We start from the raw sequence: 50994 nt of genomic DNA, 5'->3' as shown, positions 1-50994 counted from the left end.
ACTACATTTTTAGTTTTAAGGTTAGTGAAATTTAAATATTATTCGAAAAATGTATAAAAATATATATTTTATATTTCAATAAGTTAAAAATAATTATTCACACTAAAATAAAAGTGGACTTTTTGTTTTTGATAAATAATAAAAGTGGGCTATAAGTTACCCGCACGATCTTACCTATAATATTGTAAGAATTTGAGACTTTAATTATATCAGAATTTCAATTTCCGAGTTGATAATTGCATAAATAATTTGCCACACAATAATAATAATCTCTTTATTTATTTATTATTAAAAAATAAAATTGTGCCTGACTTTCCATAGTATTTTATGGGGTAAATTCTAGCCTACCATTCCTATAATAACATGTAATTTACCCTCTGTGACATGTCATCTTTTAATTGGTTGCTATGTTAACTATGGTTAAATTATTGGTAATTAAATTATAGCCCAAAGTGGGTGATTATGTAATTAAATACCTCCAAATTTAATTTCAATGCCATCCAGAAATCCCATATCATCATCACCATCAGTATCATTATCATCATCATCATCATTATTTTCATCTTCTTTTTCGTCTTTCCCTTCTACACTATCATCATAAAAAGCCATCATAATCGATTTCACGTTCTTAAATTTTAAGATTTTCTGAATTTCGGAAACGTAAACTTAGTCTCACCTGGGCTAGGTTCACAAAACAAAAGCAGTTTTTATAACTAAACGCAAAGAACACAAAACACAGAATAAGACCTTACTTGAACAGGATCTATTCTATAGGCTCGTACATCTGTATCCTTGAGTTCTAAGAAGACAAGAACTAAAGTCTGGCGGATGAACTATGACCGTGAGGTCAGAGCGTGATTAATTGTTCCAAAGCGTATGCCATTTGAACGGTGGAGGATCGTTCGCGCTACAACCTTGTGGTCGAGATGGTCTCACCGTGTTCTGACAGACTCAAATCTTTTTTCTCTGGCCATTTAATTAGTTATTTTCTCTAAATACTTATTTCCTGGTTCATCAAAATATGGAACACCCAATGAGTTGATTTTTTCTTTCAATTTCAGAGAGAAATGGGACCGGGATAAATTGAATTTCTACACAATGATAAAAATATAACTTTATTTTTTAATGTTTATAGAAATTATATATTTATTCCTCTTATAAAAATATTTAATTACAAAATTACCCTACTTTAGATAACATATTAACTCTTTAATTAATTCAAACTAAAACTAAGCATCTAATTAAAATATATTACGTCACGAGGGATAATTTATATGTTGAAATAGAGGGAATTGGGTAGAACTCACAATTTTATGGAGATTTATAGATTTTATTTTCTTAGATTGGATGGAAGGCAAAATATAAATATGCATGCCCTTTTTGACTTTTCTTGCATGTGCCGAAGCCGAATGAAGGAAAAGACAAGGAAGACTAGACCTAACATGCATGCAATGGTTTAGGCTTTGAATATGGTGAAAACAATGGCTAAATTAAAAATTTGAGGGGTCCAACAAAGTGGAAGTTAACATCACCATCTTTGCGAACACAAACTCATCGAAAATGCTTTCAATTATTCCCATAAATTGTTTTAGTATTTTTATTTTTTTATATTCATATCGTAATTAAAATAAAAAAATTATCTTAGAAAACATTTTTTTTTTAGGTGTTAGAAAATAATTTGTTGGATTTAATGTTATTAGTCAAATACATCAAAGTTAAAATTCATTTCAATTTTTTTCGTTTTTACAATAACTTTTAAATCTAGGGTTGGCCTTGTTTGGTGTGTAGAAAAACGCGGGGAAAGAGCAACTCTTTTTCTGTTTTTTTTTTTACCCCTCTAATTTGAATTTGAAAAAGAAATAAAGTTCGAGTTAAAAGAAACAAAAAATATTTAACGATGTTTGATAAGAGAATATAGTTTTCAGGAAAAAAAGTATCGAAAAGATTTACATAAATCACATCAAATTGTGTATTTTTATTAAGAGCGAATATGATTCGATTTGGTTCAGAGTCTAATCCGAATTTTAGCTTACCTTAAAGTATAATTTTATCAAATTCAAGTTTACAATTTTTATTCATATGTTATTTTTGGATTAGATTTTTTTTGGTGACTATTTTTGGATTAGAGTTGAATTGTGTTTCAAACGACCCAATATAGTTTGAAAATTATATTATATAATTAAAATATATTTTATAATAAAATTAATAAAAAAAATAATGTTCAATTAATATTTTTAATATTATATAATACTCTTAGTATTTTTCTTTGTTTATATTCATATCGAAAATATTCATATCGTAATTAACATTAAAAAATTATTTAGTAAACTTTTTTTTTTACTTGTTTAGGTGTTAGAAAATAATTTGTTGAATTTAATGTGATTAGTCAATTACATGAAATTTAAATTTTATTTAAATTTTTTACAATAACCTCTTTTTTCGGCGACCCTCCATTATAAATCTAGGGTTGGGGTTGTTTGGTGTGTAGAAAGATAGACCAGAGAAAAGAGCAAGAGTCTTTTTCTCTGTTTCAGTTTATTTTTATTCTAATCGTCTCTAATTAATTTAATTTGAAAAATAAATAAAGCTCGAGTTAAAAGAAACAAAAATATTTTGTTAGTCAGCTATGTTAGATAAGAGAATTTAGTTTTAAGGGAAAAAAAATATTGGAAAGATTTACATAAACCACATCAAATTGTGTATTTTTACTAGTCACCAAAAAAAAATTGTGTATTTTTATTAAGAGTAGAAACAGAATTTGGTGGTCAGTTAGTGGTCCAAGTAAAAAATATGTTTTTAGAGTTTTTTTATCAATTGCTATGTAATCTTTGAACTAATTTTAATTACAAATCAATCCCATATATTTTATTTAATTATAAAAATAATTTTTTTTATAAATTATTATTTTATCAATTATCTATTATATTTATTAACAATCAAATACAAAAATAACAACCAATTATATCCTCCATTCATCCTAATAATTCCAATTGATTAAAAAATTAACTTTGATCTCGTTACGTTCGTCCATGGCTTCCAAATCGTGTTTCTTTGAAATTCAATCGATTGGTTTTTCAAAACAATCGATTGAATGATAACTCAATCGATTGGTTTACACTATATCACAAAACAATCGATTGAAAGTTGTAAGGTAGAATGGTAAAAAGCTTATACCAATCGATTGTTTATACTTTCCAATCGAATGAATGCCTCAAAACAATCGATTGTTGTTGTTACTCAATCGATTGAATTCACGAAAACAACATGGATTTGCCAAATACAATCGATTGGAAAGTGATGACATTGAAATTTTAGCCAAATTCAATCGATTGGTAATGTAATCCAATCGATTGGAAGGTGATGAAGTTGAATGTTTTGCCAATTTCAATTGATTGGTAATGGTACATAAAATTTATAAAACGTCAATGATATTTTCTTTTAAATTAATTTATAAAATTTTTAGATTTGTGTCTTTTGAAAAGTAAAAAAAAAATTATAGTAGAGTAAAACTTACCTGAAACCAAATAACATAGTGTAACACACATCTTTGATCAATATTAAAAAAAATTAGCCTAATAAACTTCTTTGGTGAATTCTTGTATCAGATTCTTGTTTGACTTATATGCGTAATAAACTTCTCTCCTTGGCTTAAATGCGTTTTTTACCCTCAGTTTTATATTAACTCTAAATATATTAAAAGAATTTACTCAATATATTCTAACATTTAACTAATTGCAAACACTTATCCCAAAACATATTTACAAAAATTAGAGCACTGGTTACTAATATTTTAACGAAACTAAATTTGTGCATAACACAAATAAATAAATTAAGCATACTTACTATTTGATACGCTGCTACCTTATCAATATCATATATTTTTTGTATTTTTTACTCTGCCTTAATTGAATAAAAGCAAAAGGTACTATTGATCGGCAAAATTAATTTTATAAATTACCAATCTATAAATTAATTTTATGTACCATTACCAATCGATTGAAATTGGCAAAACATTCAACTTCATCACCTTCCAATCTATTAGATTACATTACCAATCGATTGAATTTGGCTAAAACTTCAATGTCATCACTTTCCAATCGATTGTATTTGGCAAATTCATGTTGTTTTCGTGAATTCAATCGATTGAGTAACAACAACAATCGATTGTTTTGAGGCATTCATTCGATTGGAAAGTATAAACAATCGATTGGTATAAGCTTTTTACCATTCTACCTTACAACTTTCAATCGATTGTTTTGTGATATAGTGTAAACCAATCGATTGAATTTCAAGGAAACACGATTTGGAAGTTGATCAGGACCGTTACAAGATCGGCATTGCAGACCATAACTCGGCAATTTACGTTACTAATCGGCGTTACAGTTACTAATCGGCAATCAATGTCATTTATTAAAAAGTGACGTTACAAATCAGCTCAACGGACTACTTCACAAAATGAAACGTCTAAACTGACATTCACCCTTATTATTGCTCCTTAATACGGGCAATAAAGCAGGAACGTAACGGACTTATACACTATCATCTATAAAAAGGTATGATCTTCTATTCTAAGGAGGACATTGAATTCTCAATACTAACTTAAGCTTCGGAGTGCCTTTGCAGGTACACTCCCCCCTGTTTCTTGCTCAAAGCCCTACGCAATTGGACATCCTCTTGGAGAAAAGCTCGGGTTATCATAAGGCTTGAACGTCGGCCCCGAAAGCAATAGCTCGGCGTCGACTCCCAGAGACTGAGCTCTCCCTCCAGGTATCCATACAAGAACAATTGGCGCCCACCGTGGGGCCTCGAAATAAACACCTTTTTTTCTATAGGCCTCATTTCCTTCTAATGGCTTCAAACTTACCTGCACCTTTGTAAACAAATGTCATATAGTAAATCATTAAGGCCCGAAAAAGGCTGATCTATATCTATTTTTTCAATCTATATCTGTTTTTTCGATCATTATCTGTCATCTATCTATTTTTCAATTCATCTCTGGTATATCTGTTTTGCCGATCTATATCTGTTTTTCTGATCTATATCTGCTTTTTCGATCATTATCTGTCATTTCTGTATTTTTCAAATCATCTGGTATATTTATTTACCGATCTGTATCTCCTTTTCCGATCAATATCTGTCATCTTTATTTTTCGATTTATCTATGGTATATCTATTTGCCGATCTATATATGTTTTTCCGATCATTATCTGTCATCTCTCTATTTTTCAAATCATCTCTGGTATATCTATTTGTCGATCTATATCTATTTTTTCAATCTATATCTGTTTTTTCGATCATTATCTGTCATCTCTCTATTTTTCAATTCATCTCTGGTATATCTGTTTTGCCGATCTATATCTGTTTTTATGATCTATATCTGCTTTTTCGATCATTATCTGTCATCTGTATTTTTCAAATAATCTGATATATTTATTTTGCCGATTTATAACTGTTTTGTCGATCTTTATCTGTTTTTTCGATCTATATCTGTCATCTCTATTTTCTAATTTTTATCAGTCATCTCTATTTGCCGATTTATATTAGTCATCTCTATTTTTTAATTTATATATCAGTCATCTCTATTTTGCCGATCTATATCTATTGTCTGATTTATATCAATCATCTTTATTTGCCAATTTATATCAAAAATCTCTATTTGCCGATTTATATCAGTCATCTCTATTTTCCGATTTATATCAATTATCTCTATTCTCCGATTTATATCTGTTATCCCTATTTGCCCATTTATATCTGTTATATCTATTTGTCGATCTATATCTGTTTTTCTAATATATATCTGTCATCTCTATTTTTCAACTTATATCTGTTATCACTATTTTTTAATTCTATATCTGTCGTCTCTATTTTTCAATTTGTATCTGATATATCTATTTCCCGATCTATATATGTTATCTCTATTTTTCTGATCTACATGTCATCTCTATTTTTCGATTTATATCCGTTATCCCTATTTGCTGATCTATATCTGTTATCTGATTTTCTGATCTATATGTCATCTCTACTTACCGATTTATATCTGTTATCTGTATTTGCCGATCTTTATCAGCTATCTCTAGTTGCCAATTTATATCTGATATCTCTATTTGCTAATTTATATTTGATCTCTCTATTTGTCGATCTATATCTCATTTTCCGATCTACATCTCTTATATCTATTTGCCAATTTATATATGATATCTCTATTTGCCAATCTATATCTGTTATATCTATTTTACGATCCATATCTATCATCTCTATTTGCAGATCTACATCTGTTATCTCTATTTGCCGATCTATATCTGTCATCTCTATTTGCCGACCTATATATGTTATCCCTATTCGCTGACCTATATCTGTTTTTCTATTTTCAAATCTATATCTATTATCTCAGTTTCAGATTTATATCAATCATTATCAGTCATTGTCAAATCTATATCAACTATCATCAGATCTATATCAACAATCTTTAATCAATTATCCGTTCGCGATAATTCTTCAGTTCAAAGTCGCATCATTTACACATGCGCAATCAAACTCAATCTTTAATCAATTATCCGTTCGCGATAATTCTTCAGTTCAAAGTCGCATCGTTTACACATGCGCAATCAAACACAATCTTTAATCAATTATCCGTTCGCGATAATTCTTCAGTTCAAAGTCGCATCGTTTACACATGCGCAATCAAAACACAATCTTTAATCAATTATCCGTTCGGGATAATTCTTCAATTCATAGTCGCATCGTTTACACATGCGCAGTCAAACTCAATCTTCAATTCCGAACTATGACTATCAACAGTCAACAAACTCAATCACATATCATACAAGTACAAACACTGATCCATTCGCAATAACTCTTCAATTCAAAGTCGCATCGTTTACACATGCGCAATCAAACTCAATCAAATCACCAAACAATGGTGAACTAACTCAATATTCTCGCCCAACCAATTCACTTTTATCAAAATCGTCTCAGCAACTATTCAAATTAACTATTCAGTTCCATGAAAAACCCAACCGTTGCATCTATTAAATCAACGGTTCAAAATTACATTGGAAAAATCAAAGGCACAATCAATGACAAGACTACCAAACTTTCCACTACACGTTAACTTCAAATCACGTCTGAAATTCAAATTATTCATTATTTTAATAAAGTAAGTTGATCTGGGGGCTCCATACCTATAACTCAAATCGCCGAGTTATAACTAAAAAAAGCTCAACCTGCTTTATCAAAATATAGTCAGGCTAAGCTTGGGGGCTATGATCAGGACCGTTACAAGATCGGCATTGCAGACCATAACTCGGCAATTTACGTTACTAATCGGCGTTACAGTTACTAATTGGCAATCAATGTCATTTATTAAAAAGTAACGTTACAAATCAGCTCAACGGACTACTTCACAAAATGAAACGTCTAAACTGACATTCACCCTTATTATTGCTCCTTAATACGGGCAATAAAGCAGGAACGTAACGGACTTATACACTATCATCTATAAAAAGGTATGATCTTCTATTCTAAGGAGGACATTGAATTCTCAATACTAACTTAAGCTTCGGAGTGCCTTTGCAGGTACACTCCCCCCTGTTTCTTGCTCAAAGCCCTACGCAATTGGACATCCTCTTGGAGAAAAGCTCGGGTTATCATAAGGCTTGAACGTCGGCCCCGAAAGCAATAGCTCGGCGTCGACTCCCAGAGACTGAGCTCTCCCTCCAGGTATCCATACAAGAACAGAAGTCATGGACGAACTTAACGAGATCAAAGTTAATTTTTTAATCAATTGGAATTATTAGGATGAATGGAGGATATAATTGGTTGTTATTTTTGTATTTGATTATTAATAAATATAATAGATAATTGATAAAATAATAATTTATAAAATAAAAAACTATTTTTATAATTAAATAAAATATATGGGGTTGATTTGTAATTAAAATTAATTCAAAAACTACGTAGCAATTGATAAAAAAAAAACTCTAAAAACATGTTTTCTACTTGGACCACTAAGTGGTCCAAAGATTCCTGGACCACCAAATCATGTGCCCTAAGAGTATGTAAGACCTGACTTGACTCAAGACCCACTTTAATCCGGAATTGAAGTATATTTTGTCAAATTTAAAATTGTAATTTTTACATAATGTCATTTTTGGATCAGATTTAGGTTATGTTTAGAGCAACTTAATTCGATTTGAGGTCATATTATATAATTAAAATATAATTTTAATAATAAAATTAATAATAATAAAATTTTATTTTTCTGTATTTTAACTAATACTTTTTTATTATATGATATTATTTTTTCTTTAAAATAATTTATTATTGATATACATGTATATAATATTGATTAAATTTAATTTTTAAAAATTATATTTTATAAATTTATATTCAAAATTATTTATACTAATTATACGTCTGACCAATCCGATTTATTTTGGATTAGTAGTTTAGAATCGAGTTCAATTTTTTAAAATTGACCAGAAAAAAATATTAAAGTTGAATTATCTTAGAAAACAATTTTTTTTTTAGGTGTTAGAAAATAATTTGTTGGATTTAATGTTATTAGTCAAATACATCAAAGTTAAAATTCATTTCTTTGGAATATCTAACAAAATTCCACCATGCACACCTCTCATCTTTACAAAGTAGACATCCATTAATGATGATTCAGCAAAATACATTTGAGTAAAGAAAATTGTAAAATTTAAGGACATAAAAAATATCTTATGAATTTAATTGAAGGGGTTCTTTTTTTCTAAAGGGAAATTAATGTTGGCATTACCCCAAAGGCAGGGCAAGGTCCCCTTAAGTTGTTAAGAAAGGATTCTTGTGAAATTTAGATATTGCTGCCAAACCGTACCAAATGTGTGTTTCTTTCAGAAAGTGGAATGAGTAATCAAAGAATCTACCTAAAGGGGTATGCATAAAATTTTCCTCAGAAAAAAGTTTTAAGGAAGCTTCTGAATAATTATGTGCTGTCCATGATTATGTGTATATATATCCAAAAACAAAAACACTAGCTTGGTTTACTTGTGCAAATTAAAAGTAAATCAATTATTCTTCTGATCTATAGATAGTAAATTCTTTAATTTCAATTTATAATATTTACAGTTTAATTATTTACATGAATATTAAGAGATAATAATAATATAAATTTAATTTTAATATATTATTAATTTTTTATATGTATAATCAATTACATAATATCACATTAATAAAAATAATTATCTTTTATATTAATTACGTAAATAATCATCTAATAAAAATTTTAATTAAATAATTATATAAAATATTTTATATTATTAGTATGTTAAAATTAAACGATAGTAATATTATATATTTTGTATGTATATAACCTTGTGTTCATTCATAGTTTGTTTAGTAGTAATATTTTATTTTGAGGACAACTTAATTAATTTTTTGTAGCGGAAGAATAGCCTAAAAACATTTTTTTGTTTTTTTTTTTTTTATCAAAGATAGGAGACTCGAACTCGCAACCTCTTAATTGAGTATATATGAGGAGACTATGCCATTTGATAATAAAAAAACATTTTTTTGTCACACTCTAATATTATATAATTATATTTCGTACACACTAAATTCAGTCATCAAAATCAGTGATCAATATAAAATATATGTTAGAATATAAATATATATTAAAAATAAACTAAACTATACACATATTTATATATAATACATTATTAATAGTTATTTTAATAGCCAATTTTAATATACAAATAATATTTTTAAATATTATATGAGAAATTAAGCAGCCTAATTTATTTGGAGCTTTTTTTTCTTGGACAAATTTAAAAAGTTAAACTTAAAGACAACTTTTTTTTTTGGGTAGTATAAGAGTGACCCAATAATAATTTCTTTGACCAGATTTTGATATTATATGAGAAACTAAGTAGCTTAATTTATTCTAAAAAATTAGCTCATAAAATAAGAATTACCTTATCCAATTTTGAGTTTAAGATTTATTTATCTTTTCTCTTCACCTAATATTTATTTATCTATGTTCAGTCAATAACACACAAAGTGATTTTATCTTTGTCTCCCATAGAGCTTGGGCACCACATACACATAGTAGAATTTCAGTTTCATGATTTCATCAATTTAATTTGTCACCTACTTCTCGTATGCAACACAAAAAAATTGCCTTATATATTGTAGTATAATGGTCATTTGTGTGGATAAAATGGCTGCATTATATATATATATATATATATATATATTACAATTTTACATACTTTAAAATGTAAAAGAAAAAGATGTGACTCGTTTATTTTTATTCTTTAATCATGAAAATATTATAGTATATGTGAAATTGTGGGGACCATATATATCATATGGTGATGTTTATGATAATAAATATAATCACAATGCCCCGGGCCATGATATAATGCCATATGTCTCCATCAACTTAATTATTCTTCACAGCTCAATAGTCAATGGGAGAGAAAGCAATCCAATTTGATATTTCTTATGGTGGGGTTGATATATATATACAAAATGAAAAAGTATAAGAAACTACTTTTTTTAACAATGTAAATAATAAATTAAAAAAATTAATTTTATTTTTAAAAATCAAATTTTAAATTAATTAGGTTAAACTATAATTTTAAATTTTTTTATTATTTTTAAATTATTACTGCTCTTTTGCAATCTTATGCCACTGTCGTCATTGCTATATCGTAATCCCGATGTCTCTGCAGCTGCTGTTTTGTTACTTGTTTCGTATTATCTAAGTCGGATGTTTATTTTACTATGTATGTAGATGATTCTTTTCATTCTAAAGTAGATGTTTATTTTGATATACCATTGGTATTTTACTTGATTCACTTGATTCTGTATGCATATACTCCACAAGATGTTCATTTTACTATATATGCGGATGATTCTTTTCACTAAAATGTGGATGTTTATTTAGGTCATACTATTTGGATGAACAAAACAAAGCAGTACGCGATGGAAGTGGCGAAGACACGACACAACGGCGTGGAAGTGAGGGCATGCAGATTGCAGAGGTGCAGCGTTGGAGTAGTGGTGGAACAAGACCTCTGACTCGGCAACGATGTGACATCATAGAGGGGAGAAGAAGGCACGTAGCGACAAGGAGAAGTGGGGCGGCGCGGTGCATGGGAGAAGAAGGTATAGTGGTAACGTCGAGAGCAGCGAGTACAACACAGGGAAGAAGAAGGTGCAGCAGCAGCGTCGGTTGCAGGGAGCATAGGGCAGCGCGACGCATGAGAAAAGAAGGTACAATGGCGATGTGATGCGTTACTTTTTTAGACGCTGGCGGTGGCGGCGATCGAGATGCATTGGTGATGGCGCCACAGAGAATGGGGGAGCGAAGCGGCTACGATAAAAGGAGAGAAAGGTGGAAGGTAGAAGGTAAGAGGCTAAGATTATAGTGGATAAATGGGGTGGAATGTTTTTTGTTTGAGAAAGTATAAGGAGCCAATGAAATATTTTTACAATAGGTACAATGGAGGTTTATGGAGTATTAGATATATAACCATTAGTGTTACTTTTTTCCATTAGTTGAAGCTTTTGGGATGAGTGGTATCATGATATAGTATTAGAGCGCTAGATCCGAAAGGTTAAGAGTTTGATCCTTGGTGAACTCCAAAATCAATTTAAGTTTTTGGGAAGATGTTTATTATCCATAGTACTCGAATGGTTATTCTAAATAGTATGAGAGATGTTCATTTTGTAACTCAATAGATACACATTATACAAATAGTCCATTGTCTTCCTAATGGGACTCTTTTTGTTTTAGTAGACTTGGGTGCCGCCTATTATTCATGTTGCTCGCAACCCAATTGTCTAACAGAAATCATACAAAATTTATGTATTAAAAAATAAACTTTTAAATATTTTAAGTCATTATATATATATATGGTAGTAGCATAAAATATCTAATAGATATTTATTTCCGAGTAATGTTTTGTTTTTTGTTTTCTTTTATGAACTGTATTTTTTATAGATCCATTTTTGGTTCTATAAATATACAATAATCCGAGTGTATTAGTAAACTCGGTTTAATTTATTTATCTACTTTTAGTTTATTCCATTGAATGCTGTGATTGTAATTTTATTTTTCCAAAGAAAACTTTTTAACTACTGAGATCAAATGATGCCATGTAATGTATTTTCTCAAGGGGACGGAAAAATATTTTACTTATACTAAAGTAACAATTTCAATTTACTTATTAAATTAAATTACTATATATAGTTTAGTAAACTATAGTAATTTAATAATATTATTTTGTTTATTTTTAGATATACATGAGGTTAGTAATACTAAAATTAAAGAAGTAATAGATATGCATAATTGCATTTAGGAATAATGATAGTTTGATAAATTGATGATTGAATATCATGCATTCTAAGTTCTAACTATTGGGTTTCTTCACATGCAATAAGAGCATTTCACTCATTAAACACAGAAAGAATGAATGTGTGTTCCACATGCCTGCATTATTGATTTATATCATGCAAACCATTGTTTTTTATTTTTGTTTTCTCTTTTTCTTTGAACAAATTCAACCACATGTATTTGAAATTATTATATATTAACAAGTTGGTTATATTTAAATTCCTTAAATAATATGACATTAAAAAATATATAAAATAGCTGAGGCATACATTTGAAATCTTCCACAGATTTTTTTTTTGGGAAAAACTCTATGAATAAGAATATCAATATATTATGCTTAGTATTTAGTTATTTACTATATATATAAAGATATTATTAGGAATTCAGCGTAAAACTTCTCCTTTTTTTTCTCTTCATTTTTCAACAAACTTATAAAAAAAGATTGATACTACATATATAATTAGTAATACCTTTATTTTTAAAATTTTTAATTTTCAAAGTAATTTATTTTTAAAGGCATCAAAAATATTTTTTGAAAATTTATTTTTCATACATGTGTAACTAGATCACTGTAAGAAAGTTATATATAAATTTCTAATTTGATATTAACGTACTAGTAAAAATATTTGTGTTAACTATTTTTATTTTAAAAGTTTCACAAATTTAATATATAATAATTATTTTTCTGGTGTACAAATATATAATAATATAATATAGGGGTAAGTACGATTTTGGTCCCTAAGGTTTAGTGCCAGAATCGAAATCGTCCCTCTTGTATTTTTGGTATTAAAATCGTCCTTATCGTTTTTTTTCGTATTAAAATCGTCCTTTTTATTAAAATTTTTAATTTAATTCCTAAACTACCCCTATTCCAAATTTAATAATAAAAGTTATAAAATAAAAAAAAAAAAACAAAACGCGTTGCTGAAGGGAAGGGGAGGGGCAGGGGCAGGGGAGGGGAAGGGAAGGGGGAGGGGGATGGCGCCGGGGAGGGAGCAGCTCACTGCTGCTCGCGTTGCTGCCGTCAGACCCTGTCGCCGCCGTTCGTGCTTCAGTCGCTGCCACCATCGCCGACCCCACCGCCGCACCGCCGCACCGTTTCTTCTTCTTCTTCCCTTCTTCTTCTTCTTATTATTATTGTTGCTGATTTGTTGCTGTTTTGTGGAATATTATTGTTGCTTTCTGTTTCTGATTTGTTAATTTGGGGAAGGGGGAGACGGGGAGGTGGAGGGAGAAAGGGGGGAGGGGTGGGGGTGACCGCGGGGTGGGGGTGGGGTGCTGGGAAGGGAAGACAGGGAGGGGGTGACGCGGGGTGGGGGTGGGGGTGCTGGGAAGGGAAGACGGAAAGGGAGAGGGGGAAAGGGAGGAGGGGGTGGGGGTGACGCGGGGTGGTGATGTGGGTGCTGGGAAGGGAAGACGGGGAGGGGGAGGGGGAAAGGGAGGAGGGGGTGGGGGTGACGCAGGGTGGTGGTGGGGGCGCCGGGAAGGGAAGACGGGGAGGGGGTGACGCGGGGTGGGAGTGGGGGTGGGGGTGCGGGGAAGGGAAAACGAGGAGGGGGTGGGGGGGGGGGGAAGGGGACAGGGGGAGGGGGAGGGGGAAGGGGACAGGGGGGAGGGGAGGCAGGGAGGGGAACGGCGGCGGCCTTGGTGGGGGGGGGGGGGGGAAGGGGAACGGGGTGGAGAACGGGGACAGGGGGAGGGGGAGGGGGAGGGGGAAGGGGACAGGGGGGAGGGGAGGCAGGGAGGGAGACGGTGGCGGCGTTAGTGGAGGGGAAGGGGAACAGGGAGGGGGAGGGGGTGGGGAGGGGGAGGGGAGAAGGGGAACCGGTGTTGGAGGTGGGGTGGGGTGGGAGGGAGGGGGAGAGAAAAAGTGGAAAGGGGAAGGGTATTTTTGTCCAAAAAAAATAAAAAGGACGATTTTAATACGAAAAAAAACGATAAGGACGATTTTAATACCAAAAATACAAGAGGGACGATTTCGATTCTGGCACTAAACCTTAGGGACCAAAATCGTACTTACCCCTATAATATAATAGTTCCAAATAGATAAATAAATTTAAAAAAAAAAAACCAAAATAGAGTCAAATACGTTTTTCTTTTTCTTTTCTTTTTTTTTCCCCTCTCCTTTCAACGATGTAATTTAATTTTGTTCTCTCAATAAGTCCGATCCGATTCATTCAAGATATTTCTTTTCTTATATTCTGAATAAACATAACTTTCGGCACACTGCAGTTATGATTTACACCTCTTACTTTTTAAGAAATAATATAATATGACAATACTTCGTTAAATTAAGTTAAAATAGGAAGCAAGACAATATATATATATATATATACACACTTTATTATACCTTTACATTATGTACTTTATACTTCATCGATTTATATCATTTCCTCACTTTGAATACGAACTCGTCAGTTTGTAAGAAAGGAGTCAAATAATAATCTTCTAATCAATCTTAGGGTACATCATACTCCACTATTGTTTTTCTTTCCGTTTATAAAACTTAAGTTTCGATGGTATATATTGAACACTATACATTTTCATCTATATACTATATGGAAAAGTATACATTATCTTTTCAATTACATATTCAATTTCAATGACATTGCACTGTATATTATTTTGATTTATAGAAGTCATCATTGCATGGTTTACATCTTAACAAATTGTATTATTGGAGAAGTATAATGTTGCTTGTGTTTATTACTCCACGTTCTTAAAAATATTTTACTACAAAGTAAACATATTTTTTTAGTAGTTAATGGATAAGTATTACCTAAAATTAAAAAAGGTCTAACAATTCTTAGAAACAATCTAAAACAATAAATTTGCAGTATATCTATTCCTTTGATTCATTAATGAAAAAGAAGAATTGACATGTCATAATGAAAAAGTCAAACTGAAACAAATCGGTTTTAGATATAGTTAACGTATAAAATTATTTAACGTATAAAGTTATTCCAAAATTATTAAATTAATTATACTATATTTTAAAGGAATTATTAATTTATCTTATAATAATATTTGAAAATTAATTGCCTTATAATAAAATTTTTTGAGAGTTTATTTTTTTCACACACACATATGTATGTTTAAGAATTCATTAAAATTTTTTTATTTGGTAAAATAATGATGTGCCACAAAGCAATGTTTGGTCATTGTAGTGATGTTATTTGGTAACATTATAATTTTAGGTTAATAGTTAAATTAATTTTTAAAAGATAAAATATTTTTAAAATTTATTTTTAAAATATTTTTTTAATTAAATTGATTTATCAAAAATTAAAAATTAATCATATTTGTCTTTCAATCACTCCATTAATAATTTATATCAATAATTGATGTTATAAAATGTTAATTAATAATATATATATACACACACCTGACCTATCTAATTGAACATTGATTAAATATGTTTATGAAAATTTATTAATTTAATTATTTTATCCAATTACATAAATTTTATTTTCAATATGACCTAACAACTAAATTAATAAAATTTCATAAACATATTTGATTAACATCAAATTAGATATATTAGATATTATATATATATTGTCAATTAATATTTTATAATATTAATTATTGAAACAAAAATTGTCAAGAATGTGATTGAAAAAGAATATAATTAATTTTTAATTTTTAATAAATTAATTTAATTAAAAAATTTAAAAATAAATTTAAAAATATCTAATTTTTCAAAGACTAATTTAATTATTAATTCTTATAATTTTATTCCACATACTTTTACTCTTTTAGGCTAATAATTTTAATGGGAGAGTTAAAGAGGGAAAGAAAAAACCTCTTATTATATGATCAGGCGTTAAGTTAGTGGCATATTACTCTCTTTCTGAAGTTTAAAATAGAATCGTTGGCTTCTAACGAATTATTATGTTTAAAGAAATACTTAAAATCTATTAAAATTTATTATTTTTTGTATTGTTTTTATTATTAATTTAATTTTTTAGTCTAATAATTTAATAATATATTTTTAATTTATATATATTTTTAATAGTGATAATTAATTACTAGTAGTTAAAAATAATAAATTTTATTTAATTTAGATATTATATTAATTCTTAAATTATTTTTAGTATTGAATCAGCAAATAAAGTGATAAGTTGATTTTGACTTGTCAAGCTAAACACATAATTAAACATTATCATTCTTTTTAGCGCTTAAATAAAATAAAAACAAAAAAATGAATAAGAATTTATATGATATACAAATTATTTTATCTTCTTTTATTTTTTAAAACAATATCATTTTTGCCTTGTTTAAACATCAATACCAAATAATGTCATTTACCGATCCTTGTGTCTAATACAACAAATAAGAACTACTTCAACATTTTATTTATTAACTCAACCTTGAAAAATGTCTAAAAATCAATACAATTTGAAACTAGATCTTTAGGATAAATATAGTGAATTTTAAATTTAAAAGATTAAAATAATGTAAGTCATGAATCTCATGAATTACTGTGTGATTTAGTTCATTTTTCAAATACAAAATTTTAATAAAAGTTTTTTATTTGTGCTAGATAAATAAAATTTTAATAAATTTTATTATGGAATAATTAAATTCCAAAAATAATGTTATACACTAAATTAATTCTTTTAAAATGATGTTATTTCTTAGTTTTGAGATGATTTTTTTTTAAATCTATCTATCTATCAAAGTGCAATTTTGTAGCGTTAAAGAACATATTTGTCTCTAATTTGACATGTCCTCCACTTAATTAGCTATATAAGATCTCTTTATTAATATTAACAGATCAGAGCAACAGAAGAAATAAAATTTAAATTGCTCCTCAAAATTATATTTGCACCTCAATCTAATGATTCAAGTTAATCTTTATCCTTATTTTTGTCACATAACTATTAAGATATGCCGATGGATTGATGGCTATCCTACTAGACTATCTACTAGCTATTTAAAGTGGCAATTAATTTTTTTTTTAATCTAAATTTTCTCGTTATACAACATCTAAAACTCTAATTCTAATTTCAAAAAATTTTAAAGGTTTTTTAAAAAATAAATTAAGATAAAAAATTTTAATTATCATATTAGATAGTTGTTAAGAAGTCTAACATAACAGTAAAATTAGAGACTAACATAAATCACAAATTTTAAATTAAAAAATCAAATTGAATAAATTTAAAATTTGAGGACCAAATTGAAATGTGAATATAATTTTAGTGATTAATTTGAACATTAACTCACAACGAAAAAAACTATTTGTTTTATAATAGTTTTTTTCATAATCCTAAGATTGGAGATGTTTCACAAAAATTTATTGTATAAAAAATTTATTGAAATGTATTTGAGTAATATGTATTACGTAAAATATTAAAAATAAGAGAAATGAAAATTCCACTATATTTTTTATAACGATAATACTATACGTATAAATATTTTTGTAATCAAATTCAACCGGGTTAACGCAAATTTAACAAAAATAAACATGCATATGTGTTGTTATTTCTTTTTCTTTGTACTTTTTCAGCACATGAATTTTTAATGGAGAGTACAAAAATTTAATGACATAGCACATAAATATTTGTACATAGTACAGAAAATTTTTTCATAGCACAAGTTTTTATACATGGCACATAAATTTTTGTTAGTGAGTATATTTGTTGGTTGGGTGAGTCAATTATGGTCCTTTAAATATTTATGTGATGTGCATAAAATATTTTTGTACCATACATCTAGGGGTGGTAACGGGACGGATAGGAGCGGATTTTTGCTCTACCTAATCTTGTCCCGCCGTACACCAAACCGCATAAAATTCGCCCCGTTTCTACCCGCGGATAGTAAAATATTGAACCCTAATCCGCCCCGCCCCTATCCGCCCCTATAATTATTAAAATCCAATAAATAAAATTAATTTTCAAAATTTATATAACCATCGTCACCACATACATAACATAAATTAAAGTAAAAATTTAAATACGATACAATATTATTAATCATTTACTAATTATTTTATATATATTATACATATTATATATTAAAATAATATATATTATATATATAGCGGGGCGGGTATTACCTAAACCCGACCCCGTCCCGCTCCTCCCAAAAATCCGTCCCGCTAAAAACCCGCCCCGAACGGGTAGGGACGAGATGGGTATCCGCGGGTTCAGGTGGTATTGCCATCCCTACATACATCAAAATTGTTTAAACTGTGTATCAAAATCTTTGTGCTATATATATTTTGTTGATTAGACATTAATATTTTGGACATATAATCTTTAAAAATTTGTTGTGTTGTGTACCAAATTTTTTGTATTGTATATCAAATTTTTTGTATTATACGTATTTTATTAATTAGATATCAATGTTTTAGGTATGTAGTCTTTTAAAAATTTTGTGTTGTATATTAAAATTTTTGTGTTATGTATCAAATTTTTTATGTGATGTATCAAAATTTTCTGAGTATATATAAGAGAAGAAGAAGATGAAAAAGACGTGAACGACGATGATAATGATAATGATAATGATAATGATAATAATAATAATAAGAGTTAGGTACGATTTTGGTCACTAAAGATTAGGTCAAAAATATTTTCGTCCCAAACTTTTTCTTGCATACAAAATCGTTCCTAAAATTTAACTTAATTTTAAAATCGTCCTTAATTTAGAGATCAAAATCATACGGAGGTGGTAGCAGAAGAGGAGAAAAAAATTACAATGACATTATTGAAAAAGAAGAGAAGGAAAGAATAACAACAATCATGTTTAAAAAAAAAAAGAGACACTCGTGACCTCCAAATGAGTATGGAGATAGAGACTATGGTATTTGAGTTATAGTTTGTTGGCGAGTAAATCCTTATAATGGTCTATGAGATTCACAAGATTACCCAATTTAGTTTTTGAAATTCCAATTTTACTATAGCGGTTCTCCAGATTGAGCTCCAGATACTATAATAGTTTCTAAGCTTATTTCCGATAATGATTCAGCTACTCAGTGCTAATTTAGCTATCTTTGACCCACTTTACATCTTTGCCACCCTCTTCTCCTTCCCCTCCCTCTCCACCGCTCTCTTCTTCTTCGAGCTCTTGTCATTTCTCTCAACTCTCCTCTCATCCTTAACTCTTTCCATCCCTCTCCTGCAATCTCTCCCCCCACCTCTTTTACACCTTCTTATCCCTCTCCTCTCTTCTCCATCACCACCACACTTCATCCCCAAAATCTCACACGTAACCTCCATCTGCGCTATCTCATCCACGACTATGGTTGGTATCCCAATTTTAGTTTTGATCCTCCAATCCCTTCTAAATGGATTTGGTTGGAACAATAATTTGGCCAATTTGAATTTATCTTTGCTGTAAAAGAGATAAAAACTTTCATTCTACTTGTTATTTCTCACAAAACGTAGTGAAGAGTTATATTGCTACTTTCTTATTCTCCTTTCAATTCTTTTTTTAAATAATTTTTAGACAATGTTAATTTTTTGTGTGAATAGAGTTATGAAAAATGTACCAAAATGAATGAGTTAAGAAGAAAAATCACAGAGAGCAAAAGCAGCTCTTTCCGACGAATTCAATATTTTAACACTTTTTTCTGACGTGTTCAACAAGCCGCCATTATCACACTTTTCAAGGTCTACAAGACCATTCATACCTCTACTAAATTCACACCTCCATCATCCAACGAGGCCTCAAGCAAGATCACTTTATCATCTTCCGTTTCATTTTTCTTTCCACCTCTTTTGCCGCTACTGCCTTATATTGCATCGCCATCTTCAACCGCATCCTTAGCTCCCTTTTCTTTTTCTTTGAAACTTTCTCATTGGGCCCACACTAAAAGAAGTTATTTTTTTTAATATTTTCTCAAATTTTATTTGCATGAAGGCATATGAATCTCTTTTTAATATGTGCACTTATTCTTCAATGATTAAGGCTCGTTCAAGTATGTCGAGGTTTTGGAAAAAAAAATTATTTCATAGTTCGGTGTTGAGGTGTGGGAGAGGGGAGGGATGAAAGGATGTAAGAGAGGTGGCGGAAGGTGGAGAAAAGAGAGAAAAAAAGCTGAGGATGAGAGGAGAGTGAAGAGGGATGACAATAAGAGTCCGAAGAAGAGTGTGGTAAAAATGGATGAGAATGAGAAGAGGGAGACACAGGTGTAAAGTGTTGGGTCAAGGATAGTTACATCAGCATTAAACAGTTGAGTTATCATTGGAAATGAGTTTAGAAATTATTATGGTGCTCGAAACTCAATCTGAAGAATCACTATAGTGAAATTAGAATTTTGAGGACTAAATTGGATAATTCTATAAATCTCAGGGACCATTATGAGATTTATTTCTTATTGGCCTTTAGTTTTGTAGTTTTGTTATTTTTATAAGGTTTAATTACTTTGTCGGTCTCTATAATTTCATCAAACTTTCAATTAGATCTTTATATTTTTTTTCTTTTTAATTGAATTTTTATACTATATTAAATTTTGTATCTAAGTCTCTACTATAATAAAAACATTAGAATTAATAGAATATTCTGTTAAACTATATAGAATATTTAATCAAGTATTAGGCATATTTATCTTGTTTAACAGAATATTTTATTAATTTTAACATTTTTGTTAGGATAAAGACTTAATTACAAAATCTGATATAGTATAAAAATTCAAAAAATATATATATAAAAATCTAATTAAAAATTTAATAAAATTGTAGAAATCTACAAAATAATTAAAATAATGAAACTTCTTTATAATACTAATTTAAATACCATTTTTTTATATTGTATGTTGCATGAATTTATAGGGAAAAAAACTATTTATTTAGTGTTGGCCTGTTGGGGTGTGAGGTCAGAGTTGGTGTTGGCACTTGGCAGTATTAGCATCCTTGAGTCTCTTCACGTCTGTCACACCCGCACCCACCTCCACCTTTTATCCTTCTTTTATTTCGTTTCATTTCACTTCCCAAAACAATAATTTATTATTATTATTATATAAATCCAAATCTCTCTCCTTTCCTCTTCTTCGTTCCTTCGTTCTCTCTCATCCATGGTGGAACGCAGAAGCAGAAACAGAGTCGCCGGAGCAACCGACAACATCGAACTAGCACCGCCACCACTGCAACAATCACCGTCATTGAATACCTAAGCTTTTCTAGCTGCCGCAGCAAAATTGCGGGAGAGTTCTAGAAGAAGAAGAAAATGCCGCTCTCCAAGTACCACATTCGGAACGAGTACGGCCTCGCGGATCCCGAGCTGTACCGCGCCGCCGACGTTCGGGACGATCCGGAAGCTCTCCTTGAGGCCGTCGCCATGGGCGGCCTCGTCGGTCTCCTCCGCCAGCTCGGCGACCTCGCCGAGTCAGCTCTCTCTCTCTCTCTCTCTGATTTTTCTGACTTGAGCTGATTTTATTTTAGCTTTTTTCAAAACTGCAATGCAATTAAAGTGGTTTTAGTAGTGGTTTCGGTGATTGCGGTACCGAGTTTGAAGACAAAAAAAGATTAGAATTGAAGTTTGGTAGAATCACTTGGAGTTTGTGCTGCTGGATTGTGCTAGATTCGAATAGGTTTTTGTTTTTTAATTGCGTTTAGTTGAATGAGTGAGAAAAAGAAAAAGATTTTGTGCAATTTTCGAATTTGTGAGCGAGGCTTAGTTCAGCTAGGTTTTGTGACTCAATCTGAGATTTAATGGAATCTTCTAGTTACAGTTTTGTCGGAGTGAGATTAATTTGCGTTTGGGTTTTGTGAATTTGATTGCGCTTATAGTTGAATAAGCGCAAGCCTTGAAAGGGAAGATGGTGAAATTGAGTGTAGTTTAGAAATTTTCGAGTTTGTGCTGGCGTGAGCTAAATTCGGCAAGGTTTGTGGCTTTTCAGACTTGGAGGTGGTTATATATGGTTATTTTTTAACTACTGTCTTTCCTCGCTCTCTAATTTTATGTGATTGCTTTTTTAATCTGTTTTATTTTTTTGTTATTTTTTTGTTTGATTGTCGCCTTTCGATTGTGTTATTGTTGATTCTCCTTTACTGGTTCTAGCTCCTTGAGAATTGTATGTACATATTGTATAGAATGGTGAAGGTGTTTGGTCATTTGGGTGAGTTTGTGTGGACATCAGTAGTTTCTATTTATTTTTACAATAGCTGATTTGGATTTGTATCTCTTTAATATGATGAATTGACGATCATATATTTTAAACTTACCGAGTTCCGTTCTGAAAAATATAGCATTTTGACTTCAATGTGATTGGACTGTTATAGACATGTTGAGTTTAATGTTGTTGAGTATTTGTTTATTGTTTTAACTCAGATAAAGAGAAAATGCTGTTTCTGTATTCCACTTTATAATTGAGTAGCATACTAGAATTGCAGAAAGTAGTTACCTGATATTTCTTTGGAGAGTGTATTAAAATTGTGTGTTAGTATTATGATCTACTATGTGCAACCTATAAAACATTCAACAACCTCCTGAGATAGAGTAGGTTACTCAATCACACGAGAATTTGGTTCGAATGGTTTTGGTCATCATTAGTAAAACGAATATATCCGAATACAGTGGCTTATGATAGGTGGCTTGACAGGCTTGTTGCTTTTCTGTGTCTTCTATTTGATTACTTGAAGTTAGTTTCTGGTTGGGGAATCCACGTCGTGACAGGAATATCTGAGATACTACCTGACCTAACTTTAGCCTAGTTGAAGTCAGCTTTGGCATTTAACTTTTTCAATCATAGTTTGTACACTCGGTGCTCTCAAGTTCTCTGCATTTAACTGTTACATTTTGATCAGGTTTGCTGCCGAGATCTTCCATGATTTACATGAAGAAGTAATGGCTACTGCTGCAAGAGGTCATGGACTTATGACTCGTGTTCAACAGCTTGAGGCTGAAGTTCCTTCACTTGAGAAGGCTTTTTTCTCTCAAACTCATCATTCATCCTTCTACACGAATGGAGGTTTGTTGACACATAACAGAGTCCCATTTGGTGTGATTTTTATTTGTCATTGTGATTTGAATTTTGGTTATCTTGTCAAATGATGGACTTTTAGTTTAACTTGCAATGTTTAAACATAATGGTCCCTGGGGTTTTTTGCTGTTTGCCTGTTTGGGCTAAGTATAAATAATCTTGCTTATTGCGTGCAGGGGTTGATTGGCATCCTAATCTTCGTTCTGAACAGAATCTTGTTACTCAAGGAGATCTGCCTCGATTTGTAATGGATTCTTATGAAGAATGTCGTGGTCCTCCGAGACTTTTCCTTCTGGATAAGTATGATGATCTGTTTCTTCATAATTGTATAATTTCTGCGTAAAATATTTTACTTTGTTGTATATATGTAAAATTTTTTCTTCGACTTTGGCTTCTTATAGGTTTGATGTGGCTGGTGCTGGGGCTTGCCTGAAGCGTTACACTGATCCGTCATTTTTTAAAATGGAATCAGCTTCATTTGAAACCAAAATGGTAGAAGTTCACAGGGAAAAGAGAATACGTAAAATCAAGGTACAGAATTGCCAATTATACCATTTATTGACATAACTCCTTTTCTTGAAAATTATTTTAAATTGAAAAATCTCTTATTTTCTTTGATAAAGTGGTTCTGTCATTGTAATTTAATAGTGAGTTAGCTAACTGATAGTAAAACCTACAGAAGAGAGAATAGAGGCTGTTAGTTATAAGTGGAGCCAGCTAGGATAGGACTATTCTGCCCTTAGTGTAGCTTACGCTCTATCTGTATAAGTACAGATTAGTTCTAAACTCAGTCATAATGAACATTACACATTTCTGGAACCTTTCTCAGTCTCTCTGAATTCTCTCCTCTCTCAAAACTTAATATATTTGTCTTGACATCGTGTAGTGGTTGGGTTCTTGCTGTAAATTTATAAATTACAATTGAAATGTAATAATACGTTCTCTGTGCACATGACAATGCATTCGATGTTTATTAAACATAGCCATATGTCATGCTGTACAAGTTTTTAGCACTGCTTTTCTTGTTCATTGTAGCATTGTAATATACAATGAAAATTGAATATATACAATTTTGACGGTGTACTTATTTCTTCCATTTGCAGCAGAAGAAAGGACAACGATTGCGGGATGGCGAAGGCCCTAATGTTGCACCATCACATGCAAAGTAAGCTCCAGTGATTTTGTTGTGGTTATTCTTCTGGCATTTGGAACATATAAATGTCTTTCAACGGTTAATTGCTGACAGAATTTAGTTTCTATTCTTGCAGATTGCATCAGCTGCTTCTTGAGGAGCGTATTGAGAATGGTTACACTGATCCTGCACGTCTTGTGAAGTTGAAGAAAAGACAGTTGAATGGATCTGCAGTTGAAGTAAAAGATGGGAAAAGTTACATGACAAAGTTCCTGGAAACTGCCTCACCTGATCATAAAATGATTTATGAAACTTCAATTATTCCTTTGTCTGTAAAGCCTATGTCGGATGATACCAGTGAAGCAGGGATCAAAACGCTTGAAATCAGTGGCACTAGTCCTGTAAAGAGGAAATTGGGAAACGAAAACACCTACCCATCCCCTAACCAGCAGGAATCACTAAAAGGATTTTCAGAAATGGATGGAAAGGCAAATGGAGATGTTGTGAAGGTGAAAGAACAAAAATTTTCTCGTGTGACAGAGGAAATTTCTTCTAATCATCCCAAGTTTCCTATGGAAACAGAATTGGCAGTCGATGAACAAAAGAAAATAGAAGGGATCTTAGATGGGTACCATTCTGATACAATTAGTGAAGTTGACAATTATATGGATGCTTTAAACACCATGGAGTCAGAATTGGAAACAGACAATGAATGTAAACCTAAAAGGCGATTATTGAATATTCAAAAGGCAACAGACGGTGATGGCAAAGAAAACTATCAACCAGAGGCTCGGTTTTCATATTCTCAATCATTTGGAGATTCCTCAACGTCTGATGAGATTGGTTCATTCAAACAAGATAGAAATGAAGAACAAATTGAAGAGCATGCTCAGTTGTCTGATTCTCGCTCAACTGGGACATCCTCAATGTCAGACAATAGTTTGTTCAGAAGAGATGGCGATGATCATACAGAAATGCAATCTCACTTTTCAGATTCCCCATCTATTGGAAATTCTTCTATGTCAGATGACAATAGTTCTAGCAAGAAAGAAAGATCCCCTTCCGATCACACTGATTCATTAAGCTCTGTGGTTGAAAATATACAATCGGAGCCTATATTATCAACAAAAACCAAAATTTATGAACCAGAGGTTGAAGATACACTACCCAGACAGCCTCCCCATATTGCTGTTCATGATGCACCTGATGGTGAAGAAGAAATTTCTGATTCAGGGCAAGCCTCTAATGAACTGATGACTTCAGGACATGTATTGTGTTCTGTTCATGGCCCTGCTTCACCAGTGACTCTACCTCCACAGGCTCAATCAGATGAACTCCCATTTGACCCAGTTGAACTTAATTCAACAGTAGAAGAAGATGAAGAAAGAACAGATCCTATGAAATCTACGGTTGCTGAACCTGTCTCTCTCTCTGCAGTGAAAGAAGATGCTTGTCCTTTGGATTTGTCTGATAAAAATTCTCTAGACAAGTTCGATAATTATGATCCAAATGTTCAGTCCGATGATTTATTGCAATTTTCCAATAATTTAGAATTAGTTCAGGAAAATGAAGGCAGTGATCTTTCAGAAATAAAGAAGTTGCAGGTGGAATCACCTAATAAAAACTCTCTTGAAGTTTTGGTTGATAGAGATATTGGTTCAACAGGAGAGGATCCGATTTCCTCATCCATGGAAGAACTGGACTTGAATTCAGGTACAATGGTGGTGCTTGATTGTCAAGACTTGAAAGATGAGGATTGTATTATATCTACCCAACTTGGTTCTGAAGATTTGGCTCCTGTTGTGGATGTTCCTCCCACGAGTTGCCTTACCGGGGAGTTATCCTCAGATGTAACTCATAACAATCCACAGGATGAACCAAGTTTAGCCAAAAATGAACAAGTGTGTTCTGATGTGGAATCAATTTCTGAAGAGGGACTGGTGCCCGGTGATGAAATAAGATCCACCTCAGGTGTTGATCCTGTTGAAGGTGATGGTCCTGTTAAAGAGCTGTCTTCTCCTGATACTCCTGTGATGGTAAATGATGTGTTCAGTGAAAATGTTGATTCAGAAGACCAAGCTGTCTCTACTGTTCCTTCTGTTAATAATGATGACAAAGATGCAGGTATTTTAACCTGTCCAGCTCCATCTGGAAGTTCTTCCAGTTTGCAAAAACCTCTCTCTTCTTCCTTGGATTATTATAAGATGGAAATGGAATCCAATGAAGTAAAATCAACCCAAATTTTAAAGGACTTGAATGTAGAGAAAAGGGATAGCCAACTGGAGCAATCGACAGCCATCTCACCACTTGATGTCATTTATTCTCCAACCATTAATTGTACAGATACGGAAGAATGTCTCTCTGCTGTTGCAGATCCGCATGAGAAAGAGATGGAAGTTAACAAGGCAGTTGCTAGAGAATCTTTGACAGAATTAGAGAGACAGAATGAAATGGATCAACCAATAGCTGTGTCTTCTGGTGTGCAATTGAATCTGGAGAAACAGGCACCTGGTGATCTTTCTAATTTAGAAAGATGTAATGATAATCAAAATTCATCTCCTTGGGAGAAACTCCAACACAGTGCTTCTGTCGACGACATGAAAATGGTGCATGAATTTTCAGGGTTAGATAGTCAGCAGTCAGAATCTATATTTGATGACTTGAATGATCCTTCACAGAACAAGAGAGAGAGTTTTTCATCACCTTGTAACAAGCTTGAGTCTGGAAGTGATGTAGAGCTGTTTTCACGATCACATGTTGGTGAATGGGATGCAGAGTTTATGCTCAGCGGTGAAGGAAACATAGCCTCTCAGAAAACTCAATTGGAGAAAGAAAGCATTCATGCCACTCCCGACTTCCCTTCAGATGACCATGCAGATGAACTGTCATCATCTCATCCCTTACCACAGTCATCTAGCCAGGAGGTTAACCCTACAGAACATGTCATGGAGCCATCGAAGTCTCTTCCCGATCTCTTTACTGAGTCAGCTGAGAATAATCTCGATGAGATGCCTCCTATGCCCCCTCTACCACCTATGCAATGGAGAATGGGCAAGGTTCAGCATTCTTCCCCTTTTCTGCAGAGAGAACAGGTAGAAGTAAGTCAGGCCTCATTCCAACCAATGCTGCCTTCAGGTCAACCAATGCTTCCAATTGAACCTGATAATACCTCTCAATTTGGTTTTCCACCATCTGAAAGAGATAATTTGCTGTCTCAGAATCCATTTGTGCCTGTCATGGCAGTGAGTGATAAGCTCCAATCTTCTGGGTTTCCAGTGGGTGTTTCAGGGCATCCTGTTGCTATACCTTTTCAATTTCCTATCATGGTTAATGAAGCAAATGGTCAATACCTATTGTTGGACAGAAGCCAAATTGCAAATCCTTTCTATACATTACCTGTTGTAACCACCAGCAGGCCTCAGCATGGCTACATTGTTGCTTCTGAGGGACTAATGGCACAAAATTCAACCCTATACCCTCCAACTCCATCTGCCGATTTTTCTGCTTCTGTAACTGATTTCACCTCTCCACAGGAAAAATTGACCCAATCCCCAAGTCAATTAATGACTGAGACTAGTTTAGAAGTCAAAGCACATGAGCATCCCATAAGAAATGTCGTACCTGTGGCCACTTCCCAAGATTCTCATGTTACTTCTGGACAAGATTCCATCTCTGCAGACGAACAAACTCAACCTCTTATTCTGTCAAAGACAGAGACTAGTGAAGATGACTCACTTCAGCAGTCTACAGATAACAGGTTATCCGCTGAAAGCCCTCCACATGCTTATGTTGCTTCTGAGGGAGAAACAGTTGAGAGTTCAGATCCTTGCCCTCCAATACCACCTGCTGAATGTGCTGTTCCTGAACATGATTCCATCTCTCCACAAGAAAAACAAATTCATCCTCCCAGTCAGTTTTCAACAGAGGCTAGTTCTGAAGTTAAAACACTGAATCAATCTATGAGTAATGCTGAAGTGGGACAAGGACATCTGCCTATCTCACTCATGTTGCCACCTCACATGAATAGTATGGCACCTAATCCGCATTTCTTGCCTCCTGAGGGGGAAACATCATTGTCCTTAGCTGCATCTGCTCAAACTTCAGATTTTGAGAGTGAAAGGACAAATCCAAAACCAAAGAACAAGCTTCCTCGTCCTCGGAATCCGCTAATTGACGCTGTTGCTGCTCATGACAAAAGCAAGGTGATTGTAGTTTCTAGATTTTTATTTTGAAACTCAATTTCTTTTTGTGGTCTTATTTTTGCATAACACTTTGCGTTTGGACTATAACAGCTTAGGAAGGTTACTGAACGGGTTGTTCCTCAAACCGCCCCAAAGACAGATGAAAGAGATTCATTGCTAGAACAGATAAGAACAAAGGTTAGACTCTGCAACCTTTATCTTTATGCTGATCTTTACCACTTCTGTAACAAAGCATATTCTTATATTAAAAATATTTTTTGGTTTTCCCAGTCCTTCAACTTGAAGCCTACTGTAGCAACGCGACCCAGCATTCAAGGTCCTAAAACAAACTTGAAGCTTGCCGCCATCTTGGAAAAAGCCAATGCAATTCGCCAGGTCTCTCACTCTCTTGTTATCTGTTCATTTTACCAATTGTTGTTGTGGCCTGTTTTCTTCAAAAGGTCAACTAACATGTTGATAAATTACTGAAATATAAATAATAGGCTTTGGCCGGAAGTGATGAAGACGATGATGCGGATAGTTGGAGTGAGTGATTCTTGAATTCTGTTTGGAAAGCATTGCACTCTGATTCTTGCCTCTGAACCATGTCCAAAGTGTCACTCGTTCTCTCCTACAATGAATAGGAAAAGTCTTGGTGAAATGTAAAGATTCTTTATCCTACCATGTTCATATATGATATACTCTTAGGTCTAGCTTCTCCTCTTAGTCCTCATTTCTTCTACATACAATTTGCATGAATATCAGTATAAGCAAACAAAATTTAGCATCAATCGTCAAATCCAGATCCATTGTAGGAGGTGAAAAACTTTCTGCAATTTGATACGGCTCAGGCTCAGCGTGCAAGCGCTGTACCCACTTATCATCAAATCCCATAAGCAAGTGTATATTTCTGTGTTATGTCATTACCTTATATCTGTAATCTGTGTACCCAATTTTGTACTTGTGTGATGTGTAGCGTATGTGTATCGTGATAATTTCCCCATTTATCAGCATGTATCTCATCTATGTCCAGTACAGTCATATATGTAAACGTTAGTATAATACTTTCAGTGTACAGATTCCATCATTGCTGTCATTCATTGAGCTACTACTTACTGTTATTATAGTATCTTATATGTTAACAAACAAAGAGGTAGATTGGTTCATTGTCTGTGGTAAATAGAAGCATGCATGAAGAGGAAGAAAGTTATTATATTATTTTTTTTTTCCTTCCACAAGTAACAACAATCAATTTCGATAACGGTGATCTGGTTTCAACTTTCAACTCAGTGATGTACTATGTGTAGCTTTTTAATGTATAAACATAAAGGTCAATTGTTCTCTGTCTTCCTGACTCTGCAATTAGAACAACTCTTAAAATTAAAAAATGTGGAGATTACTCGTATTGTACTTTGCTTTATAAAATCGTAATAATTATTAGCTTTTTTTTTTTTTTGGGGGGGGGGGGGGGGGGGGTTTGGTTTATATGATTATTATTTCTCTTGATAATGGTCTTTTAACAATTAACAGGCATAGGCTGATTTAACGACATTCATCAAGTCCCATAAGCACGGGTGTTCACGGGTACGGGTAATCTAACCGTTCGATAAAAATTGATAATGGTCTTTTAACAATTAACCGCATATGCTATTTAAAGACATTGATCAAGCCCCATAAGCACAACAACATATGCTATTTAAAGACATTCATCAAGCCCCATAAGCACGGGAGTTCACAGGTACGGGTAATCTAACCGTTCGATCAAAATTGATCCGATTCAGCTATAATAGGTTAATAGTTTTGTATTTGACGGGTAATGATTGAATAATGAGGTGTAATTGGGTTGAATAATGAGGTGTAATTGAATCCGACTTTAATTGTTTCGATTACTGATTTTAGGATTGTTAAACCTAAACCAACCCAATTATAAGATGAAGTTTATATTAATTTTAGAAATAATGATGTTATATGTGACTAACTTGAGTTGGTCGAGTGGTCAGCTCACTCGTTCACTTAAGCAAGTGTTGGAAGTTTGAACTCTGCCTTGTGTATGCAGCAACTCATCAGTTAGTGGCAGACCCTTAAATGGAATTCAGATTCGCGACGAATTAGTCCTTAACCTGTCTAAAAAAAAATGATAATGTTATATATGTACAAATATTTTTAATAATCAAGTGCAACCAAATTGGTATAAGTCCAATAAAATAAATGTTAATGTCCATCACGTAGTTCTTTGTTTCCGTGCTTTTTCAGCATGAAAGAGGAGGAAAAATAGCATCAGCAGCACCTAAGTACGTAAAAGAGGTAGCATCTAGCGTGCATTAATTTGGTTGAAAACTTATTTAAAAAATACTTGGACGTCTAAATTTATATATATATATATATATATATATATATATATATATATATATATATATATATATATATATGTCTTTTTGACAATCAAATTTAAACAAGTTAATTCTAACCTAATAAGTCTCAGTTACATACGCGTGCGTGAAATTAGGTTGTTCGTTCTTTTTCGTGTTTCTTTTTTTTTCTTTGTATTCCTCTTCTAACGTTTGTATTTCGAATTCCTCCTCTTCTTTCTCATTCTTTTCCTTCTTCTTTGCGTTCTTCTGCTTTTTTCTTCACATTCCTTCTCTTTCTTCACATGTTTCATCCTCTTCCTCGTTTTTTTATTGCTGCATTTTTTTCTTCCTCCTCTTTTCATTAATTTTGCAACATTATATATTTTTTTCTTTGTTTGATTTTTTTTTCTAAAAAGATTTATGAGAAAATGAAATAAGAAAATGAAAAAGAAGCAACAAAAAATGAAGAGGAAAAAAAGGAAAACTTTTGAATTATGCAGAACTTATCAGAATAAAAATACACCGAAATTTTTTAACAATAACATATAAATTTATTAGTTTTTACACTGAAATTTTGCTACAAATGCACACACAAAAAAATTTAATACATTTTTTTCTTTTTTTTTTCATTATTTCTTTTTTTCTTTTAGTTGAATAAATATATGTTCATCATCTTTTAAGTAATTTCGCAGTATTATGTGTTTCTTATTCTTTGTTTAATTTTTTTGTTTTTATTCTTGTTAATAGAGTAAAACAAGAAGAAACTTGAGAAGGTAAAACAAGAAGGAAGAGATGAATAAAAAAAAGAAGAAGATGATGATGATGATGAGGAAGAAGAAGAAAAAGAAGAAGTAGTAGCAGATCATGAAGAGAAAGAGGAAGAGTTTTGAATTTTGCAGAACTTATCAGAATAAAAATACACCAAAATTTCTTAATAATAACACATAAATTTCTTAAATTTTACACTGAAATTTTGCTACAAATCTCAATTAACTCAGAAATGTACCAAAATTACTTAATGATTATGACACACAAACTCAGTTTGAAAACAACACACAAAATTGACTGAATTATCAACAAAAATTAATTTTGGACCAGGCAACGTCATCAATATATGACAAATTCTACGATAACGATAATGTCGATACGTATAAGAAGAAGACGACAATGATGATCATGACGATGAAGATGATGGAGGAAAAGGAGGAAAAGGAAGGAGGAGAAGAAATTCCAATGAGAAAAGAGGGAAGAAGAGGAGGAGGAAGAGGAGATGTGTTAGTGACGACGATAATGAAAGAGAACAATAATGAAAAGGAAGGAGAAGAAGAAGAAGAAGAAGAAGAAGACAAAGTATAGGGGTGACAAAGAAGAAGAATGTGCACACGTGAGTGTAAATGACTTTGTTGGACTTATTTGATTAAATGACTTGTATATAGAGATTAATTATATAAAAAACTTTTAGGATTTTACCTATTTTACATCTTTAACTGGTAACTATCAAAATCAAACATAGAAAATTCAAAAGAAAAAAATACTAACTCACGGGCGGAACTCATTAAAGCTCGATTCGCATCATTATGCTCGATAAAAGGAATGAGCGAAGCTCCAATAGAAAAATATTGAAAGGGGAAAATACTTCGGAGATGAACCTCTTCCCATGCAATAGTCAGAAATTCTTGACGATATCGCGTTGGGACAATCTGTTCCTCCCGAATACTTCGATTCAGTGCTAAAGAATTTCCTGTAGCTACCATATAGTATTCATCTCTACTTGGTGTATATATATATATATATATATATATATATATATATATATATATATATATATATATATATATATATATATAACTTTGACAACAGAAATTATTTTTCTTATGGAACTTGCTTTGGTGTATTAGCTGTATATTGGTAAAGGAGGTGTTTTGCTGAAGTGTGGTGTCGCAATTAACACGCCGGGGGCGTGGTGCTTGAGCCGGTCAGTGACGTGTCAGCACCCCTTCAACACACAAGGGTGTGCTGATGTGACGAGCAAGGACGGGTGGCAGTCTGTTGCCAACACGCCGGGGGTGTGGTGCTGTGAAACCCGTGAAGTGGTGCAGGATTTCGCTGAGTTCCAATGTTGCAGCAGCACCACGGGGGAGGGGTTGCAGGCCTGCATGCAGGAACAGCCCCCCACTCCGGTAGCCAGCAAGCAGCCCTTCAACTATGTATAAATTCACTTTTCTTCCCTTCTATTGAAGCATACAGACATTGTTGAAGCAAGGAACTGAGAGAGAAAAAAAGGAGTTATGAGCGTGTAGGTAGTGAATAGAGTATTGATAGCAGTAGTGTGTAATGTGAGTAGTGATATAAAAGAAAAAAATTTAAAAAAAAAATTATTAGTTTATAGGGATTAAAAAATGGTACGTAATTATACGACACCCGAAAAATATAATATTAATTATTTGGATTATCTAATTTATATAAGTTGACAAATTTTTTTATGTATTTAAAGTTTGTTTTTTTATGTATTTAAATTTTTTAAATATTTTTATGTATAAATATATATGTATTGGGAATATTATTTTTTGTATTTTATGAATATTTTAGAATAAAATTTTAATTTATAAAATATAATTATATTCTATTTATTTATAAACGTTAATATGTAATTTTTTTGTTATGATGAGATTAATTATCTGTTATAAAAATACTATAATAAAATATATATTTTATAATTTTTGTTATGAATATACTAATAAATAAAAAAAATAAATATTTTGATTTTTTAAAAGTAAATATGTGGCTGTATATATTAATAAATAAATATTATAATAAATATGTAAATATATATAAAATATATTGTTATTAAATATTAAAAAATAAATAATTTGATAAATAAATATTATTAAATATTTTATTTAAAGTGATAAATGTTATTAAATATTATTATATATTGTTATCATTTAAATATTTTATGTAAGAATTATTATTTAAAATAACTATGCGAACACATGAATATTAATAATAATAAATATGTTGAACAAATAAATAGTTTGATAAATAAATATAATTAAATATTTTATTTAATAAATAAATAAATATTTTAATATTTTAATAAATAAATAAATATGCTAATATTTGTTAAATATTTTTAATAAATAAGATATTAAAATAAATATGTGAATATTTATTAAAATATTTATAAGAATTATTATTTAATTAATGTAACAGATATATCTTTGTTGATGCAGCCTAACAGAAATTTGTTGGTGCGTAAACTGGATCCGCCACAGACGTAGAACCCGATGGTCGAAAACTACTTACGCGCCACGAGATTCTACCACGTCTCTAGGATTGGGGTGATAAGAGGATTTCACCCCTTATTAGCTGCTCTGGTTGAAAGGTGGAGGCCAGAAACTCACACCTTTGTATTGTCGGTCAGTGAGGTTACAGTGACATTGGAAGATGTTGCTCATATATTTGGCCTACCCATTGATGGAGAGCCTGTTAGTGGATGGACAGATAGTAGTGGCGACTTCCTTTAGAGTCAGAGCATCGCGATATTTGGTCTGAACCAGTAGTTAGTCATTCTTCGAAATCCTATATAAAACTGGGTTGGGTTCGACGTATAAGAGACGCAGAGCCGTTGGACACTGAGGAGTCCATTAGGAGATACGTCAGATGTCAAATCTTCTGTTTGTTAGGGTCGACCCTATTCACAGATAAGTCGACCGCATATGCCCATGTGAAGTATCTACCATTGTTTCGTGATTTCGAGTGGATCCATACTTATAGTTGGGGTCAGCATGTCTCGCACATCTTTACAGAGCTCTATGCTGTGCATCACGATATGATACAAAGGAGATGAATGGCCCTCAGTCATCACGTACCTATGTTTACATATTCCGGAAACTCCGGGGCATGCATGGCGTCGAGATCCAACTCACGCATAAAAGGTGGAACGTACATCGGTTGACTGCTCGAGGGATGAACCACTACATTCTCTGCTGCTACCTCAACTCCCACATCACCATCCTCGTCTTTGTCGCCGGCTTCATAAGTGGCTTTAAAGTCCTCTTTGCTGTCACTATTCATTCCTTCGTACACTACAGCTCTATCATCTTCTATATCTAAATCATTTTGAATCCTACTGTCTCTATGGTTTCAAACTCAACGTACAGCTCAATATGTGGCTGTTGCATCTGAGTCTGCCGGTGAATTTGAAACATATTCTGCATACTCGCTTCGTCAATGATCAGCATGGTATAAACTGTATTAGACCACCAAAAACTACAACTGGATTCCAGTATAGAATTCTGCTCACTCTCATTAATGTACCGTTCTCCATGTTTTGACAGAGGCCGTTCTGCAGCTCTATTAACGTCATGGTGCATGGAACCACAAATGAAAATAGATTCTGGCACACAAACCTCACTCCCTCATGAGTATTACGTATTATCTCATTGTTGTGATACACCACCAAGTTTGCGGTGCCCCTCATGTGCTGCTTGAGTGAGCCAACAACGCTTTGCCACATCAGCACGCCCCCCGTGCTGACTCAGCACGCCCCCCACGTGCTGCTTGAGTGAGCCAACCACGCTTTGCCACGTCAGCACGCCCCCCACGTGCTTCCTGGTTCGATCAACCAGATCGTGCCACGTGTCTTCCATGCCCCCCACGTGTTGTAGGTAACACGCCCCCTGCGTGTTGAGCTTGCATCTGACACGTCCACCTAGGGGTAATACACAAAGTACCCCTATTTCCAGCCAAAACACCACCATCTATTCCATAACCAAATTCTTGAACCCTTTGACGATGTATCATTCTTGATTTGATTTTATTTTATTTACTAATACAAATTATTTACATAAAATTTTTCTTTTTTTTTGAATAAACTACTAAAATAGTACTCGGAAGTTTGCTCACTGACAAAGCAAACCTTAAAAGAGCAAACGATAAATAAGTCCTCGAAAGATTTAAAAATATAATAAAAGAACTATATATTAAATATATATTCTAAAAAATAACTTTAAAGATCAAATTTTGATGCATATTTTTGTAATTATTATTAGAAAAATAAGATCATTTTATCTTTAAATTTTGGTAATTTTTTATCAAATACATTTTTTTAAAAGATTATTGTGAATGACCATAGTTTTTTAAAAAATAAAAAAATCTAGACATCTGTTACCATATCAAAAAGGAACAAACGTATAGCTGTATGGAAGTACACAATTAAGGCTAGGTATAAATCTGTAGAAGTATATAAAGTATAGAATTAATGGAAAAATTGGAGAATGTTTACAAAATTTGGGTGAGATAAGAAGTTCCAAGTTCACCTGCGCAGAAAAGGACTGAAGCAGCACAGAGTAAGCAAATAGAAAAGAAGAACAGAGAGAATGAAAGATATATGCAGAAAGAAGGTTCTCACAATTTCCATGCCATTCTCAATCCACTGCTGCTCCTTCATATTGGCTCCTCACTCCTCTCCTTCCATGTGAAAGTTTGTTAGATCCCTTCTGTTGCTCCCCTTTTTTCTAACGGTTCTCTCCCTCTCACTTGTAACATTACCCCCTCCATTGAAATGGACCTTGTCCTCAAGGTCAAAATTGGGATATTGTGTCTTCATTTCTTCATAGGGTTCCCATGTTGCCTCCTCTCCCGAGGTATTTTGCCACTTAATGAGAACTTCTTCAATCCACTTGCCATCTTTTTTATCATTCGATGCCCCAAGGTGGTCTGAGCTTGTAATTGATAGCCCTTCTCATCTACTAATAGCGGAGAAGGGATGGTAGTTGGTGATGGGACCCCTTCACACTTCTTGAGCAGAGATATGTGAAAGACAGGGTGGATTTGGGCTGTTTTGGGGAGTTCCAGCTTGTAGACTACCTTACCTATTCGAGCAATGACTGGAAAAAGACCAAAATAACGCATGGATAATTTCTAGTTCTGCCTCAGGGCCACGGATCGCTGGCGATAAGGCTGTAGCTTGACGTACACAAAATCTCCCACCTGAAATTCTAATTCTCTGCGTTTGCTATCTGCCTGGTTCTTCATCCTGGTTTGGGCCTTCTGTAAGTTCAATTTTAAGGAAGCTAACACCATGTCTCGCAGGAGTAGTTGTTCTTGTATAGCTGGGGGATCCTTCGGGTGGGGTTCATATCGCAATAAAGGAGGATGGTCCTTGCCGAACACTGCTTTGTATGGTGACATGCCGATAGAGGAGTGAAAAGAAGTGTTATAGCTAAAAGCCGCCCACGGTAAAAGGTTATATCAGTCCTTCGGGTTCTCTTGCGTATAGCACCACAGATACATCTCTAGGCAACAATTTAGCACCTCAGTTTGGCCATTAGATTCCGAGTGGTACGCTGAGCTTCTAGCCAAGCGTATACTTTGGCCATTGCAGCACTGCTCCCAGAACTTGCTCGTGAAGACTTTGTCCCGATCAAAGACAATGGACTGTGGCAAACCATGGACACTCACCACATTGCGAAGAAAGACCTCTGCCACTTTTGGTGCTGTGAAATCAGCCAGGAACGGTATGAAATGAGCAAATTTTGATAAACGGTCTACCACCACCAATATGACGGAGCAGCCGTGGGCTGGGAGTAAACCGGTGATGAAGTCCATCGAAAGATCTTGTCAAATATGTGTCGGAATAGGGAGAGGTTCCAACAAATCGGCCAGAGGTTGGGTGCTGTATTTGGCCTGTTGGCAAATGGAGCAAGATTTGATGTAGTCCTTCACTGATTGCGCCATGTATGTTCTTCCAATAAAATTGGGTGGATAATCTGGATAATGTTTTTTGCACGCCGCCATGGCCACCCACAATTGAATCATGAAATTCTCGTAACAGGTGTTGTACCAGAGATGAAGAATTAGGAATTACTAATCGGTCAGTCCAGTACCAAAACCCACCACGGTTCTGTAGCTTACCAGAATTTATCTCACCCTCAGAAAATTCTGTTTCTAGCCGAAACCGTTGATGCTTATCCTTTAAGAGCGGTAGTAATGGCCAAGAAGATGTAGAGAGCTGCCAAAATGATATGGACAATTCGTCTGCTGCTTTATTCTCGCACCCCTGCTTGTATTCTATGGAGAAATCATAACCAAGTAGTTTGGCCAACCAGGTTTGCTGTTCTGGTGTCTAAATGAATTGCGTTTGGAGTTCCTTCAAGCTTTTATGGTCCGTGCGGATGATAAACTTATGGCCTAGTAAATAATGTCGAAACTTAGTCACTACCGCGAGAATTGCCTACATTTCTCGTGCATATGCCGATTGTTTCTGTGCTGTTGGTGCTAGCTTTTTCGAGAAATAAGCAATGGGGTGACCGTCTTGGCTTAGAATAGTCCCAATTCCAGTTCCAGATGCATCATTTTCCGAAACAAAAGGCCTAGAAAAATCAGGTAAAGCCAATACCGGAGCATGAGAGAGAACCTCCTTCAATTTCACAAAAGCCATTGTGGCACAATCAGACCAGAGAAAACCATCATTCTTTAGGAGGTCAGTTAGAGGACTCGCAAGGATAGCAAAATTTTGGATGAATTTATGGTAATATCTAGCCAAATCAAGAAAAGCACATAATTGTTTGAGTGATGTAGGGAGCGGCCATTGAGTAATAGCTTGCACCTTTGACTCGTCGACCCGGACACCCTCCCGTGATATCACATGGCCCAAATAATCAACTTGTGTCTGCCCGAATGAGCACTTAGAAAGTTTGGCAAATAAAACATTCTCTTTCAATATAGATAGCACCTGTCGCAAATGTTCCAAATGAGAGGGCCAATCTGGACTGTATACTAGTATGTCATCGAAGAAAACCAACAAAAATTTTCGAAGAACAGTAGCAAACACCAAGTTCATGAGGCATTGGAAGGTAGCTGGAGCGTTGGTCAAGCCAAACGGCATTACCAACCATTCGTACAAGCCTTGGTAAGTCCAAAACACAGTCTTGTAACGATCCTCTGGCTTAACACGAACCTGATGATACCCGGTCCGCAAGTCCAATTTCGAAAAATACTGGGCACCGCAAAGTTCATCCAGAAGTTCATCCACAGTCGGCATAGGAAAAGAGTCCTTAATGGTCACAATATTTAAAGCTTGAGAGTCGGTACAAAATTGGCAAGAGCCATCCTTTTTCTTAACAAGAAGGACCGGAGAAGAGAAAGGACTGGCACTTGCTTGTATAATCCCTTCGGCCAACATTTCGCACACAATTCTCTCAATTTCGAATTTCTGACTATGTGGGTACCGATAAGGTCGCACCTTTACAGGTGCCGAGTTGCGCAGCAAGTGAATTTCATGATCACGAGAATGCACCGGGGGTAACCCGTGGGGTGTATCAAAGACCTCTTTAAAGTAGTACAATAACTTTGCCAAATCCGGAGACATGGAAGTGGGAAGCTCTAGTACCAATCGAGGTTCTTCAGTTATAGGGTGCAACTGGAGAGTATATAATTCCAAAATCTCTTGTGCAGCATGTAAACGCTTGAGATTGTTAAACTGAGCTTGAGTAGGCAAGTGAGTCAATTCACCCTACAAGGTCACAAGCTTGTTACCATCCATAAAAGTAATGAACTTCTTCCTATTGTTCACCACATGAGTATCCAAAGTCTCGAGCCAAACATCACCCAAAACAAGTTCCTCAGTCACTATTGGGAGGACAAAAGTTGTGATGAACAGAGTGTGGCCTTGAATCATCACAGGCACCTGTCTGACTTTCCCTTCACATTGTAATAAGTCACCATTCCCAACTTCAACTTGAAATTGTGGAGCCTGGTGAATGGAAAGATTCAAATGCTTGGCTAAGGAGGGGTCGATAAAATTATCCGAACTACCACCATCCATCAAAACTCGGACCTCTCTGCCCTGAACAGTCCCAGAAAAGCGAATAGACCTCTTGGTCGGTCTCCCCGTTAGCACATTATAGGACAAGTGCAAGGGTTCTGGTGTTGCCACTACCTCCAAAAGGCTTTTCTAGCTGCTTAATCTCATGAATTTTCTTTTGACAGTGGTTCATCAGATGGCACTTCTTCCATTGTCTAAATTAGAAAGTAATGCTTGGCTGTACATTTGTGGCCAGGGAAGTACTTCTCGTCGCATGTAAAGCACACCCCCTTCTCCCGTCAAAATTGAATCTCAGTAGGGGTTAATTTGCGCAAGATCCCTATCTTAGTGGGTGTGGGTAGTAAAGGGGCATTTTGTAGCGGGGTGACAGCAGATGGAGGCGAGAGGGGAGGTTTGGGGGAAAGGGTAGCGGGCAATTTTGAATAAGGTGGAGACGAGAGTGAGTTCTGCCAACGCTAGGGCTGTGGTAGAAATTTTTCCTCAAACAATTTGGCCAATGACACCGCATGCCACAGAGATGTGGGGGAGCGAGACTTGACCTCGCGTTTGAGCTCCGGGATTAACCTACCAATAAAACAGTCTAACAACAGGGTATCATCCAATCCATACGCTCTCGTGACCAGGTCATTAAAAGCATCAAAGTATTTTGTGACTGATGAAGATTGTTTCAGCTTAAATAATTCCTCACGATGGTTCTCAAATTGCGATGGTCTGAATTGTATTTGAATAGCAGTAGACAGAAAAAGCCAGTCATATACCTATTCAAATTTCTCCCAAGTTTGGAACCAAGCTAGAGCTCTACCTTCTAAGCTGACCGCAACTACTATGTCGAGTTTCTAATCCTCGGAAATATCATAAATCCTAAAGAATCTCTCAGCCCTAAAAATCCACTACAACACATCATCACCGCCGGAGAAGCGTGGGAAGTCCACATTCATCTGGCGTGGCGGAGCAAAGACGGAGGGCTGAGCATATGGTTTTGGGGATTCCTCCACTCTTGGGGCTAGGTAGGCCTGAATCGCTGCCAGAGATTGTGCCACCGCCGTGAGTTGTTCTTGCTGGCCATCAACATGTTCAGTCAATTTGGTGATAGCCGCCTGCATCGATTGTAATCGGATATTTTCTGCGATGACTCAATGAGAGCACCAATTGTTACTAGATCAAAAAGGAACAAATGTATAGCTGTATGGAAGTACACAATTAAGGCTAGGTATAAATCTGTGGAAGTATATAAGGTATAGAATTAATGAAAAAATAGGGGAATGTTTACAAAATTTGGATGAAATAGGAAGTTCCAAGTTCACCTGCGCAGAAAAAGAATGAAGCAGCACAGAGTAAGCAAATAGAAAAGAGGGGTTGAAGAGATTATACAGCAGTCTTTCATGAACTACAAAGAGTGGCTAGGTGTGGATCCCTTCTGTTGTTGATGGCATTGCCTAAGGTGACATGAGGTATCTATTGGTACTACATGTATTTGCTTTAGTCTGTTGACCGTACTTGGTCTGTTATTGTCTTGTGCTCCACTTGTTGTGTTGAGCTTTTACTTTCAAAAAAAAAGAAAAGAAAAGAAAAGAAGAACAGAGAGAATGAAAGATATATGTAGAGAGAAGGTTCTCACAATTTCATGCCATTATCCTGCTCTTTCATATTGGTTCCTCACTCCTTTACTTTCATGTGAAAGTTTGATAGATCCCTTCTGTTGCTCTCCTTTTTTGTAAGGGTTCTCTCTCTCTCTCTTGTAACAACATCAAATTTGTTTCGAATTTTTGTGTACATTCTAAATATTTATTCAAAAGTTGCAACAAAAATTTAACTAATAAATAAGTCGTTTGCTAAATATAAAAAAAATATTATTTTTAAAAATTATAATATTTATTGATATTTTTGTTGTTATTTAAGAACTATTTTATCGATAATATTTTTAAAATTATTTTTTTGTCAGTCATTAAATCTTTTCATAACCAAACTGGTAGTTAACCTTTTTTTTCTTCTAAATTTCGTTTTCAATAGAATACTCGATCACCCCAATTAATCCAACATGAATTTAATCATATTAGAACTTTAGATTCATTAAAAAAAATCTTTGATGCAAACCAATCTAAATCCATAAAAATTTAATCTATTTAATTCACATTCTTACTTAAACTCGAACCAACCATCTTTGAACACTCTTAAGAAATAGTGAAGACTTGCATAATGACGAGATTATTTCAAAATAAAAATTAGTTCGTCCAATAATCAGTTAATATCTATTTTTTAATAATTTAAAAAATTTAATTTTTTTAACAAAATTGTTTGAAGAAAATTTTCGTGTTTGTTGTGATAAAGATGGATGACCACGAGATTGAAAATAGAGTCACTTTACATGTATAAATAACAGGCATCGTCAGATGTATTTTACATACACAATAATAATAAAACACTCATTCCTTCCTCCACACATTATAATAATAATTTTCTCTTTTCTCTATCTATTCGAAAATCTTAAGTTTATAATATATTAGTGATATAATAATCATCTCGATTATATTAAGATAGTAATTGTGGTGAATATTATTACTAGAGTTCTATATTTATATTTCTCTATCTTATATTTATATGTTTCTTATTCTTTTATTTATTTTACAACATGTTATCAGCACGAGACTCTGATCAAATTTTTAGGAAGACTCGGGTAACAAATTTTTATTATGTCGAAACTCTCTCATCTTGAATTTAATTCTCTTGATATATCTGGAAATAATTATTTATCATGGATATTAGATGCTGAAATCCATCTTGATTCAATGGATCTTGGAGATACCATTAAGGCTGAAAATAATGCATCCCAAAAGGATAAAGCCAAAGCCATGATTTTTCTTCGTTGTCATCTTGATAAAGGATTAAAAAATGAATATCTCACATTAAAAGATCCTGCAGATCTTTGGAAAGACCTTGAAGAAAGGTATAATCATCAAAAGACAGTGATACCTTCTCAAATCCGATATGTTAGAGAAAACTTTCCCGACCTTCCATGCCTCGAATGTGCTCCTACAGTAGCAATCGAGAAAAAGAATTTAAAAAATATTCTGAGCTAATTTCTTACTTTCTTGTTGCTGAATGCAACAATGAGTTGCTCTTAAGAAATTATGAAGCGCGTCCAGATGGCGCTGCTCCATTTCTTGAAGCAAATGCGACAAATTATAACTCCATAAGAGGTAAATGGCAAGATTTTGATAACATGAAAAATTATGGAAGGAAAAAAAATTATGTTCCCAAGAAAGGATCTCACCAAAAGTGGGATAAAGAAAGAAACAATGGGCAAAGTAAATCAATTGAGGATAAATGATTTCGTTGTGGTGGAAAGGGCCATTGGTCATGTACCTGTCGTACCCCAAAGCACCTAGTTGATCTTTATCAAGCATCCTTGAAAAAGGACGACAAAGGAAAGGAAACAAATTTTGTTTCAAATGATAAAAATTCCACCACTCATTATAATGTATCTAATTTCTTTAAGGATTCTGAAGAAAATTTCGGCTATTGATCAATGATGGAATAATTTGATATGTGTATGTGTTTGTTAAGTATTCATATGAATAATTTTACTGTGCATGTACTTCTACTCATTTTATTATTATTATTATCATTTGTCTTTGAAGAAAAATGGCAAGGACATATTTTGAAGATATTTGCCTTACAGATAGTGCAAGTTCGCACACTATTCTTAAAAGTGATATATATTTTACCCATCTTGTGCCAAAAGAAGAATATGTTAATACTATTATTGGCTCAGGCAATGTGATAGAAGGCTTCGAAAGAGCTATAATTTTGTTTCCTGGAGGAACAAAATTTATAATAAATAATGCACTATTACCTACCAAGTCTCTGAGGAACTTGTTGAATTTCAAAGATATTCACCGAAATGGATATCATATTGAAATAATGAATTAGGAAAATCATGAGTATTTATGTATCACAACTCATGATTTAAATAAAAAGGTTATATTAGAAAAGTTACCCTCACTTTCATCTGGGTTGTATTATACCAAGATTAATGCAATTGAATCACATGCCATTGTAAACCAGAAGTTTACTAGCCTAAATGAATTCATAACTTGGCATGATAGATTGAGTCATCCGGGAACAACCATGATGAGGAGAATTATTGAAAACTCTCATGGACATTCACTAAAGAACCAGAAGATTCTTAAATCTAGTGAATTTTGTTGTGCTGCATGTTCTCAAGGGAAGTTAATTTTAAGGCCATCACCAGTAAAGATTAGATTTGAGTCCTGTTCCGTGGGTTACCTGAAACTGTAGGTCGATCTCGGACGAGATCTTCTGTGTTGGTCGGAGCCGACGTGTCCGACAGGTGCACAGCGGCCGAAGCTGATGTGTCCGACTTGTTGGACTTGGTGGTGATGCTGATCCTTCGTCCCCGGAGGGTGGGGGGTACCTGCAAGGGACTCCGATGCTTAAGTTAGCAAGGGTATTAAGCAGGTATTGAGTAGAATCAGAGTATGAGTTATACCTGGGTGCTCCAGTGTATTTATATTGGTGAGATGTGGCCTTCTGTGGATAAGATAAGTTAGTTATCTTATCTTATCTTTATCTTTAAGTGAGGTCATCTTATCTTTAAGGGAACTGCCCTTCTCTCTGTAGGCTTGCGCCGCCTTTAGGATTTGGGGCGTGTTCCTCTATTTTGGCCCTTCTTTGGGCTTTCCTGAGGACTTGACCGAGCTCTTTGGGAAGAGGTCGGGTTGTCCTGACCTGAAGAGGTCGGTCGCTTTGTTCTGTAGAACATCCCGGGTCGAACAGCTCGACCCAGGGTATGAACAGTGCCCCTGCTTGAGCTCGGTCTTCTTTTTGAGGTCGAGTCCTTGACTTCGGTTCCTTTCTTCAGTGAAGTCGAACTCAAGCATTTTGTCGATTCCTTTCTCTATAGAGTCCTTTCCTTTTGAATGTAGAACATTTTCCTCTAAAAGCGCGCGTTTTTTTTTTGTATTAGCACTTTTTTTGGGAACGCAAGTAGTTTTAATATCTGCATTTAATTGGCATTAATTTCCCTATTCTCTCTTGGCTTTTATTTTGAATCTCTCTAATCAAAAAACGGTTTCTCTTCTTCACTTTTTCTCCGTAACTCCTCCCTTTTCTTTCTCATTTTCTGTTCTCTTGCCCAGAGCTTTGTAATTTCTTCTTTGTGACGTCTGTTCTGCTACTGCGTTTTCGGAAGAGGGCTGATTCCACATTTTCTTCTTCTGTCTTTGCATTCTTTTACTTCGAGGGGGTGGCTTTGTTGCTTCTGCTCTTCAGCTTTCTTCGAGGTTTTCTTCTATTCTCCAGGTTAGTCCCATTTCGTGTTTCCTCGTTTATTTCTGATTTTGCGATGGACTTTTCCTTTTGATCTTCCTTTTGGAGAAGGTTTGGATCTTTCTGTTTTTATCGTGCTTGACTTGTTGCATGCTATGGTTTTTTCTCTTTTTTCGGTGCGAATCTTTTGTTTGCTTGAATCTTTTTCTTTTGCATGTTGCCGCTATTTTTGTTTGTGCCTTGGATGATTGATTTGATTTTGAAAAGTTTGTGCCTTTTGCTGTTTGGCATTTTTGGTGTTCTGGTGAACTGTAGCAGTAGTGTTGGTAAGCTGTAGGAGCAATGCTTTTCCTGATAAACTGTAGAAGGGTGGATTTTTTGCGTTTTTTGGCTTCCTTTTTCTGGACTTTATTCTGATGAGTGCCGAGATGTAGATTGTAGAAATAATTTCGAGGACCCTTCTTGTTTACTGCCTCCAAGGGATGCTCAAAGACTTCTTCTCTTGAGTCTTGGGGTTTTTCCCTTTTTGGTTAATCCGTCCGTTTGAGATGTTTTGACCCATGTCCGAGATGTTTTTAAGTAATCCACTCTTCTTTTCTTTTTGTAGGATTTAGTTGGCCTCATGTCTTCCCGAAATAACGTTGTAGAGATGCCTTCCCAGGTTCCTATGGGTATGGCCGATTGGGTGGACTCCATGGTTCTCCTGTGTGTTTTGCTGGCTGATTCTGAGTTTTGTGCTCAGCTTAGGCAATTTCATAGTGTCTGTAGCAATTCTAGTGACGAGAAGAACTATGAACTCGTCCCTCCTTCTTCTGACGAGAGAGTCTGTTTTTCAACTCGGGTTGTTGATGGTCGCCCTTTCTTTTATGTTTATGACTTTTTCTTTGGTCTGCTGGGTATTACCCTTCCTTTTACTCAATTTGAAACCGACCTGTTATGGTCTTGTAATATTGCCCCCTCTCAACTTCACCCTAATTCCTGGGGTTTTATAAAGATTTTTCAATTGTTGTGCAATGGTTTTGGTATCCCTGCTTCCCAATCTCTTTTTTTCTATCTGTTTGTTTTGACTAAGCCTAGAGTGGTAAAAAAGAAGGCAGCTTGGGTCTCCTTTCGCTCTACCCAAGGAAAGAAGGTCTTTTCCATATTTGACGAGTCATTCCGTGATTTTAAAAACTACTTTTTCAAGGTCCGAGCTGTTGAGGGAGCTCGGCCCTTTTTTCTGGACAAGAATGATGAGCCTACCTTTCCCCTGGAATGGCAAAAGGATGTGAGGGTCTCCAGGTACTCTTGGGACATGTTGGATGAGGCTGAGCGGGCCTTTGTGACTGTTTTGGAAGAGCGCTGGGGTCAGCCTCCCCATCTTGATACAAAGAAATTTCTAACCAATCCTTCTCTTCTTCAAACTGAACTGGGTATCTTTGTGGTTTCTTTGCTATCTGTTTATGTTTACTTGTAGCTGTATTTCTGACTTGTTCGATTTGTAGCTTGACTTCTGTTTTATTTTACAGAGGCAATGAAAAATAATGAATCAATGAAGGCTTTTAAGAGGGCGCATAAGGCGACTGCTGCCAGGAATATTGCCGCCAAGGCGGCTGGGGAGGGATCCTCCCAAGTGTGCGAAAAGCCATCAGTGCCGAGTTCCCCCATAGTGAAGAAAGCGATTCCGACACCTCGGGTCCGCTTGGTGGATCCTCATCCTGCTTCTGCCGTTCCCTCTGCTGCCCCTCCCAGTAAAAAACAGAGGACGGTTGAGCCCTTCGACCTTAATGCCCCTGACTTCAATGCCATCGAGTTCATAGATCAACAAATTGGGCCCTATGGTACCCTTTCGATGGACGATGTGTCCATCCTCCATCATTTGGAATTTATGGCCCGGAATCACGTGCAGATGGCGTTTATGGCGGCCGCTATACACCGGACTGCTCAAAGTCTCCCTCTTCATGCCACCAAGGCATTCATGGAGGAGGCCAAGCAAGAGTTTGACCGGATGAAGGGGCTGAAGGAGGAGCTTGAATTAAAGGTGACCAAGTTAGAGAAGGATCTAGAGAATGAGAAGGCGAGTTCCCTTTCATTGGCGGCTTCTTTGAGGTTGGCCGAGGACACAACTCTGATGCATAAAGATAGTTATGTTACAACTTATCGGGAGGTGATGCGTCTGAGGGAGGAGTTGGACAGTGCTCGGGAGGATTATTCTGAGCTCCAAGGTCATCTCGTCGGCAGCGTGACTGCTGCTTACGAGAACTTGAAGGAGCAAGTTCGGGTCATTGCTCCCGAGGCCGATCTCACCCTTTTCAGTTTAGATAATGTTGTCAGAGATGGCAAGATTGTCCCTGATGACGAGGGTGATGATGACGTTGATCCTCCTCCTGTGTCCTCTGCCAAAGTGTCGACTACCTCTGCTCCTCCAGTTGCACCTGATTCGGATTGCCAAGTTCTGAACCGGGAGGATGGAACTGTAGATGCCGTGCCTATTCAAACTCGTCCTCCTTCTCCTTGTCCTGATGGTGCTCCTGATGTTTGCAGATCTTTTTCTGGATTCTCATGTTAGTTGGCCCGGCTTGTGGGCTCTTAAAACTTTTTTATTTATTTGCTGACGTTTTCTAGTTGTTTTGTCTGGCAACCTTTTGAAAAACAAAAGTAGCTCGTTATCTTTTTTTTTATGGCCTCCGAGGCTTTAAAACTTTGTAGATCATATCAAGGTTTTTGATATTTTCTTCTGTTTTTTGAAAATGTTGGTCCTTGTAATTTGACCTTTTTGGATTGCCTCGTGCTTATCGTTTGTAGCTTGGATCCTCTGTATTTGTGTGGATCCGACTTGTTTTCTCGTTTTTGTAGGTATTTTTGATGTTTCTCCAACTGATTTCTTTGTGTTGATTCCCTTTATTTCTGTAATCCTCTTTCCTGGACCTTCGTTAGGTCTCTTTCAGGGATTACTTTTGTTCGTATGAGTCCGACTTCATTTAGGTTGGTCTCTTCTGAGTTATATCTGTAATCCTCTTTCTTGGATCTTTGTCAGATCTCTTTCAGGGACTACTTGTATAACGTTTTTAGTGGTAGGAGTCCGACTTGGTTATGTCGGTCTCCTTTAAGTTATTTTTCATAGTCCTCTTTCTTGGATCTTTGTCAGATCTCTTTCAGGGACTACTTGTATAACTTTTTTAATGGTAGGAGTCCGATTTGGTTATGTCGGTCTCCTTTAAGTTATTTCTTGTAGTCCTCTTTCTTAGATCTTTTGTCAGATCTCTTTTAGGGACTACTTTGATAACTTTTTAATGGTAGGAGTCCGATTTGGTTATGTCGGTCTCCTTTAAGTTATTTCTTGTAGTCCTCTTTCTTGGATCTTTTGTCAGATCTCTTTCAGGGACTACTTTGATAACTTTTTAGTTTTGGGCTGACTTTGTTATGTCATGCCCTTCTAAGTTAAAGTAATCCTCTTTAATAGGGTTGGCCAGACCTCTTTCCAGGGTTTACTTATAACTTGGGTTGACTTGGTCCGATTTCTGAACGTCGGCCAGTCTTTTAAGTTATTATATTAGCTATCCGTAAGACCTCGTCAGGTTCTTTTTTGGATTGCTTTCGATAACTTCTTACATTATTCTGTGTTCATCTTTGCCGATTTGTAGAAAATGGTTGGCGTTTTTAGATCGTCTTTTGGGTGAATCGCGTTTTCACCTTTATCGGACGATTGTCTTTATTGTGGTCGCGCAGTGAATTTGTTTTTCACTTTCTGTCGTCCTGTTGCTTTATAATCGGACGATGAATACTTCAGATTAATGCGTCTTGGAATCTTTGTAGAATATCTAAATAAACTTTATTCAAAGAAAAATGCAAATATATACATGTGGGAATTTCCTTGTTCCTAGGTCTTGACATGGTGCCTCATTAAAAAACCTTTTCAGGAAAAAGAGCGCATCCATTTAGTGAGATCCTTTACCTTTTTCTAACTGTAGTACCTTCTTAGGTTGCAGGCGTGCCAAGATCGAGGAAGCTCTCGTCCATCAAGCTCGGACAGTCTGTAGTATCCCTTTCCCAGTACTTCAATGACTCGGTAGGGTCCTTTCCAATTTGCTGCCAGCTTTCCTTCTCCGGGTCGAGTTGTTCCAATGTCATTTCTGATTAGGATGAGATCATTCTCTGCAAAACTTCTCGGCACTACCTTTTGATTATATCTGGAAGCCATTCGTTATTTTAGAGCTTCTTCCCTGATCCGAGCTCTTTCTCGGATTTCGGGTAACAAGTCGAGCTCTTCTCTCTGAAGTTGGGAGTTTGCTTGTTCATTGTAGTGGACTACTCGGGGAGATCCTTCTTCGATTTCTATTGGAATCATTGCTTCTACTCCGTATGCTAATCGGAATGGTGATTCGTTTGTAGTAGAATGGGGTGTTGTTCGATATGTCCATAGAACTTGTGGAAGTTCCTCGGCCCAAGCTCCCTTTGCTTCTTGTAGCCTCCGCTTTAATCCGGCCAATATGACTTTGTTGGCCGCTTCGGCTTGTCCATTGGCTTGGAGATGTTCGACGGAGGTGAACTGGTGTTTTATGTTCAAGTCGGCCACCAGTTTTCTGAAGCCTGCCTCTGTAAATTGGGTACCGTTGTCCGTGGTGATGGAGTATGGTACCCCGAACCTCGTAATAATGTTTCTGTATAGGAATTTTCGACTTCTTTGAGCGGTGGCGTTGGCCAGGGGTTCTGCCTCGATCCATTTTGTGAAATAGTCTACTCCTACTATAAGGAATTTTACTTGTCCCGATCTCTGTGGAAAGGGTCCGAGTAGGTCGAGTCCCCATTTCGCAAATGGCCAGGGTGAGGTCACGTTGATGAGCTTTTCTGGTAGGGAAATGTGAAAGTTGGCAAGCTTCTGGCATGGTGGACATGTCCTTACAAATTCTGTAGCCTCCTTTTGTAGAGTTGGCCAATAGAACCCCACCCGGAGTACCTTTTTGGTGAGAGCTTGCGCTCCGAGATGATTTCCACAAATGCCACTGTGTACTTCCTCCAAGACTTCCTTTGTGTTGGAAGTTGGTACGCATTTTAGTAAAGGTGTTGATATCCCTCTTTTGTACAGCGTGTTGTTTATGATAGTGTAGTACTGTGCCTCCCTTTTCAGCCTCTTTGCCTCCTTTTCATCTGTAGGGAGTTCTTCTGTTTTGAGGTAGTTTATTATGGGGGTCATCCATCCTTGATCCTGACCTATTATGGCTAGGATTCTTTTTTCTTCCGCTATTGATGGGTTATGTAATACCTCCTGGATGAGGCTTCTGTTGTTGCCCCCTGGTTTGGTGCTGGCTAATTTTGAAAGGGCGTCAGCTCGGGCATTTTGCTCACGAGGTATGTGGTGGATCCTATATTCCCCGAGTTGTCCGAGCTGTTCTTTGATTTTATCCAAATATTTTTTCATGGTCGGATCTTTGGCTTGGTAGTTTCCTGTGATTTGTGAGGTGATGACTTGTGAGTCACTGTAGATGTTGAGCTTTCGAGCTCCAACCTCCCTAGCCAGCTTCAGACCAGCTAATAGTGTTTCGTATTCTGCCTGGTTGTTTGAGGTCGGGAATCCGAATTTAAGGGAGAGCTCCAGTTGAGTTCCTTGGTTGTTCTCAACTATCACACCCATACCGCTTCCTATTTTATTCGAGGATCCGTCTACGTATATGTTCCATTCTATGGGGATTTCCGGGATGTCTGTAAATTCTGCGATGAAGTCGGCCAGGTGTTGCGATTTGATTGCTGTACGCGCCTCGTATTGGAGGTCGAATTCGGACAACTAGATTGCCCATTGTAGGATTCTTCTTGCTAGATCTATTTTCTGCAATATCCCTTTTAGGGGTTGGTTGGTTCGAACTTTAATGGTATGCGCTTGGAAATATGGACGAAGCCGCCGGGATGTGAGGATCAGAGCATA

The 50994-nt window shown here is 34.8% G+C and overlaps 1 protein-coding gene and 1 pseudogene across 2 annotated transcripts; both read left to right on the top strand.

Moving 5' to 3' along the window:
- Nucleotides 1-742: 742 nt before the first annotated feature.
- On the top strand, nt 743-952 carry LOC130964698 (small nucleolar RNA U3; annotated as a pseudogene).
- Nucleotides 953-21263: 20311 nt separating this feature from the next.
- Nucleotides 21264-29829, top strand: LOC130960411 (protein SCAR2-like). Of its 2 annotated transcripts, none has more exons than XM_057885801.1 (9): nt 21264-21714; nt 23137-23300; nt 23489-23612; nt 23714-23843; nt 24419-24477; nt 24581-28646; nt 28737-28823; nt 28917-29021; nt 29129-29829. In XM_057885801.1, exons 1-9 carry the CDS (start codon nt 21557-21559, stop codon nt 29177-29179), a joined length of 4944 nt encoding a protein of 1647 aa, XP_057741784.1. In that variant the 5' UTR covers nt 21264-21556; the 3' UTR covers nt 29180-29829. The 2 variants fall into 2 exon arrangements, with proteins under 2 accessions (XP_057741784.1, XP_057741783.1); XM_057885800.1 differs by having other exon boundaries at nt 24416-24477.
- Nucleotides 29830-50994: the final 21165 nt, after the last annotated feature.

This window comes from Arachis stenosperma, chromosome 2 (genome assembly GCF_014773155.1).
Source record: "Arachis stenosperma cultivar V10309 chromosome 2, arast.V10309.gnm1.PFL2, whole genome shotgun sequence".
NCBI lineage: Eukaryota > Viridiplantae > Streptophyta > Magnoliopsida > Fabales > Fabaceae > Arachis > Arachis stenosperma.
This window is presented reverse-complemented; position numbering and strand designations above follow the sequence as displayed.

Coding starts and splice junctions, on each gene's coding strand:
- LOC130960411 (XM_057885800.1), top strand. CDS start 21,557: ATGCCGCTCTCCAAGTACCACATTCGGAACGAGTACGGCCTCGCGGAT. Junction 23,301..23,488: donor ATCCTTCTACACGAATGGAG/GTTTGTTGACAC, acceptor TATTGCGTGCAG/GGGTTGATTGGCATCCTAAT. Junction 24,478..24,580: donor GTTGCACCATCACATGCAAA/GTAAGCTCCAGT, acceptor CTATTCTTGCAG/ATTGCATCAGCTGCTTCTTG.